The following is a 71,106-nucleotide window of genomic DNA, read 5'->3' as shown; positions in this document are numbered from 1 at the left end:
TCATGGAATTTCTTCCCTCAGGACTTCCTAATCTGCTTGAAGGAAGATTAGCCCTGCTGTGATGACAATTCTGGGAATACTCAATGAGTGGAGGGGGAGAGCAAGATGGTATTTCCTGGCCCCAACCCCAATCTCCCCACATCCCTTGGCAATTCTGCACAGAGATGATGTGCATGCACACTGCATGCACACACATCAGATCTGTGTGTGTGATGTGCACTCTGCACCATTTGCACATACCAGTGGAGGCTGGTGGCTCCGATGTCAGTGGGGCAGTGAATTAGCTCTGGGTTTCTGTCACAACCAGTCAGAACTCTAAAGGAGCTATCCAAGGTGTTTCCACACACTGGATACCTCTTTTAGAGTTCTGACTGAAACCCAGAGCAGATTCACTGCCCCAGTGACTTCAGAGCCACCAGCCTCCACTGGCACACACATATATGTAGGATCTGTGTGGAGGATCTGATTAATGTGCGGAGCTGTTGGGGTGGCCATGATCCTGATCTCCCCAGAACTGTCATTTTCAAGCTCTTCAATTTGGTCTCTTCTAATGTTTATATTCACTCTGAACATATTCCTGCAAGCATGTTAAATCACCCCCATTATAATATTTCAATTCTCAGCACCATTCTGAAGAGGAAAGTTGTGACTGGTGTTTTTCTGCTCTGCTTGTGTATTTCACATTATTTCTTTTCTTCATTGTCTTCATTAACCTGGCCACTGGGGAGCTAAGCTCTTGCAAAGTGTTCCAGATTGATCTCGCAGGCCAGCTCTTGCAAAGCTTATCTTGCTTCTCTAAATCACTAGGAAGCCTCCTTCAAAACAAGGGGGGACAGGGTAGAAGAAACTGATCAGAGCAAAACTACAGGGCGGTGCATAACAGACCTAGACAGAGCCAATGAATGGAGACCTTGACCAGGCCTTACATTGGAAATGTATCATTTAAAAAGAAAATACTACCTCCCACAAGCCAGGTCTGACCCAATGACCACAGATGCATCCCGCTCAGAGCTGGCTTTCCCCTCCTTTACTGCCTCCACATGTCTCTGATTAGATTTATTTTCATTTTATTTCTGTGTATGTACGACGGTCACTTAGCAACTGCTCAGTTTAGCATATTTGTCTTGGATTCCCACCGGGGTTTTGATTCACCGCGTGGGCGTCGGGGGTGATTTCCCCACCACCACCTCTTTCCTTCCATTTACGAGAGGGTTTGAATCGCAGGCGCTGGGACACTCGTGAGATAACCTGACCTCTGACCTCCTTTCCCCTTTCCCTGGGCGCTGATCCTAAGGATCGTACTTCAACCGGTTTCTGCAGAGAGGTATCGCCAAGGTCTTGACCCCGTGTGGCCTGCCTGAAAAGATTCCTTGTCCGTTTTGATGGAAGGAAGGCATGGGGGGGGGGGGGATCTGCATCTCTTGGCTGCTTTTCCATCTGAGTAATTCATTTCTGGCTTATCAGAAATTCCCTGTGCAGACTCAATTACTTAAACCCTTCTCTTATAAACAATGTTTGCATAGCACGGCTAGCCCAGAAGAACTGTCCATTCCACTTAAGAAGGAGAGGCGTTTAACATGCCCAGATGTTCCCAGATTGTGGAGGAAACTGACAATGCCCAAGTATGATTTCTCTGGGACTGGTAGGGGCTCTGTCCCACAAAAGGCTTTGCCTGGTTTGAACCATGAGAACAGAGGAAACTGCCTTCTGCTGAATCAGACAACTGGTCTGTCTAGCTCAGTATTGCCAACACGGAGTGGCAGCAGCTCTCCAGGGTTTCAGCATGAGTCTTTCCTAGCTGTACATAGGAACTGAACCTGGAACCTTCTGCATACAAAGCAAGTGCCTTACCTCTCAGTTACAGCCCCTCCAATCAGTAGCTTTAGCTTCATTTAGTTCCCCTCTGCTTAAGCTTCTTTCATTTCTGACTGCCTGATCGCCAAGCCTGGCAGCATGACATCTGATCTTGTAATAGCAAACCCATTATCTGAGTACTGATCATTATGTAGCCAAAATGGCACCATCCATGCACAAGTGGGAGGTATCGGCAGGCTAGGGGGAACCCCCAAGGTTTGTGGAAGTACACACAAAAAATCCCTAAATGGGGGGAGGGGACCTAAAACAGCACAATGAGGCCTAAGCATGCTCAGTGGCACAGAACACTGAGAGAGAAACATCCACATATAGACACATCGATGCCCACAGACACCACGTTGAAGACCCCAGGGCTTAGAGCAGCCTTCCTCAACATGGTGCCCACCGGATGTTTTGGCCATGCTGACTGGAACTGATGGGAGTTGAAGCCCAAAACATCCGGAGAGCACCAGGTTGGAGAAAGCTGATATAAATGACGACAAATCCTTCTGCACCATTTCACCTTTCAAATGCATGTATCAAATCACTTAGTCATAAAGATTCCTTCCCCTAAAACACTGACAATCAGCTTAGGGGAGCACGAAGGTATGGGGGGGGGGGGAGATCTCAAAATTTATTTTTTTAAGGGAATAGCTCAATTAAAGAAATGGTTTCTTTCCCCTCGCCTTCCCCGCCCCGCAATCACCCTCCTTTGACTTCTCTTCATGTGAGAATCCTCCACGGATTACATCAGCAGGCATGACCAAGCATAGAGACAGGAAATGAGCGCCAAAGCAGTGACGTGATTCCTCCGGGGAGAACAGCCTGAGAAACAAGAAGGCACTGTTCCTTTTCGCTCTTGGAAAAACATACCAGGGGTCAATGGAGCTCCCACTGAAATCTGCAGAGGGGTTGTAGGTTTTATGGATCAGAGCTGGGCTGACTTTAGCCTTGCACATTCTGCTTAATTTTTTAATTGGAAACCCTGTGGCCCATTGGTGTGTTTTAAGTTTACATGGCAAGGTAAGGCATGCTCCGTGTCTCTTCACCATTAAGGCATAAGCAATCTAGGTTAAGTGGGCCTGTGTCTTCATCAATACATCTCATATGAAATTACGGTATGGATGGGTCTCCATCTGCCAGTTTCAGCTTCTCTTCATTTCTCATTGTTCCATTCTTAGGTTTGGTTCATCCTGTTTCCACGTCAGTTGAAGATATTTTTTGAAAAGGTTTGCATGAAAACTTGTATGCATTTCTGCATGCATTTCTCTTAATATGCAAATGTTTGTATGCAGCTTTGCCTAATGTATGCATTTTTGCAAGTAATTTTCCCTAACATAATGCAGTTTTGAGCATGATTTTCAATAATATATACATTTTTGTGCCCACGTTTCCCTAATATATGCATTTTTGTATGCATTTTTGAACTGGAGAACTCCATTGCCAGATTTGGGGCATCTCTACACCAGCCTAAAATCCTGCATTTAAAACAGGGCTTTTTGCTGCCATTTTAAATGCAGGATCACAACGATTCCCTTTTTCACACACTTCCTTTGCCCCCTCTCCTTTCCCCCTTCTTCTCCCCCATATCTGAGTCTTTCATGTCTTTCATTGATCTCGCTCCTCTTCTTGCCGCTTTTCCTCTTTTCAGGGAGGGAACTCAAGTGGAATACAACAGGGGTAATTTGATAGCTCATTATCTGCAATCTATTTAAAAACGGAACAAAGAGCATTTAGTGCAGGAGATGCCCTGGAGGGACACGACGTCATGTAAAGAGCCCGCAAACTTCTGTGACTGAGCCATCTCCATAGCAGGATAAAAGCTCCGTGTGAAGAAAGCCTTGGAGAACTGTGAATTTCAAAAGAAAACTGGATTTTGGTTCACACATAGGTTCAAAAGAACAAAGCTACATAACCGTATTCAAATGCAAACTGAAGATGGTTCTCCCGCATAAGATGCTAAAGTGGACCTTTGTGATTGAAAATAACATCAAGCAAATTGAAATTTTCATTCTCAGTTTTAATAGCTTAGGGTACCGCACCAGTACCACTCTGAACATTAGATGTTTGTACGGTTGATATGCCCAGTAACTGGCTTTGCCGTTTCATGCCTGCACATGTCTGGTGTTGTTATTTTTGTTTGTGTAAATGGACATCAGCCATGCTGAAATTCTTTTGATTTAGTAGTAAGTCAACAACAACAAAAATGTAATAAACAAATTAAATGTGTGTGTGTTTAATTATCTGTGATTATATTAGGTTTGATTTAATACTTATTTGTGCGTGTGTGTAGTATATGAAAATACTGGATTTTTTAAATGGGAAGATTGAATAGAATACATAGATGACAGACAGATGATGTAGGCTGAATCTACACATAGCAGTTATGCAGTTATCATAACTATTGGTGCCCATTGGTGCCATGTGTACCAATAGTTATGATAACGGTATAACTGCTATGTGTAGATTCAGCCATAGATAGATAGATAGACAGACAGACAGACAGACAGACAGACAGATATTATAGGAGGAGGAAAGTCACCATGCGTGCACTAGATGGCAAGCCCAGCTACACTAAAACACTGATTTAAGGCACAATCCTACGCACGTTTAGACAGGAAAAAAAAGTCCTACAACTCCCAGCATTCCCCAGCCAGCATTGCTGGGAATGCTGGGAGTTGTAGGACTTCATTCTGTCTAAACATGCACAGGATTGCACCCTTAATCAACTCCAGAAGAACAGCCCAGTGGTCTTGGACAGTATATGATTTCTATTTGCCAATACCCAAAAAATCAGGATCAAACTTAGGCAGGATCTTGAGCTAAAAATGGACACCACAGATCAGCCACCTCCTGCTTTGAAAATCTTAGTAAGAAAATCTTAGAAAGAAGACAGTCGCTCTGGGCCCTCTATGGACAACTCCTCCTAGCTTGTCTTAAGGTGGTCGAATTTGCAGCCTGCATCCCAGAGCTCCCACTAACACTTCCATCTCTCTCCAGGCCTCCCCGACCTTGTGCCTGATCCAAACTATGTCCAGGCTTCCACTTACGTCCAAAGGGCTCACCTCTACTCCCTCCGTTGTGCTGCAGAAGAAAAGTGTCTTGCAAGGTAAAGCTCTCCTTCTTTGTGTACCTTCCATTTTGTTACCCTTCTGCCCAAAGCCTCTTACTGTCTCTTGGGTCACTTCCAGTCTCATGGGTTGTCTGTCTCATTGATCATGCTCAGAACTGTAATTTTGAATCGCTACTGGAAACATTCTCAGATTCCCACATTTGGAGGGCCCTTGGGCAGGATGCTATCAGTACGACCCCTTCCCTGAATGCACCCACTTCCTCACCGCTATTGCGACTGCCTGTTTGTATACCTCTCCCTCCGGGCCTAATCAACACTATAATGCAGAGGGAGAGGACAAGTCATGCGGAGGCTGGTTCTGCTACTTCTCTCACTCGTCTCACTGCTTTTCCACTTGGAGAAGATAAGTGAACAGACTGAAACAGCAAGGAACAGCAACAGTGGGGTCAGGAGGTTCCGGGGATTGTCAATGGGGCCCCTTTTCAAGAATTTATCCCTTGATTGCCTGATGGGGTCATTCCAGGAATCATTCCGATTCCTTGTCCAGGGCTGGAACCCTGTGCATGGATTGCCTGGGTTAGACACGCCAGGAATCCCGAGTTCTTTCCCTTGTGTTCAGAACCATGGAGATGGCAATGGGGAAACCACATTGATGAGGATCTCAGTCATGGTAATAGCGTTTCGCTTTGGACTGTTCTGGAATTACATACAGCCTATAGCTACTGATCATCAGCTATATGATTTCTGAAGAGTGTAACCATTAAGCTTTTGCCATGGGATTTCCTGCAATAAAGAAATCTCACTGATCCGGTGTCATATCGGATCACCACAAAAATAAACAGTGTGTGCGCTGGGAGGATCGGGAATCCTGACAGCCCTACTGGAGCAGAGCCTCCACTGGTGTCCAACAGTGCTAACTTCTGATGCTGGCAGTGGTGTAATGGAGTCAGGGCTCACAGGGAAGCAGTGCTGGAACATTTTATTAGCAGGGACACTGGCATCACCTGCCCACCCCGCTCAGAATTCCCTGTTCCCTCTGGCCTTAGCTGCAATTCTCACAGTAGCCAGGACGCAGGGGAGTGCACTTTCCCAGCAACAGTATATCTTTTGTTGCAATGCAAAGTATTTTTGGGATGACTTAGACTTGAGTGGGCAATGAAGACCCTTTCGCTTTACAAAAGGCCTGCTCCAGGTGGAGATGACGCTGCTAGAGCTGGTTTGTTGATATTAGTGCTATGCCAAAAAATTATCCCACAATATTTTTGACCATTCTCATTCCAAGTGATAGAAGAGAAATTGCTTTTGAAAAGAAATTCAATACTGAAGAAATTTCAGAGAAATTCTCATGGGCTGGGGCTGGGTTTCTTGGGCTTACCTCACTTAGGAGAGGCCGGGGAGTGAGCACAGGTGTCCTGTTTTTCATTGTACAATCATCTCTCTGGCTACCTATAGCCTCCTCAGCTTCCTACACTTCAGTTGAAGCCCAGTGGAAGGCAACATGAGGTAATTCCTCCCATGGGGCTTTTTCAGATCAGGACGTGCAGGCAGCCTGGGAGGCTGGCTGTGATTAGGTGAGCTCAAAACCACCAAAAAAATAAATTATAAAACATTCTGAATGAGGCAGAACACGGGAAAAAACTTTGGGAAAATTGGAGGAGAGATTTTGGCAGAGCCCTAACCCCACCTCATCCCTGGAGCTGGACACAACCCTGCCCCCACCTGCAATGCAATGGATGCAAACTGTGGGCCAGCCTGCAAGACAGTTGATGCTGTTGCAGCATGAACCCCTCCCAACCCTTACCAAAAATTAAAGAAGATGTGCTACAAGCACTGCCATGAGGTTCGAAGAGCTATCCATGAGGATATGCCATGAGGTTCCATGGATATGCCATGAGGTTCCATGGATATGCCATGAAGTTCCAAGAGCTTTCCATGAGCTATGTCATGAGGTTCCAGGATAGCAGTCTGCTCATTATCCAACAACAAAGCTCTTGTTTATCCTCTTGCCACTGATCCTGGGGCAGTTTCTGTCAGTTGCTGGGAGTGGGGATACAATATTTATTAAGCAGTGTTTTATGATGGTGGTTTGATAGCTGTTGCACTGTAGACGGTCAAACCAGGGCAGTTCTTTTTCTTAGCCTTCTCCAACCCAGTGCCCTCCTGATGTTTCAGACTTCAACTCCCATCAGCCCCAGCCAGCACAGCTAATGGTCTGGAATGCTGGGAGTTGTAGTCCAAAAGCTCTGGAGGGCACCAGGCTGGGGGAAGGCTCGTTGTTAGTCTTCACTGTTTCTCTGGGTATTTCGATTGCCGCTCCAAGGCACAAGTCCAGAAGGTCATGAAAACATAGGAAACTAAGAAAATGGTATTTTTATGGATGATATAGTCATATATACAAATACGAACTGCTGATAAGGTCAGTGCTGTGTGCATATATGTGAGTTTGCTCTATTTATGGAGAAGGTTAGCCCTGGCTTTCACCATGCCACACTGAGAACTGGAGTGTTGATTTTATCCAAAGGCAAGTCTCCAGTATTTGTGGTTATGGAGAAACCATTGGAAACATCTTCATGTTTCCCCTTTCCCTCCATTCCTCCTCTTTTGCCCTATCCTTGCCAAAAATAGTAAAATGAAAATGAAAATCGCCTCTTCAAATTATCTTAAAACTAGAAGCCTAGACAAAGACTCACTGCACAATCACACTATGTACTTTCTCAGAAGTAATTCTCACTAAGGTCAGTGAGACTCACTGCCCCCTCACACACACCCCTATGTATAGGATCACAGCCCAGATAGTGAAAAGCTGAATAAATGCGCAAATACATATGAAGTGCATTGCTCCCGCTAATAGCAAACTCAGGTGGTGAGCACCAAAGGAAATTGGGCCAAACTGGGGCTACTGAAGAACAAGAGGGAGGTATCAGTATCACCATGCTTGGTGAGAACCCTGAGTTTTTCAGAAGTACAAAAACACTTTAAAAAACAAACAAACCTAAGAATACCCCCCCCCCAAAAAAAAAAACACAAGCAACCCAGTGAGTATGTTAAATAGGCATGGAATGTGCATTTGGGAAATATGTTTCCCTGCTAGGGCGTCAGGAGTTCTTGCAGGCTGCATTGTCTAGCCTCCAAGCTTGAGTTGCCAACTGGATGGGGGGGGGAATAGTCCAGCCTGTTTTTGCCCCTTAAAACAGAGGCTTATTTGGGGGCCGGGGAGGGACTGTTGATTTAGCTCAGTCTCTTCTTTCCCCTTTAACAGAGCTCTTTGGGGATGGTCTGTAGCTCAGTGGTAGAGCACACAACTTGCATACAGAAGGTTCCAGGTTCAATCCTTGGCATCTCCAGTTAGCAGGTGATGGGAAAGTCCTCTGCCGGAAATCCCACACAATCACTGACAATCAGGGTAGGCAGATGGTATGAAACGGTTTCCTCTGTTCCTGACCTGCAGAAATCAGCTAGAATCATAGAATAGTATGGTTGGAAGGGGCCTACAAGGCCATCGAGTCCAACCCCCTGCTCAATGCAGGAATCCAAAGCTGGTCATGCTTTCCCTGGTATGGGAGTCAGAATCAGTCAGAACTCTAAAGGTTCCAAAATCCAAGATCCTCTGCACAGCACCTTTAGAGTTCTGACTGGTTCCAACTGAAACCCGGAACGGATTCACTGCCCCATTGACATCGGTGCCACCTGCCTCCACCGGAATTAAGCAAGATCACCTGCCAGTCAAAGCACTGTTCAAAGGCTGCAGGGGCTGGCTCGAGAGTTGGCAACCCTATGTCCTGCATTCGCATTTGGGGCCGGTCCTTTTTACAGAAAGCAAGCAACCTTCCTGTCCTCGCGACTTGCTTTTGCCTCCTTCCAGCACTGCCTATACCCCTGAAGCAACAGACTATGATGTCCGGGTACTGCTGCGCTTTCCCCAGCGAGTGAAGAACCAGGGCACAGCGGACTTCCTGCCCAACCGGGCTCGCCACGCCTGGGAGTGGCACAGCTGCCACCAGTGAGTCAAGGGGGATTCGTGGGACCCTCTGAATGGCTGGAAAGGGGAGAGATGTAACCAGGGTTCTCTGTATCTGGTGCTGTGTCCCCCATGGTTACACACATACACACACACACACACACACACACACAGCCCTATACAGTGGCAGCACCAGGGTGTTAGAGGGTTGGCATAATGCTCCTAATGCACCCTTCTTAGTAGACCCACCTCATCCTCGCCACTGTCACACCTCTGCCCATTGGTTTGACCTCTTCCTCTGGGCCCGATATGCTTGGCTGCCAAGGAGAGAGCTAAGTGAACAGAGGACTCCTAGTATGGCTCCTTCATGTGGAAATGCCGGCCCTGTGGCACACATGCAAACCCAGAATGTGGCTGTGGGTACAGAATTGACTATCCCAAGATTCAATCCAGTTCCAATTGCTGTCTTTCTCTCTCTCTCTCTCTCTCTCTCTCTCTCTCTCTCTCTTTTCTCTCTCTCTCTCTTGCTCTTTCTCCTTTTCTTTCTCTCTTCCTTCTTTCCTTATTTCTATTAATATTTTTATGTTGCTTTTCAGCCCCACATCAACACCCCCACCAAACAATGCGACTTCTAAGCCAAGTTTGAGGGAGATCCTTGGCAAAATGCCCTCTGGTACACCCCTTTTTACACTAGTGGGCCACCAATCACAAGCTTACCTACCTGATGGCAGCAGACACAAGAGTAGGGGTGCTGGAGAAATTTGAGATGGACTAAAAAGAGCTCGGATTTCTAAGGATCTGACTAGCAGAATCCGCTGCAGACTGGCCTCCTCAGGCCACACGGAGTCCGTGGGCTTTTCAGTCTTCTTTTTTTTCACTTTCCTGAGATTTATGCAAATTTATTCATAAGAAAATACGCAAGTTTCTGCTGAGGCACATGCCATCTTTGGAAATATACACAGGGAAAAATTGAATGGAATGAGGGACAACACATTAAACATTACATATGAACGTAAATTACGTAACTTGTTGCGAACCCTCTTATGGAATTATTTGAGTACTTTTCTGCATAATGCGGGGGGGGGGGAATTGAAGCTGTCTGTGAACAGACACTGGAACGAACAACACCGCACAATCCACGAAACATACATGGGACGCATTTCACAAAATCCAGACATCCCTATGCAAGAGGGCATTTTAAATTCCCCACAATGCCCTGGAGTGACATCATGTCAAAGGCATTGTGGTAAATGTACAAAGGCAGCTCTCAGACCTGGCTGTTGGGGGGGGGGGCGGGCAGGTGTCAGTGTTGGTAGGCCTTGCTTGGGCCCTGGCAGATACCCACAGGTACCAGGTGACAATGCTGGATTTGTTCCAAGGGCTTCTAGTACTTAGGGCTGCAAACACAGGTTGAACATTTAGGCGTTGTTTAGCTCACTGTTCCACATCCACAGGCATTACCACAGCATGGATGAATTCAGCCACTATGACCTCCTGGATGCTGCCACAGGCAAGAAAGTGGCGGAGGGCCACAAGGCAAGCTTTTGCCTGGAAGACACCACCTGTGACTTCGGGAACCTGAAGCGCTATGCCTGCACATCGCACACACAGGTGAGGGCTGGGAGGGAAGGGCTGTGCTGCCCTCGGACAGGTGCTCTACCCGCTGCTGACCTTCAGCAAACAAAAAATGGAATGAAGGACTCATTCTTAAGCAGCGGTGGAGTGGAGCCAGGATTTGCAAGGATGCAGCCCTTTTTTTTATTAGCAAGGACACTGACGTCACCTGCCACCCCCCTCAAATATCCCCTTCCCTCTAAGCTTAGCTGCAACCCTTACAGTAGCTGGGGGGAAATGGCTTTTTCAAGCAACATTATACTGTTCCCTGTTGCAATGCAGAGTACTTTGGGCTGCCTCGGGCTGGAATGGGCAATCAAGGCCCATTCACTTTACAAAAGACCTGCTCCAGGTGGAGAGGAAAACTGGTTTGTTGATAAGAGTCAACCCCACTGCCTGAATTTTTGGATTGGGGGGGGGTATGAGGAATGTCACGATGAGTGCCTGCACTTCAAAATGTCCCACTACGTCACTGTTCTTAGGGCAAAAACAAATGTACTGCATGGTCCCGGGTTCAAGCTCCCAACACTGCAGTCCTGTTCACGTTTGGCTCCATCCACCACTGCAATTATTATTTGGGGGGGGGGGAACCCTGCAGGACATCTGGTCATAGATCTCCCAATATCATGTCTGTGTTGGACTTCAGAAGGAGGGGCTTCCCCAATCCTGCTGTCAGAGATCCTTCTAATAGGGGTGTCAGGCAATGGCACCATCTGAGTAGGAATTTAGGGCAGAGGTTGAGGCCCCCACTCAACAGGAGGGGCCCCAAATGCAGCAGGGCTGCCTGCCTTACTATATTCTAATGTAAGTGAAGGACCAGAATCATTGGAAGAGACCCACACCCACACCCAAGAAGACCATTATGTCCAGAACCTGAAGTCTGACTTTGAATTTGGATTGAACCTGGGACTTTCTGTATCCACCTACAACACAGACGCAAGTCATGTATTTTCTTTCATTTCAGGGTTTGAGTCCTGGCTGTTATGACACTTACAATGCTGACATCGATTGCCAGTGGATTGATATCACCGATGTGCAACCTGGGAACTATATCCTAAAGGTAAGTTGTCTGTTTACTGGAGTTCTTAATGGCCCAGGACTGAAATGATCTAAATGTCATCAGGAAAACAAAAGCAGCCTCTTGCATTCTTTCCAGTGGGTTTCTACTGCACCAGAAATGTTCAGATGGAGAGGGTGGGGGGAGAGAGGGATCTTTTCTACTTAGAATCATAGAATCATAGAATAGTAGGGTTGGAAGGGGCCTACAAGGCCATTGAGTCCAACTCCCTGCTCAGTGCAGGAATCCAATAACTTTGTTATTGTCATTTGAATATTTCACAGCCAAGACGTACATTTCCAGATACATCCTTTGGGGAGGGAGGGAGAATATTGCAGATGCTATTGATAGCTGTATACAGTGGGTGGGGGACACCTCTTCCAGGGGCCAAATTCCATTTTGGAGAAGCACTCGGGGGGCACATTCCAGTGGTAGGGGAAGGTCAAAGGCAAAAGCAGGGCAGAACTACACAAAACGTCCGGAATAGGTTCACCTACAGCTTTCAGTGCCAGTAGCTAAGCCCTAAGAGAGGCATTTCAAGCTTTTGGAATAGGGGGAAAAAATGCAAAAAGCCAGGAAGCCACCAAACAGCTGGTGGTTGGAGGAAAGGAGGTTGGGTCAGGGGAACAGGGCGAGGCCCTCTGGAGAACCCCACAGGACCGCATTGGGACCCCTAGGCCTGAGGTTCCCCACCCCTTGTATATAGGGACGGACCCAAACATTTTGCTGCCTGATGCTAAGGACAAGATGCCCGTTTCCCCGTTCCGCATACAGATGCTGTCTAGACTGGCTGCCAATTCTTACTTCAGTACCAGGGATGGGACAGTGTCCTCCATCACACTAGAGGGCAGCAGGCAAGCTGGGGGGGGGGCAGAGTAAGCCCCATAGCGCGCACACAGCCCTGTCCTCTAACAGAGGGGAATGGCCAAGGAGGCTGCCACCACTCCCCCAGACACACACTCCAGGATCACCCGCCCCCCTCCACTTAACGTATGCCCTGCCTTGCAGACACTTCTGCTTGCTTTCACTCTTTTGCAGCATGCTCCTTTTGCTGGCCTTGCAAACACTTCTGCTTGCTTTCACTCTTTTGCAACATGCTTTTGCAACATACTTTTTTGTAACATGCGTTTCTAACATGCTTCTTTTGCCAGCCTTGCAATCACTTCTGCTTGCTTTCACTCTTTTGCAACATGCTTTTGCAACATACTTTTTTGTAACATGCTTTGATAACATGCTTCTTTTGCCAGCCTTGCAAACACTTCCATTTGCTTTCACTCTTTTGCAACATCCTCTTTTTTTGTAACATGCTTTTGTAACATGCTGTTTTTGTAACATACTTTTGCCTGCCTTTGCAAAACACTGCCTTGCAAAACACTTTTGCCTGCCTTGCCAACACTTCTGCTTGGTTTAGCTCTTTTGTAACACACTACAGCCAGATCTACACCTTGTGTCATATCATTAGGATCCCATTATGGTAACACTATATCCCTCTTGCACATTTATACCTTGTAGGACACACAATGACATTTCCTGTGGTATTTTGGATAATGTGGAATAAAAAGCAGGACATAACACCACAAAAGCGGTATATCGAAAGTGTAGTGTGCCCCAACAGTTATCAGTGCGCTTCACTACTGCTATAAAGCAGTAGTGTAGATCTAGCATGCTTCTTTGCTTTGCTCTGGGAGAGCACAGCTCTCCAGTTTTCCATCTCAGAGGCTGACTCGTCCTCTCCCGTTGTCCTCTCAGGTTCAGGTGAATCCCAAATATATCGTGATGGAGTCCGACTTTACCAACAACGTGGTGAGATGCAACGTCCACTACACCGGGCGCTACGTTGCCACGACGAACTGCAAAATCTCCCAGTAAGAGTTCTGGGATAAGGATCCCTTTTTGTATAGCACTTGGGGCTGAGTTAAAGGTGGTTGGCAGAACGCAATGTTGGGTTGGCAGGGGAGTTGTTGGCACAAGGGGAAAATGATTGCCCTCTCCGAATCCCTGGAAAGCTGCCATGTAGCAGAGGGCAAAGCAGTGGCAGCTGGTGTCCATGAGGGCTAGTGGGGCAGAGGGCAGGAATTGTCGCAGGAGGGCAGCAGAAGATCATAGAAGTAGAAATATAGAGCTGCCTCTGGGGCAAAGGCTTGTTCTCCGCTACCCCAGAGGACAACAGGGGTGTAGTAGAAACTGGGTTTACAGGGATGCAGCACCAGGACTTTTTTATTAGCAGGGACTACTCAGCCCCCCCCCCCTCAGAATTCCATCTCCTCTGAGCTTAGCTGCAAGCCTCCTAGTAGCTGGGAGGGGGCGGGGGACACATTGTCCCACCAACAATATATTGTTCCCAGTTGTAATGCAAAGTATTTGGGGGTGGCTTGGTCCTGAGTGGGCCATTAAGAACTATTATCTTTACAGATGACCAGTGTCAGGAGTGCCCTAGTGGCCTCTTTCAGTACACTCCAATAGCCAACTCAAGACACAGACAAAAGGATTCTTTTCAAGGCTTTAATCCTTTTACAACTTAATGACTCTTTCAGATGCTAATCACCAGCAACTAAGCAATGAACAGTAGAGTAGCCTATGCTCCCGGTAGGCAGTTGGTCCCCGTTTGAAGGAGAAGACCCTGAACTTATGGGCTAGGGAGAGATCTTCCCTCTTTCCTTTGGGTCCACGAGATGCGGCCGTTGCTTGCATGCCAAACGGGTGCTACGCCTCCTTTCCACGCCCTCCATCGCTTGTCGCTCCCTGCATCTGCGTCGAGCATCTAGCAAGCCCCCCTCCTGCACTTTCTCACTGCCAGGGTCACTATCTATCTCAGGAATGCCAGCAGTGAGAGATGAGCGGGCTCCTCTCCCACGGATTGCTGATCCTCCTCAGAATCAGAACTGCTCTGGGGTTCTATCGGCTCAGTTTCCACCCTGACAACCAGCTCCTGCTATGTTCACACTGTGTTCAATGTGTGAACCCGCACTCAGTGGTTGAGTATGGGTTGTTGAACTGTGGGTTATTGTGCTGTTCGAATGCAGCACGTTTTCCGCAAGGTGCCTTGTTAACCGTGTAGTGTGGCTTATTTTTCTTGAACAAGCCACCTTGAGAACCCATGGTTTGTTGTTGGGTTGTTAACAAGCCACACTGCATGGTTGACAAGCCACCTTGCGGAAAACACGCTGCATTCAGACAACATCACCCACCCTGCGGAAAATGCACTGCATTGAGACAACACGATAACCCACCCTGCAAAAAACGTGCTCTCTTCAGACAACATAATAACCCACCCTGAGGAAAACGCACTGCATTCAGACAACACAAAGACCCACCCTGCAGAAAACGTGCTCTGTTCAGACAACTTGATAACCCACCCTGTGGAAAACACACTGCGTTCAGACAACACCTTGCAGAAAACACTCTGCGTTCGGACAACGCAATAACCCACCCTGCGGAAAACGTGCTGTGTTCAGACAACATGATAACCCATGGTTCAACAACAACCCAAACTCAAACACTGAGTGTAGGTTAGCATGTTGTGTGAACCCAGCCACTGTGGGGAACATGGTGCTGGACAAGATGGAACTTTGGTCTGATCTAGCACAGCTTTTCTGATGTTCTTATGGAAGTTCTCCTGCCTAAGCCCCAGGAACATGAACAGCAGGGGTGTTGCTATGCCTGGGACTGGGGAGCCCCAAATCTATTCCTCAGAGCCCTGAGTGTCCCTTGGCGCCAATGGAAGGGTTTATTTTTCCTTTGCTCAATTACCATGCAAACCGCAGTTTTCAGGGGGGATTGCAACTGGGAAGGGTTAACTCTCCCCTCCCCACATGCTGCAACCCATCCACCCCACCATGGAAAATTCCCTCCCTAGTTGACAATTCAGCTTACGGGGGGAAAGAACTTTTTCCACTGGTTTGTGATGATCTGGCTCAGGGTGCAAATTTAACTAAATAACTTATTTTATTTGAGATTATTTGTTTGAGAAATTAATGGGCTGGCTTTGCTTCCTGCCAAATTTTAGCAATTATTTTGACATTTGCATATATAGATATAAATCAACACATGCAAATTGTATGATAATCCATGCTCTAGATTGGCCCGGGCCCCAGATCTTTTAAGAGCCCAGCAGCACCCCTGATCAAGGGGTCAATATGCCACTGCAGGTGCCCAGAAAGCGAAGAGCTAATGGCGATCTCAGCACCACATCCACCCCACGCTCGATCATTTCACTTGTGGCCACAAGCTACAGCTTTGATCTTTCCTCCCCCCACCGCCCCCCTCCCAGCTCAGTCTTCCTGCCTGTTTTGCTTCCTGGGATTGACTAGAGCGCGTCTTTTCATGCTTCTTCTAACCACATACAGTGGACAGCCAGGATAAACAGGAGCCTTCCCAGAAGTGCACTGCAACGCTTGTTGATCTTGACAAAGGAACTGAGGGGGGAGGAGAGAGAGGAAGGGAGTTTTCTCCCCTAAAAATTATATAGATGTATCACTGCTCTTTAAAACACACACACACACACACCTCATTAAAATGTATTTTTAGCCGTTTGCTCTAACCAGGGCTGGCACAAGATGTTTTGCTGCCTGAGGCAAAGAACAAGATGGTGCCCCCTCCCATTCCATGTACAAAAGCCTTTCATCAAGACTGAACATCTTTGTTCAACCCTGATGGATGGGTCAGCATCCTCCGCCTCACCTGAAGGCAGCAGGCTAGCTTAGGGAACATAGGGAAGGCCACACAATTCTCTCCTCCATCACCTTGCTACCACCTCCCAGCATTTGCCACCTGAGGCAACCGCCTCACTTTGCCTAATGGTAGGGCTGGACCTGGCTCTAACTGGGGTTTTCAACGGAGAAGCAGGCAGGAGTCCGTGGATGATTGAGATGGGATCTGGAATTAGGTTGAGTCGGGGTAGAATCCAGCTAAAGTCCTACTTGGAGTAGACTCATTGAAGTGAATGGATTTAAGTTAGTCATGACTAACTCAAGTCCCATTCATTTCAATGGGTCTACTCTAAGTAAGTCTTTCACTGGATTCTACCCTGGGTGTAGATCTCCCTACCAGATAATGACCTTCTGTTGTAGATGAGCCAATTCGGGCTCCCCAGATCATGAGAGAAAAAGATGGATGGACATGAGATGGATCTAGGGATGGGAGAACCAGAGATGCTCAAGTGCACCAAGATGCTCCGAATGCCACTTCAAAGCTTGGCTCACATCACTCCCATTTTCGCTTGCAACTGGTTTTTCTTTTTGGTTGAACGGGAATAGTACACACTCCAAATGAGGAAAGTGTGCATTTCTGTGTGCACTTTCACTTCATTGACTAAAGCGTGAAAATACATATTTTTCATTGCGCATTTTACAGTGCGTATTTTTCAAAAGATAACCATTTCTCGAACGTGATGGCAAGTTTGGGGCTATGCGACTTTTTTCAGGAAAATACATTCACGTCTGGGGTTGCAAACAGGGCGAGTTCTGATTTGTGAACAGAAAGTCTTGTACATCTCCAGTTGGATCCATAAACCCATATGCAAACCCTCACAACTAGTCAGCACCCAAAATAGGATCTCACTTATAGATCAAGTTCATCTGGAGCAGACCAGATTCTGATGTTAAACAAGTAGGACCTGCAACAAAATGCTGCAATGTGGAATGTGCCAGTTCACTGTTCCAATCAACCAGCCATGCCCTCCTCCACGACGTTCCATTCCATTACCCCTCCCACCCAGTTTTCTGTCCACCACACCAAGATTCACTGCTCATTCCATGGCTACCAAGCATGCTCATGAGGCTGTTTTTTCTTCCCTCTAAGGTTTTTGTACTTCTCCAAACCTTCTTTGTATGTGGGAGGCACCAATAATGGCATGTTTTTTAAGGCGCATTCCTAATGATTGTGCCCTTGCTGCTTGGGACTGTCCAAATTCGGAGGCTACTGCGTTTTCTATCTGATCTTCACCTACCTGTCCTCCATCTATCAAGGACACTTCAGAAGGGGAGAGAAGGAGGCTGGAGGAAGCTCAGGATAACTCATATCCTGGCCTTTCCAGTCTCCTCCCCTCCCCACCTAGCAGAGCACTCCCTTTCCTCCTCCTCCGGCGTTGCTTTTCTGAACACAGAGAGGCAGCCACCAGCAAGGAGAAGGGGTCTGGGGTCAGACCTCTGGCTCCCCCTTCCGAGGTCAGAGGGGTTATCTCTCTCCCAGGGACCATAGGATTGCTCTCTTAGACACCAGTAAAAAACCTGTCTTTTCATCCAGCTCTTCCCTGACTGATTGTGCAGCCAGTTGGCTGATTGTTAGTTCTCTGATTTTAAATGGTTTAATTGGGAATGGGTTCTTGTTGTTGTTTTAAAAAAGGGGGTTAACCGAGATGTTTTGCGTTCTGTTTCTGGATGTTTGAACTGAGGACATTTCGTATTTCAAAGTTGTATGTTGAAAAGTGCTCCATGGTGCCTTTTTTTAGATATAGCCAAGTGGGTAGAACTTGAACACATAAATAAATACATCATTCCCATCATGCCTCCCCATTGGCTGTGCTGGCTGGGGGGTATGGGAGGTGCAGTCCAACAACTTGGGGGGGGGCACACATTGCCAGCCCCCCAGCTGCAATATTTGAGTTCATTTAACAAAGATGCAAGCTGAGCAGAGGTGGAATTTCAGTGGAACTGCTCTCACGTCGGACATTTGCCTGGCCACAGAGCCATGAGCCAGTCATCTCCCTAGCAAAATGAAGGTACACCAGATCTCACTGGCTGGTTTGACCAGTATTCATAACAATGTATATGGGATCACATCAAGATGGCTATTTCACACTGTTTGCCCTATGCATGCATGGCATGGAGAGAAGCCAATGAGCTGAAGACAGTGCTGGCTCCAGATTTTGCAGGACCCTTGGGCAAGACACCTCCATGGGCCCCCTCCCTCTGTGAGTCGACCTCCTTGCCACCATGGTCACCAGCTGCTCTTGCTCCCTATCCTCTTTCTCATCCTTGCTTCCCCTTGCTTGCTTGACAGGCAGAGAGCCAAGGAGCAAGCAGGCCATGGCATCTCCTGCTCCTCTGCCTCACCACCTTCGTTGTCTGGGCCAGAGCGAGAGGCAGGTGAACAAGCAGGTTGGAGTGGGGAAGAGGTGGAGCAAGTCCAACTCACCAGAGGGCCTCTGCTGGAGGTGTGGGCCCTTGGCAGATGCCCACCCATGCCTACCCTTGATGCTGGCCCTGGCTGAAGGAAGTGAAAGATGCTGCTACAAATTGAGAAATTCTCCTAGTTAAATCAGAATTTTAGTGGAGACCTAGTTCTGTAGGGCAGAGCAAACCCATGGAATAATAAAAGAATTGAACAAAAGAAACTAACTTACCCCTAATCTCTCAACCTGGTGGGCCACTGTGTGAACAGAATGCTGGACTAGATGGACCCTTGGTCTGATCCAGCAGGGCAATTCTGATGTTCTAACCCTAGACTTTTCTCGCCTTTTCCTTTTTGCAGGTCCTGATCCTGACCAGGTTGGTAGAAGCCTCCCCCTTTCCCTTACCCCAACCCCGCAAAATCCAAACATCTCTCAAGCTGGTAGTACATGGAGAGGAAGCGGCTCGACAGCGACCGGCAACCTACATGAGATGAAGGAGAACGGGAAAAAAAATTCCATTGCTTTGTTTTGAGAACACAAGTTAAATGAGAGTTGTCACTTCAAATACTTTTATAAATACTTTGTTTTTAATCTCTGTTTCCTTCAGAAATGAAGATTATTGATCATTTAGGTGGGTCAGAATGGGAGGGGTGTGCTATGTGGATGGCCAAAAGACACCCTCTATTCCATGTACAAAAACAGGCAAGAATAGCAATTAAATCTTACTCCAACACTAGCAACAGGATAGCATCTGCCACCACACTCAAGGGCAGCAGGCTAGTTTTCGGGGTGCAGGACAGGCTGACCGGGGTGGGGGAGCGACTTGTCTAATGGTAGGGCTGGCCCTGTAGACAGGACACAAAAACCATTCCTAAGAGCATCAGCATCTATACCAGGGGTGCAGAACCTTTCAGTCTGAGGGCCGAATTCCATTTCTGAGAAGCTCTCGGGGGGCCACATTCCAGTGGTGGGAGGGGCTGAAGGCAAAAGGCATGTGGACAAAATAACCCATAATTCCAGCATAGTTCAGCTTGAAGCTCTTTCTGCCAGTAACCAAGCCTTAAGAGAAGCATTTCAACCTTTTAGAATGCACAAAAGCCGGAGAAAACCACCAAACAATTGGTTTTTGATGGAAAGGGGCACAGTCATCTGGAAAACGCCACAGGGTGATTTTGGGACCCCTGGGGGGCTGTATTTTGCCCCTGGGCCTGAATTTCTCCCCCTCCCATGATCTTTACACTCCCCCCTTACAATAATCTACCCTCCCATTTGTGAACATGAACATGGCTGCATTGAGGGTGCCTCCATTGAAAATACCATTCACAAGTCACAACCTGAAAGACAAGTCTTACACCTGTGATCAGAGCAGTATGTATGATTGATGATCATTAACGGTAGCAGTCACACCATCAAGAAGGATCGACTCCTGAAGAGGTTCTTTGTTGTGATTCCAGAGGGTTTCACACAGAACTGTGTGCAAATATCCTCTTGAAATTCTCCATCCGATTTGTGGGCAGAGAACTTGGTGGACAATTTCCCCTAATTTCTCCAAGGGGAGGAGAAATGTTCAACAGTTTCTCACAGGTAGGGCTTAACATCGGCAGGAGTTTTAGCACAGGTTCTTCCTTTTTTCCCTCAGGGTTTTTGGTTTATTGGACTGCTCCTGTAGGTGGCAACAGCATCAGCTGTGTTGGCAGCCTGGCCCCCATCCTTTTAATCGGAGATGCCAGTACTTGAACCTGGGACTTTCTGCATGCAAAACAGGTGCTCTTTCACTGAGCAATAGGCCCTCCGCTGCTGTCTTTTGTCTTTTGTTTCTAACTTTTATATTTCAAGGATGCTTTTAATTGTTAAATGCATGGCTTCTGGTTTGAGCCACCTTGAGCTTCCAGGAGGAAAGGTGGAGTATAAATGTTTTAAATAAAACAAAGTAAATCAATAGACTATTAAGATCTGCAGGGGGCAGGCACTATTTTAGAAAAGGCATTTCCCTGTTCATTCTCACATGGAAGGGGAAGCCTCTTCCAAGGGATTGTTTGCTGCAGCATAGGAGGAGGATGCTTTCCTCTTCAAAATGATTGCTTTAGGGCGCAAACCTATGGGTTGCACTTCTGATAGGGGGCTGCGTGTTTGGAGCCCTCTGCCTGCTTGGCCAGAACCAAGCAGGGCAAGAGGAGGATGGAGGCAATTTCGCCTCTGTTCCCCCCTATAAAATACAAAAAGCTGCTAGATGGGGCTCTGAGCCTGTCTAGGTGACTTACCTTTTGGTGGGCAGGGAGGGGACTGGAGAAGCCATGGGATATTGTGCTATCTGGCCTCTGCTCTCCCCTGGTCACCACACCTAAAAAAGTATACTGTAGAGCTGGAAAAAGTTCAGAGGAGGGCAAGTAAAATGATCAAGGGGTGGGAGCATCTCCCCTATGAGGGAAGGTTACAACAGCTGGGATTGTTTAGCTTGGAAAAAAAGGAGGGTGAGGGGAGACATGATAGAGGTCTACAAAATTATGCATGGTGTGGAGAATGCAGAGAGGGAGACATTTTTCTCCCTCTCCCATAATACTAGAGCCCAAAGGAGTCATCCCATGAAGCTGATTGGTAGGAGATTCAGGACAGAAAAAAGGAAGTATTACTTCACACAGCACATAGTTAAAAATATGGAATTCGCTACCACAAGACATAGTGATGGCCACCAATTTGGATGGCTTTAAAAGGGGATTGGACAAATTCCTGGAAGAGAAGGCTATCAATGGCTACTAGTCCTGATTATGACATACTATATCCAGGATCAGAGGCAATATGCCTCTGTACACCAGTTGCTGGGGAACATGGGTGGGAAGGCTGTTGCGCTCATGTCCTGCTTGGGGGTTTCCTGTGGGCAGGTGGTTGGCTGCTGTGTGAACAGAATGCTGGACTAGATGGACCCTTGATCTGATCCAGCAGGGCTCTGCTTATGTTCTCCAGTATGCAACCTTTTCGCCCTCCTTGATTTCCCTTACTAGGTCACAGCTGTAACCTCATAAGAGAAGCTTTCTGTGGTGACTGGGAGTGGGTGATGGAAGATCCCCAATCAGATCTCCTCCTTTGCACTCATAGGTCTGTCCACAGGCATGGAAGAGAAGGTCTGCTGCAACCTCTGGCACCCCCGATGCTGTCTAGAAGCCACTGGATTGCCCTCTTAGTTTTATGCAAATGTATGCAGATTTCATTGACGAATTCATTCTTGGTTTCTTAGTATTGGTTGGCAGGGAGTTGGACACCACCCTTCAGCCCTTTGATTTGCAGGGCAGTGAGAGCTGGACTATAAGGAAGGCTGAGCGCCGAAGAATTGATGCTTTCGAACTGTGGTGCTGGAGAAGACTCTTACGAGTCCCCTGGACTGCAAGGAGGTCAAATCAGTCCATCCTAAAGGAAATCAACCCTGAGTGCTCATTGGAAGGACAGATAATGAAGCTGAAGCTCCAATATTTTGGCCACCTAATGCGAAGAGAAAACTCCCTGGAAAAGACCCTGATGCTGGGAAAGACTGAAGGCAAAAGGAGAAGGGGACGGCAGAGGATGAGATGGCTAGATAGCATCACGGATGCAATGAATATGAACTTGAGCACACTCCGGGAGAGAGCGCAGGACAGGAAGGCCTGGCGTGCTATGGTCCATGAGGTCACGAAGAGTCGGACACGACTGAACGATTGAACAACAACAACAACAACAAGGCAATAAGTAAAAATAATCGAAGAACAATGAAAAAAGCACACACACAATCAGAACAGCAAACTAAAAGCATCAGATTAAAGCTTACTAGCAAGTAAGCCCTATTGAAGACTGCAGATGTAACATTTGAGTAAACCTTCATAGAATTAAACTCTAGAACAATTAACAGCCAGTACTTAAAAACACCGGTGCGGAAACTGTGACTATCCAGATGTCGATGTTGTTGGACTACAGTTCCCATCAGGACTTACTCCTGAGTATACATGTACAGCAGCTTTCCCCAACATGGTGCCTCCCCTGATGTTTTGCACTACAATTCCCATCAGCCACAGACAACACAGTTAATGGTCAGGTGGAAGTTGTAGTCAAAAACATCTGGAGGAGTGATGCAGCTCAGTAATGCTAGACCCTGGACTCGATGGCCTTATATGCCCCTTCCAACCCTACTATTCTATGAGTCTATGATAATTGTCTTTTGAGGGCCCCTTTTAGATGGCTAGTCCACGCTTTAAACTTGCTTCCACATTCCTGACATGTTAGAACTACTACATCTACAATAAAACCCTTTGCAAACCCTGATTTATTTATCAAAGTACTCTGACCTTGTGCAGTTTTGCATTTGAAACTCACTGAGCGTCATCCTAACTATGGGAATACAACAGGAGTTTGCATCTGCCCTTGCCACTCTCTGGGGAGGGGGGTCATTGGGGGGGCCTCTTGACCTGTCCTGTCCTGTCCTGGACTTGCCCCCAAGGTTCTGCCCTAGCTGCACCACTGCCTGGAGGACACCGCATTGGGAAAAGTTGATGGATAAGATTGTGCTGAAAGCAGTGGAGGCTGGTGGCCCCCATGTCAGTGGGGCTGTGGATCCGCTCCAGGTTTCTGTCAGAACCAGTCAGAACTCAAAGGAGCTATCCAAGGTGCTTCCACACCTTGGATAGCTCCTTTAGAGTTCTGACTGGTTCTGACAGAAACCTGGAGCGGATTCACAGCCCACCGACATCGGAGCCAGCCTCCTCCGGCTCTAAGGCTTCAATCTTCTGCAGACTTGGCCCCATTCAGCATCAAGGGCCTGACTCCTGAGTGCAGGTGCACAGGACTGTGCTGTCAATCTCACTTGAGGAGCCGCCTAAGAGCTTTGCCATCAGGCGCAGAGTGACAGGCCTCTCCCCGTTTCACATTTCAAGCCTCCGTCAGACTGTGGTTACCACGGATTAGCTACTCCACCCTTTCTGGGCCCACCTTACAGGCTCTGGAGCAAGCCTCTCCCACGCTCCAATTCCGTTCTGTAAAAAACGCCACCGGAGAGACCCGGTGCGGCCTCGTTCTTCGGAACACAGCGGCTCCAGAGATCCGACAGTAATCCTCGGAAATAACAAGCAGCCAAATTCCCAAGCTGCAGCGCCTGGGAAAAGCAGGTCAGGGCAGAGGCAGTCAGGAATGAGCAGAATGCTGTGGTGGAATCAGCACATTCCTGGCGGAGTTAACCCTTGGGTAGGGACGGGAGAAGAGGGCAAGCAGCATTCTCCCCACCCAACTCTGGGGTTGCGTGTGAGTAGAGCACACACATCCCATAGCCAGGTTTTCTGTAGGGGAGGTTTTAGACAGGGTGGGCAATCTGTGGCCCTCCAGACTTATTTTTATTTATTATATTTACATCTTGCCTTTTCCCCCTCTTGCAAAGAACCCAAGGCAGCTTGGATGGGCCTCTCACCCTCCATTTTATCCTCAACAACAGCCCTGTGAGGTAGGTTAGGCTGAAGTCAGCAACTGGCGCAATGTCACCCAGTGAGCTTCATGGCCGAGTGGGGACTAGAACTTGGGTCTCCTGAGTCCCAGCAGTGGCTAGAGTGTGAAACTTTGGAAAAAGCAGGACTAGTTCCTGCAAATAGCAAGCCACATACCAATCCCAAGCTGTTTAAGTTACAGACAGATCTACGCCCCAAGCTGCATTTTGCACATTCCTCGGAGTGCAATAGGGAACCTCTTCCTCCGGGAAAGGTTTGCAGGAACAAATTCACCCAGCACTCAAGCATTTGCGCGGGTGGAGCCTCCTTGTAACGGAGCAACGTTTGTTCTCCTTACAGCATTCGTCTCATCTGCCCTGGTATCGTTTACTCCAGAGGGGGTTTTCCCCAGCACCTGCTGACTTGAGCTTCATTGATGGTGCAATCCTATGCATGTCTACTCAAAAGTAAGTCCCACTGAGTCCAGTGAAGACTTACTTCCAGATAAACCATGTGTAGGAGTGCAACTTTAATTGGAGACGATGGGGAAATGAACTTTGGAGAGCCTTCACCAACGTGATGGCTTCTAGATGTTCTGGACTACAACTCTCATCATCCCTGACCATGGGCCGTGCTGGCTGGGGCTGATAGTCATTATAGTCCAACAGATATGGGGGGCACCATGTTGGGAAGGGCTTGACTTACCAGGTATTCTGCCACCGAGCTCTGGACCCTACTTTTTCTTCCAGAAAGATAATGCGCCCTTCTTCAGGGTTACCATATGGCAGTTCCCCAATCCAGACAGTCTTCACTGGCCTATTACAGCCTTTCCCAAACTGGTGCCATAGAGACTTTTGACTACAAGTCCCATCAGCCTCAGCCCACATAGCCAATGGTCAGGAATGCTGCAAGTTCTTGTCTAAAACCTCCAGAGGGCAACAGGTTGGGGAAGGCTGAGCTATTACAATAGTTGCTTGATCATTGTGGCAAACAAAATAGTAAAGTAATAGTAATAGGCATTTACAGCACTTTTGATCATCCAAAGTGCTTCACATACATCTTGCTGTAACCCTTCCATGTAGCCTGTATTTTAGATGAGTATCACCATACTGAAGAGAATGGTTTGCTAAAGCAGCCTTCCTCACCCTGGTCCCCTTCAGATGTTCTCAACCACAACCCCCATCATCTCTCACCACTGGCCATGCTGATAGTTTTGGTCCAACACATCTGAAGGGCACCATATTGGCGAAGGCTTTTCAAGTGGACTCTGTGTTTGGAGCATTTTTACCCCACTCCTTAGCCCCAAAGATTCTCAGAGCAGCTGAGAAACATCAGTAGTAAGGCAGTCCTTGCCCTCAAGCTTACAACCTAAAAGACACCACACATGAGGAAAATGGGATGGGGAAGGAAGAGGAGGTGTGAGGAAACCAGCTTGGATGTCTGTTATTAAAGCTATAGTTCTTATCATGACCATCAGGGATGGAAACAGTTCAGATACCTAAGGAAATCGCTACCAGCTCGGTGACAGCTGGGGAGAACGGAAGGCAGCTGGGCTCTCCTTTCGAATCTGCTGGAACGTTGCCATTAGTCAGCCCTAATAAAGATATTATCCTACTGTGGCTTTTGGAGTATGGCTTGGTTTTCTTGTCAAAAGGATCTGGTTTCTTCACTTAAAGTGTAAGTAAAGAAATTCCAGCAATCAGACAGCCTGGCTGTTTTCAATACCAAGTGGGCAGCAGTGGTTTTGCTGTGTATTTGTGTGTGTGTGTGTGTGTGTGTGTGTGTATATATATATATATATATATATATATATATATATATATATATGCAGTGTATTACCACTAAGTGGCAGTCGAGGACAAGTTATCACTGGAAATGGTGTCCATTTGTTAACCCACTAGGCTGGCTGGAAAGGGAAAAGTTTAATTTCGCCTTCCCCAACCTGATGCTCACTGGATGTGTTGGACTACAGCTCCCCTCATCCTTAGAAAGTAGCTGTGCTAGCCAGAGGTGATGGGAGTTGCAGTCCAATACATCCAGAGGGCACCAGGTTGGGGAAAGCTGATTTAACTGTATGGAAGGTGGGTCAACATTTCCAGAGCAGTTAATGATGGAAGCAGCTCTGCAATATGCCCGGAATCTGATTCATGAAGATTCCCTCAAGGGGCCCTTCAGAAGCATTGGCACTAACCCAATACTTAGGATTTGCATAATGTTTTCAAGGGCTTAAAAGCATTGCACCAGCATGATCAAGCTGCACTCTTTACAACAAAAGCCTGTAAGGTAAGGTGGTAGGATTACTCCTATATTGCAGAATGGGAAGGCAAAGGCAGAGAGAGGGGGGGGGGAGCGCACACAAAGGCAGAGGCAAGCTTCAAACCAGGGACTTCCTACTTGTAGCATAGTGGCCAGAAGACGGACCTACACCAGCTCTCATCATGCCAGGCTAAACTAGGTGCAAGACCTGTCATGACCTACTGAAGATGCCCTTCGCATCCCCCATTTTAGAAGGTTACCCCCCCCAAGGGGAAGAGCTCACCCCTGCCCCCCACCCCCGGTTGTGAGGCCAACCAGTCATTTAACATCACTTGTGAAGAGGAAATAGTTATTTTTTAATACTAGGTTGAATCACATGTCTACAGGAATGAGTAAAGCACATATTGATAAACATTCCCTGCTGATAAGCACACACACCCCCATCTCTTCAGCTATCAGGAACAAATCTTCAGGATTGCTTTCCTGTTTCTAAGCCAATCATGTTAAAACTCATTGTATAGTCATACTTATTGTATACACCAATCATATATTGATCCATGATTCATTCTTTGTGTATAAAAACCCTTCCAGACCACCGCTGTGGTGCGGACTATTAGCAGCCCTCCACCTTTCTGCATGCAGGAATAAACTTTCAGCTTTAACAGACCAACGTGATCTCTGCAGTTTTCTTGACAAGGGACCTCCAGGCCAAAACTTTCAGTGCATGTTTTCCCCACCATGCTTGGAAGTTTTAAACTGTTTGCTACATTCAACAGCAGCCTCTCTTCCAGCTTTAAACCTACTCCAAGTCTTGTTCATTTCTCCAACACCTAGGTGCTCATTCAATGCAGAGATGCACAACCTTTTTTTGGTTCCAACACCCGCATCCAGTGTCTGTGTGTTTGTGTGTGGGGGGGGTCACACACCGCTGCTAGCAGGGTGTGTAGCTTCTCTGCCACTACGAGTGGAGTAGGGAACCTTTTTCTACTCATGAGTAAGCAGGACTGAATGACACAGCAGCACTTTCAAATGATATCCCAAATGCCAAGTCTCAGCACAACTACTCAGCAGGGAAAGCCTCTGCATGACTACTCAGAAGTAAGCAGGACTGAACTAATTTCAGAAGCAAGCAGAACCAAATCACTCAAACACTCCAGCCCCCTCTAAAGGAAAAGCTCTTATCTCCCATCACCTGCATCAGATCAGATACATCTGATGTAGTAAACAGCATCCACAAAAGCTTCTGCCAGAATAAATTTGTTAGGCTTTAAGGTGCCACAAGACTCATTGCTGGTTTTGCTGCAACAACAGACTAACATAGCCACCCCTCTCAACATTCCTAGCTGCGTAGTCGTGGACTTGCAAGGTCTTGTTTGAAGCACCGAGGAACTAAGAGTCATTGGAAACTTGAAGGGGCTCATTGCCCTTGTAACAGTAGGAGGCAGCACCTCTTAAAGACATCAGTCAAGGTTCAGATATTCGTCCCTGGCCCCTTACATAAGGTATTTCAAGCCACACCTTTTTGAGTCCACCCATTTTATTTTATTCTTTTCCATTCCACTATCATTCAAAGTAGCTCAGACATTTGACAGCCTGTTTTTCTTGCAGGCAAGGAGAAATCCGAGAGTCACCGAGGCCAAGGCGAGAAGGGCAGTTGTTATGGTCAGTCCCATCATGATAAGTAAAGTTTTCTTGTGGACACCTGGGGGGGGGGAGAGAGTTAAGGCACAATCCTATGCATGTTTAAACAGAAAAGAGTTCCACAACTCCAAGCATTCCCAGGCAGCAGGGATTGCACACTGTCCTTGTGTGAGTTGGCTGCACTCATCCTGCTTGCTTAGTTAACCTGCACAGGTAAATCGGATGTATCTGGCTGTACTGACTTTAGCCTAGCCCTTCAGGGCGACTGACACATCTCTGTCTGAGTTGCTTAGCCCTGGAGGCAACTCTGAACACTTCACCTTGCATTTCCATGATGGTGTGGTTTTCAAAGCTGCCTTTTATTGACTTGTGAGTCATCTAAACTATTTCCAGTTGGAACAAAACTAAAACCATAAGAAATGACAGTAAAAAGTAGCATAAAATAAGAAATGGATCACAGCCATTAAGGGTGCAATGCAATGCATGTTAAGACAAGAAAAAGTCCTGCAGCTCCCAGTTGTAGGACTTTTTCTCTCTTAGCATGCATAGGATTGCACCCTTAATGAGAAACATTAAGGGATTGTCTCCATCACTATGGAAATAAGTCCAACCATTGTGACTGCTTTACATATGCAAATCTGGCTATGTTGACTCAGTTAGGCCCCCAGGGTAGGATGCTGGGACAGATGTCCAAGGCCCTACTCAAAATGAACAAGAACACACACACCCAGCAAAACAGAACAAAAAATAGCTCTGACTTACCATATTTTGAAGTAATACATATCACCCTCTAAAGAGCCCACCACCACCACCACAAGACCAGAGTCTAAACCAGGGGTAGGCAACATCATGTCCTCCAGATATCCCATCAGCCCCAGCCAACATGGACAGCTGTCAGCGATGGTGAGAGTTGTAGTCCAAAAGATCTTGAGGGTGCCAGGTTGACTAAAGATAAAGGTAAAGGTGTCCCCAACCAGTCATGTCCGACTCTAGGGTGCAGTGCTCATCTCCATTTCTAAGCCGAAGAGCCAGCGCTGTCCGAAGACGCTTCCGTGGTCATGTGGCCGGCATGACTGAACACCGAGGTGCACGGAACACTGTTACCTTTCCCGCCAAAGTGGTACCTATTTATCTACTTGCAATTTCTTGCTTTCGAGCTGCTTAGGTTGGCAGGAGCTGGGTCTGAAGACGGGAGCTCACTCCGTCATGCGGCACTCAGGTCTCGAACTGCTGTCTGCAGTTCAGCGTCTTAACCACTAAGCCACCACGGCCCCTCGCCAGGTTGACTATCCCCATTCTAATGTTACCCAGCTGTACCACTTCCTTGCCTCTGATCATGGGCTATCTTTTGCTCCATCCCCAGAGCTTGAATGTCCCATCACCTATGATGTCTTGCATAAGGGTCAGCCACCAGAGAGCTGCTATGGAGCAGGCAACAGCTCCACAAGCAGAAGATCAGTAAGTCTAGCTTCTCCCAGCTGTGGTACTCCAGTGATCTCTGAACTCATTCTCTTTCACCAGCTATAGAACGCAGGCAGCAGCCTTACACCAAGTTGACCCTTCTAGCTCACTATTGTTTCCACTGCCCAGCAGCAGCAGCAGTCCAGTGGTTCAGACAGGGGTCTTTCCTAACCCTATCTGAAGATGTCAGGGATTGAACCTGGGACCTTCCGCATGAAGAGCAGGGGCTCTACCACCAAGCTACAACATTTACAAGTTTCGATGCTGGCCATGAGAGGTGGCATCATTGTTCAATTTCTCATCACAGAACCCCCTTAAGGACAGCTCTGGTTTTAGATCTGGTCCCACGTGACAGGGCCAGGCCAAGTTCTACCAACAGATGCAGAAGAACAGAATGTCAAATTAGATGGACCCTTGCTTTGATCCTGCATGGCTCTTATGTTCTTATGAAGCTCAAAACATCTGGAGTGTACCAGGCTGGCTTAGAGGTTACTTAGAATCATAGGGTTGGGAGGGGGCTACAAGACCATCGAGTCCAATCCCCTTGCTTAATGCAGGAAGCCTGATTCCCGGGCAGTCTCCCATCCAAGTACTAACTAGGGCTGACCCTGCTTAGCTTCCGAGATCAGACACATCCAACTCTTATCTCTACTGTTCAAGGCCTATTGCTCTACAACCCCAAGCTGCTGTAGTTCCCCCATGGGACTCTCAAGGTCAACCCTCTTCACTCACTTAGCTTAGGCAAGCTTTCAAAGCAAGTAAAATGGAAAAGTACAACCACCTTAGAACATGAGGCTGCTTTATATCAATTCAGACCCTTAGTTCATCTAGTCTAGTCGTGTCATAGAACTCTGGGAGCCATCATAGATGGAGGTCAGACTTTATCTACCCTAGCATGACCCATTCCATACTTCCCAACCTGGTGCCCTCCACCTGTTTTGGACTACAACTCCCAGGATCCCTGACCATTGGCCATGCTGGCTGGGACCAACAGAAGCTGAAGACCAAAATATCTGGAGGGCACCAGGATGAGGAAGGTCTACTCTGACTGGTAGTGGCTCTCCAGGGTCCTGGGCCGACATCTTTCCCTGTCTCACATGGAGATGCCAGTTACTGAAGCCAGGACCTTCTGCATGCAAAGCAGGTGATCTAGCAACAAGCTATAGGCCTACCTTGTATCATTAGCTGAACTCTTCCTTGGTCTTCCAGAAGATTCAGAGGAGTTTTTTGGACATCCAGGATAACAGGTCCTATTGAGACATCAGCCTCTGCTATTTCCACTGAGGAGTCACCTGTATAGGAAGCAAATTATTCTCAGATGGTTTGACTTGACTTTGTATTAGTATGTTCCCCCTACAGGGGCAATTTAACTGATCCAGAAGTCAGCAATATAACCAAGTCAGTAGAGTTGCTCTGATCACAGAATTTACCCTGCATGGAAGCAGCATGTCTCTGGAAGCGTCCATCTGCCCCTCTCCATCTGGAATTAATTCTTGCGGGCTGACCTTCAGGTACCCCACAGTTTTTAGTCTCACAGCAGCTGCAGATGTCTACAGTACCTTCAACTGGGGACCAACTGCAGTGAAAAGGAAGACAGGACTGAGTCACTTTTGCAATTGATGCTTTTTGTTTCCCTCCCAGTCTTTGCCATCCATTGCCCTCACCTGCCCTACAGTTCCCTTCCCAGCCTTCCCCTCCAGAGCTCTCATTTGCCCTACTCACCTGTTCCTGGCTTTGTTGAAAGAGCAAGCTTTGTTCAGAGGCCCCAGGGGTTGATCAACTGCTGCAACTTTCAAGTGGCAAGTAATGTAGATCTGGAGAAAAATCAGGTAAGGCCGTCAGGACTCAGCTCATGAGAAATCAGTTGGGGCAGAGGTGAGCAGGAGGTGGATAGGCAAGGGTTTCTAGTCTCCCAGTTATTTAATATTAACAATTTAAGTCTTTTTGTTTTAAAAAAATCTTTACTTAAGGAATGGATTTTTGTGCAAAAGGACTGCAGGTTCCTTTTAGTGTTCCAGTACTCTGAAAGCAAATGAGCATTTTCTGCACAGAGACATACTATTCCTTTTCCAAGGCTATGAAGCCTGCCCCCTTTGTGTCACTATTTTTTGCATCTGGCTCTGCTTTCCTGAGCTACTACTTTGCACCTGTGGGATTAAGATAAGCTCCTTTATGTGTGTGTGTGTGTGTGTGTGTGTGTGTGTGTTTTCCAGAGAGTTCTTCCTGGGCAAGTTCTAGATGTTTCATTATACAACCGCTAGACAGAGCTGTGATACAGCGGGATTCTGGAAAGTTACCGGAAATTCACCAGCCGTTGGTGCACTTCAAAGCACAATAAAATTTCTTATCCCATTTTCCCTGTTGAGAATAAAGCCACTATAATGGCCAGAAAGCACAGGAGGAGCCCTAGTGGTTGACAACATTGTGTAAAGGACTCGCAAAAAACCATGAGTGACCAATCATGAGTGCACAGTAAAAGCCTTATGTAGAGAAGCCCTGTGAGCAGGTGACCTGCATGCCTGTTTATTCAGTCCAGATGCTCACTGTTGATGGTTCTTATAAGGTTCTTTATCTTTAAACAAGAATTGACTTACACGGCTTGGGGCCACAATACCTGACCGAGCCCCTCTCCCAACATGAACCTACCCATATATTACGCTCAACATCTAAGGCCCTCCTCCAGCTGCCTATACTGAGGGAAGCTCGGAAGATGGTGACAAGGGAGAGGGCCTTTTCCGTGGTGGCCCCCAAATTATGGATGCCAACATTTTTATCTTTTCGGTGCCAGGTGAAGACCTTTCTCTTCTCTCAGGCATTTGGCAGCATATGATAAGTTTTAATCGATCTGGGAATGTCTTATGGTTGTCTGCTTTTGAGATTGTTTGTTTGAAGTTGTTTCAGGTATGTTTCTTTGGTGTATATTGTCAGTTCATTTTTTTAATATAAATGGTTTTTAATCTCTGTATATTGTATTTTAATGTTTTTAATCTTTGTAAACTGCCCAGAGAGCTTCGGCTATTGGGTGGTATAGAAATGTAATAAATAATAAACAATAATAATTGGAGAGGACAGGCCCTCAAACAGAGGACACCCTCAAATAAAAGATGATCCTCTGGCTGCCCTTCAAACAGAGGACTGATCTGTAGAAGAGGACACATGGTCACCCTAGCTGAAGCTCCAGCAGCCAGATCCACTGACCCACCTCAGATCTCCAGAGACAGAGAGTTGGTACCCCAGAAGTGTTGTTCTTAGCTTACAGAGCCCAAACCTAGCTCTGTGTCCCACTAAACCCAGCTCTGTGCCCCTCTCAAAGACTGCAGTGTATTGTCTTTTACTCATAGATTCTGTTATCCTTCGCTGGGGGAGGGGTCGCAAAGATCTGCTTTCATCCCATTCAGAAGATTCAAGTTCAGTAATTAGTTCCTATGGAAACACATCACCTGAATACCTCAGGCTAATTAACCTGCACTTTCCCTAACAAAAAGGTGTGCCTCCCAACTTTGCCAGGCCTACTAAGGGAGTCTCCAGCAGTGTTCCCAGCTCCATTTACCCTTTCCTGTCCAAACCCCTCCGTCTTACAACAGGACACTTAAGACCACAACTTCTACCTGAACGAACAGTTCAGCTTACAAGGTTGAGCATAGGTTCTGCTCAGTGCTAGCATTTCTCCTTTAAAATGGGGAAAATTGGGCAGGGGAAGGCTGATAATGATTTGTGCCCAAACATAATTGGTAAAAGTTCCTTTGATTTAATTTGACTTCTCTTTTCCCCTCTTGCAAGGACCATGTCCACTAGTAGTGAAATAGTCTTGCTGCTGCTGAGGTCATTATTCAGTAAATTAGGAGAAAACATTTATATTTGCATTAAGTCCCTCATCCTAGAGCCTCCTGTGGCACAGAGTGGTAGGTGGCAGTATTGCAACCGAAACTCTCCCCACGACCTGAGTTCGATCCCAGCAGAAGCAGGGTCTCGGGCAGCCAGCTCAGGTCTACTCAGCCCTCCATCCTTCCAAGGTCGGTAAAATGAGGACCCAGCTTGCTGGGGGAAAGGTAGTCACGACTGGGGAAGGCAATGGCAAACCACCCCGCTACAGTCTGCCATGAAAACGCCAGCGCAAGCGGTGTCCCTCTAAGGGTCAGTAATGACCCGGTGCATGACCCGGTGCTTGCACAGGAGGAAACTTTCCTTTTCCTTTCCCTCATCCTATTTGACGGTAACCATGGAAAGTGACAAAATATTATTTTTTTTCCACCCTTCTTCTAAGGAGCTCAGAATAATATATGTGGATCTCTTGTCACACACCACACTTTTATCATCATTTGAACCCTGCAAGGTAGGCTAGGCCAAGAGTGTGAGTGGCTTAAGATCACCCAGTGAGCTTTGTAGTCAAATGGGGTTTAGAAACTGGTCTGACACTCTTGACTGCATCGACACAGGGACTCTCCTAATACCAATAGGCTAGTTCAGTCTTCCCCAACCTGGTTCCTTTCAGATGCTTTGGTTTCAACATCTATCAGCCCCAGCTGGCATGGCAAATTGACAAGCATGTTGGGAATTTTAGTCTAAAACATCTGGAGAGCACCTCAAGGAAGGCTGGACTAGTTCTTTGGGGCAGGGGGCAATGTTAAAAAGGCACACAGTATGTAATCATGGCATATGTTACAGCTTCTTCTCTGGCAACCAAAAAAATAGCCATCTTCTCAGCTATCTACCTTATCTAAAGAAATAGGGATTCCAACTCTGCCCAGCTGAGAAAGCTTGTTATGTTCAACCAGGGGTGGCCTTCCAGATGTTGAACCACAGTTCCCATCACCCCGATGATTGACCATGCCAGCTGGGGCTGATGGGAGTTGGATTCCAACATCTGCAAGGCCATAGCTCCCACCCCCATGTTAGACAAGGTCTCACCAAGTCTCTGATGTCTCCCGCAAACCTGAAGACATCAACTGTGAACTGGAGGGAATCTTGCTTGAATCTTGGTGACACAAAGGCTGAGCTGGAATCCTCTGATCGCCCATCCACCAGGCATCTGGACACAACATAGGGTGAGCAACTTTGCACAGTACATTTGCAGCCAAAGAAAGAAATGCAACGCCAAAGGTACCCCGCAGAAGGGAGTGCTTACCCATTGTAGTCAATCACAACGTGTCTGGGAGAAGAGCTCGTGTCCGGGCTCAAGGTGGCCACACAGTTGTCAACAAAGAGCCTCAGCACCACGTGGTTCTCGACACTAACATCAGCCTGGATGTGCATGGCATCTCCCAGCTGGTACCTGCTAGAGGTCCTCTCAGCAGTCCAATCCTCTGGAAGGCAAGTTTGAAGGGAAGTGTCCATGAACAGGGACCACCAGTGCAGGAAGGTTTCGCTAAGCCAGGGCTGGGCAGCCTGTAATCTTCTCAACTTCCATCATCCCCAGCCAGTGTGGCGAATGGTCAGGGATGATGGGATTTGGAGTCCAACAACATCTGGAGGCTGCAACATCTTGCACTAGGCCATGGTTGCTATGTGGTGCCATCCCCGGGCCAACAATGCAGAGGTGTTTTCCCCAGTAAGATGCCTGTGCCTTTAACAGTTCTAGAACTAATAGCTCAGCAGGTAAAGCTTCTCCATCAAGCAACTGGTCAAGGTACAGGAGCCATACCAGAAAGTCTTGAGCATCATACTTTTTATTCTTTTTTTTAGAAAGGCAGATATCTGAGCAACAACACAGAAAACTGCTTTGTACCAGGTCAGACTAGGGATGTACAGACTTTGTAAAATCTGTTCCATCAGTATTTCATAGATTGCCAGATGCCTTTAATTCCATCATCTGCTTATTGGAAGAATTGTTTTTTTTTTCCAATTTCCTGAATTTGCACAAATTCCCACCTGTGGAAATGTGTAACCCACCCCCCCCCCCAGCACAAATCTTCCCCAAATGTACATTTCCATGCTTTACTCTACGGGGGAAACATGCATTTTCAGCTGGTTTTTTAAAAACATTTACTTATTTTTTATGACTAAATTTGTGTCAAATTCCAGAAAGTTAAAAAAAAAACTTGGTCTGCAGGTCCAGAGAATCCACATGGCTCAGGAAAAGCATTCCACTGTGGAATCCACAGGACAGATTCATAAAATCCAAACCCATTTGATTCTGTTCCAAAATTCTCCAACATCCCTAGGTCAGACTATGGCTTCGTTTGCACATAACACTAACCTCATCATTTAACCCATGGTTTGTTGCCCTACCCAGCGTTTGTTTGGCAGACAAACAAACTATGGTTTGCTTTCTCAGTCCATGGGTTGTGTGTTGTTTTCCTCTTCCTTCCCTCCTTGTATCCTAAATCCCTTTGCAGCACTGTAGTACTGGCATGTAGAACAGTTCTTTTAACTGCTCTTGCCTGTTGCCTCTGTAGCCTGGCACAACAACCCATGAACAACCCATGGTTCTGAGTTCACACATAACAACCACTGTTTTAAACAACCCAGAGTTCACAACCTAACAAACCAGGGGTTCTCTTTCTGGGTTGTTTGTGGTTAATTCAACACGGATTGTTAGTGCAGCAGCATTCACACATCAACAACCCAGAATTCAACAACCCATACCATGGATTCACGTTACATACAAACTAGGCCTATTTGTCCATCACACCCAATATTGTCTACTTTTGACAGGCAGCAACTCTCCAGCAGAGGAATTTCTCAAGATCCGCTAACTGGAAATGCTGGGGATTGAACCTGGGACCTTCTGAATGCAAAGCGGGAACTATCCCACTGAGCTAAGAACCCTACAACACTTGTGTGCTGCACTGGCTGCTGGACTATGCCATTGCGGATGGGGCAAGGTCAGATGCCCAAGTGTTCCTTCATAAAGAAATCCCTGCATATACAGAATTCATTCATCAAGGAGAAGGGTTCCAGCCTAGCATGCATCTTGGGAGTTGCTGCACCATACAATCTTTTTAACCAGATAGCCTGGCTCTAAGCAAGTAGAGTGGCAGAGCATTTTTCTTGCTTCAGTATATCTCTGATCTAGGAATGTCAGAGAAATCCACAATGGATTCACATGAGTTCAGATTTCTATAAATCCGACCTGTGGCTTCCTTAGTAGACCAGCTTTTCCCAAGTTGCATGGATTCTGTGGCCTTGCGAACCAGTTTTTTTTTATTTTGGGGTGGAGGATCTTATTTATTTATTTCTATACTGCCCAATAGCCAAAGCTCCCTGGGTGGTTCACAACAAACCTGCAGGATCTGCAGAAATGCACATCATTGCGATTACGCATTAGCACTAATGCGTCTTAGCACTAATGCACAAATGCACATTTGCAAACAGGAACAAAATTCTCATACATACCTAAAAAAAAAAATCAAATTCTGTCAGTGAGTGGACAATAGAATGAAAGACACCTGATAATCCACAAAATGCAGGCGGAACAGATTTAACAATATCAGTACATCCCTACCTGTGACAGCAACACTTTCTCAGACTTTTGGACTTGGGAGTGTCCCCAACGTTCTCCACTGCAGAAGCTTTTAACGCAGGTGTGGGCAACTTGTAGGCCAAAACATCTGGTGGGCCACAACTCCCATCAGCTCTAGCCAGCATAGACAATGTGAGGAATGATGGGAGCCATGGAGGCTGGTGGCTCCAATGTCAGTGGGGTGGTGGATCCACTCTGGGTTTCAGTCAGAACTTTAAAGGAGCTAGGCAAGGTGCACCACTGAAATTGTGGCACTCTGGATGTTTTGGCCTACAAGTTGCCCACCCTTGCTTTAATGGGTCAGAGGCCAGCTTGACCAGCTGCTAACTACGGCAGGGGTAGGTGGCCCCTGGCACAATTTCAAAAGCCCTCTGCCAAGCAATCAGCCAAGACCTCTGGCAAGAGCTGTTTGTCCCTTCCGCTGTCAGTGGTCTGGGCAGGGCAGAAAGAGAGAAAAGGGGGCAGCCCCACTCACAACTGACATACAGCTCCCAACAGATTACTACCACCAACACCCCATGCTGTGGGAATGCAGCTCCCACTGCAGACAGAAAAAGGGTCCCCCACCCGCTGAGCTACGGAACAGCTCGTGCTTCCTTCAGGCTGCCACCCACCATTCATCAGACGCAGCGAAAAGATCAGCCTCTCTTCTGCAGAAATGGTTGAGCTGAAGGGAGTCCAGGTTGGCTTGATAGCTTTGCTGCTCACATTGTCTTTCCTGAGGGAGGGGGGGGGAGAGAGAGAGAGAGAGAGAACACGAACAATGGGACCAATTACCTGGGGAGGTGGTGGGCTCTCCCACACTGGAGGCATTCAAGAGGAGGCTGGACAGCCACCTGTCAGGGATGCTCCAACTTGGATTCCTGCATTGAGCAGGGGGTTGGACTCGTTGGTCTTGTAGGCCCCTTCCAACCCTACTATTCTATGATTCTATGATTCTATGAACTCCGTTGCCAAATTAGATCCCTAGAGGAGCAAGTCTAGACAAGAAGCCATCCTAGGAAACCCTCACCTCGGATAGTGACACTCAATAGGAACCTCAGCTGGGCTGGCCCTGACGACAATTGGGTTGGTTCCAAGATTCGGGTGGTAATAGAGGCTTATGCTATAGACCAGGAAGTCCGGGGTCATCTGGAGAGAGAAAAGCAGTGCCAAAATAGTTGTAGAGCAGCCTCCCCCAGTCCGGTGTCCTCCAGATGTGTTGGACTACAATCCCCATCATCCCCAGCCAGAAGAGCCATTGACCATACTTTGGAAACCAAAAGTAGATACAGCTGATTAAGTGGAAAACTTCATGACAACTTGGGGAGGGGGGTTCACACCGCTGGCCCCACCTCCCAGACATTTCTCATTTATTGCAGAATGTATAAACTGCTGCACATCGAGAGATACTGGCGTGTTGTACAACAAATTAAACTACAACACACCAAGAAACATACAGTAAAAGCAGAAACGTCAATAGACCAGTGGCTGGAATTTAATCATTAGTCAGAATAATGCTCGCCTGAAAAGATAGGTCTTCTGCCAATGACCAAAACGAGGAGTATAGGAGCTTGCCTGATCTCAGCCAGAAGGGCATTCTACAGTGTGGGAGCTACCACGCTAAAGACCCTACTCCTGATGGTTTCAAAGTAGATCTCCAACCCACGTGGGACCAACACATTGGCACAGACATATGCGTCGTCAAAGCCTTTGCACAGTGGAGGCTGCTGGCCCCACTGACATCGGAGCCGCTAGCCTGCACCGCCTCACGTGTATACTGCTCACGTGTATACTTGGACAGCACAGACAGACATCCATGCCAATGCCAGAGTGCCCAGGAAGTAGGGCCTGCAGCTCAGGCCCAACGATTACACACTGGAGCTCCTTTCACACGATTAACACGTGAGGGGAACTTGCTTGTTTATTTATTTAATACATTTCAAATCCACCCAATAACCAATGTTTTCTGGGCAGATCACAGCCAGTGAAAAGAACTAAAGTGCTATTTTGAAACACAGATAAAATATCAACTACAATACAAATACTTAAAAGAATAAAATAGAATATAATGCAAATGCAAAACAAGAAACAGCACAGGAACTGATAGAACAGCCATAATAACCTAGAACTAGAAAATGCCTGGGAGAAAAGAAAGGTCTTTGCCTGGCACTGAAAAGATAATGATGTAGGCATCTGGCAAACCTCTTCGGGAAGTTTATTCCATAAATGGGTGTCACCGCTGAGAAGGCCCTCTCTCTTGTAACCACCCACTTAGCTTCCTTTGGTGTGGGTACCCAAAGGAGGCTGCCCCCCACCAAAGGAAGTTGGGGGGCACCCAGAGAACGGTGTCTTCAGTTCTATCGCTATGGCTAGGCTTCACTACTGGCAGCAGTAGGGACATAGGAAGCTGCCTTATACCAAGTCAGACCTTTGGTCCATCTAGCCTAGTGTTGTCAGCACTGACTGGCACCGGGGTTGCAGGCTGGATTCTTTCCTAGCCCTACCCAGAGATGCTAGAGATTGAACCTGGAGCCTCCTACATTCACAGCAGGGGCTCTACATATAATATGGGAAGTTACCCTAAAACTTGAAGAGCCTATCTAAAGCAGGAGGAGGTAACCGAGTGCCCTTCAGATATTTTGGACTACGACTTCCATAATCCCCTGACAGCTCAATGGTCAGGAACTGAAAGCATCTCTCCCGAACAACAAAAAGAGACCCTCTTTCTGTGGGAGTCATGGCCCAAAATATCTGGAAGTTCCAAGGGATAGTATCCAATGTTAGTTCTACTTCAAGCAGACCCATTGAAATAAATGGGACTTCAATTAGTCCAGATTAACTCAACTCCCATTCATTTCAATGGGTCTACTCTAAGTATGACTAACATTGGATACTATCCATGGTTACCTACCCCGAGTGTAAAGTGTTTGACTTTTCTGCCGCAACTTTTGAGTTTTGATGTGATTACCATTTGCCTAACGAAGGATAAGTTTTAGGAGAATTCCTTCTCCCTGCCTTGATTTTTTTTTATAGCTGCACATAGATGTATTGGCATTTCCATTTAATTCCTCCAAAAATCCCCTCCTGCCCCGCATACGTGCCATTTCAGGATTACATATCACGTATCTGATGAAGTGGGGCCACGGTGGCTTAGTGGTTAAGACGCTGAACTGCAGACTGGAAGGTCGGCAGGACAGCAGTTCGAGACCCGAGTGCCGCGTGACGGAGTGAGCTCCCGTCTTCAGTCCCAGCTCCTGCCAACCTAGCAGTTCGAAAGCAAGAAATTGCAAGTAGATAAATAGGTACCGCCTCGGCGGGAAAGTTAACAGTGTTCCGTGCACCTCGGTGTTCAGTCATGCCGGCCACATGACCACGGAAGCGTCTTCTGACAGCGCTGGCTCTTCGGCTTAGAAACGGGGATGAGCACCGCACCCTAGAGTCGGACACGACTGCTTGGGGACACCTTTTTTTATCTGATGAAATGGACTATAGTCCACGAAAGCTCATGCCATAATGTTTCCGTCCATAAGGTGCCACAAGACGGTTGTTTTGCCCTGTGAGGTAGCTCAGGAGGAGTGTCCCAAAGCCACCCAAGTGGTCTTCATGGCCAGGCAGGGATTTGACCCTGCATCTCCCCTGGCCAAGTCCAACACTGCATCAGTTTGCAGAGTGGGGAACCATGTCACTCTCTTGCAGCAAGGGCCACGAGGAGGAGTGTTGTAGCACCTTAGGGCAGCCTTCCCCTACTTGGTGCACTCCAGAGGTGTTGGACTACAACTCCCAGCATGACCAGCTGGGAATGATGGGAGTTGTAATCCAACACCTCTGGAGGGCGCCAGGTTGGGGAAGGCTAGCCTAGCAGGTCCACTACAGCATAACCTTTGCTGTAGTACAAGCCCACTTCGGATACATGAAGCATTAGCCTGAGTAATATGACAGTATGCACATTTTCTTTGTAATCATTGAGTTGGCCTAATAGCAGTATATATATTTCAGAACTTCCAGAGGGTGGCCCTGTGAGTGTATTGCAGCAAAATCAAAGAGTCTGTTATGCCTTTAGGAGCCACAAGGCTTTTTGTCATCATCCTGAGCTGCAGGTTATCACACTGCAGGTGTTAACTAGCTTACCAGTGCCAGGACGCCTGTGCTAACATCTGCTTTGTGAATGGCCGCAGTTCATAAACGCAGTTGTCACCGTCTGTAATTTCTGCATCCCATTTCCTCTGGCCTCACTGTTTACCCACCCATGTTTATCTGAATGGCAGGTATAGGCACATCCTGATGAAATGAACTTGAGCCCATGAAAGCTTATGCCCTAGTTGGCAGTCTTTGCATTTTTAACTAGACTATACTAGTTTAATGATGAGCATTTGCAACAATTAAGGCTAGGAACATTTCCCATTCACTTCGCTCTAAGAAGGAACCCTCCCTCCCCCCCCCCCCCAAATGCAAGCCATAGGTTGCAAAACCGTTGAGGGTGTTTTTGTTTTGTTTTCTACTAAGGATATGTTTGCATACTTAACAGACTTAAAGCTACTCCTTTTGCTTGGACAAGTTAGACAGCTTAAAGCTCAGTAACACCAAAAACAACGTAAGGATTTAGATATATCTATTTAGATATTTCTAATTTATATCTAAATATTTATATCTGTATATTTAGAGCCAGTGCAGTGTAGCAATTAGGGTGCTGGACTAGGACTCGAGAGATCCAAATTTTAAGTCCCCACCTGGGCCATGAAGCTCATTGGGTGACTTTGGGCTAGTCACTGACTCTCAGCCTAACCTCTCTCACAGGGTTGTTGTGAGGATAAAACAGAGAGGAGAGGGATTATGTAGGCCACCTTGGGTCCCTTGCAAGAAGAAAAAAGATGGGAAATATGAGGGAGAGAGGCGCACAGTAAGCGCACAGTAAGCGCACAGTAAGCAATAGCATTTGTCTTGCCACAGCTATTTTACAATAAAACTGAATAATGCAAGGGAAAATCCCAGCCCACACACTGCGTAAGATAAGTTTACCTGCACAGTGCTGCCACACTCATGAAGCCCAACGTCAAAGATCACTGTGTCCTCTGCAGCATCCAAAGATGTGGGCTGGCAGCCTGGAGAGCCCAGGGTCAGGTCAGCAGCTTGGATAAGCCTCCCAGTCCCAAAGAGGTCCCTCTTCACCGTGACCACCACTTGAGCCTCCCCACACTGCACAGCAACAGGCTTCAAGTTGGACAAAGCCCTAGGCTGAGAAACATCCACCCTAGCCCAGGAGTAGGGCTGAGACAAAGAAGAGTCATAGGGCTGCCTCGCTGATGGGACAGTTCCAGGAGGTCTCCAACCCAAATCATTCCTAGAGAAATCCCAAGGGTTGTAAGGATCAGCCCCGCTGAGCACAAAGCACAAAAGAACACTGCAAAGGTGGGCAGAACACCCCATCCTGCCTGTTGGATCTAACCACCCAAGAACGGATCCCAGGGGACTTTATAGGCACCAGCCCAAGCCCTTTCACAGCTGCACTGGGTTCCAAGACATGATGACTCCACCTTTCCTCCAGGCCTGCTGCAGAGAAGAAACTATATGCATGACCCTCAGCTGGAGACAATGCTGGCTTTACATCACTGGGACTTCATCCTGAAAACACTTAGAGGCAAATTCTGAAAGCACTCTGTGTCAAGATGGTGCCTGACTTTGCTGCTGTCACTGAGCCATGGCCCTTCCAAATGTGGCAAGTACATGTGGCTAGAAGATTGTCACCAGGACCTATTGGACAGTGCCTGTGATGCCACTGATGAACACATTTCTCCCATGCATTGCATAGTATTTTAAAGAGCTTTTTCCCCTTAACTTTTTTTTTTAGTATGCATGCACCCCTGTTATTACCCTGTTTTTGTTTTGTTTTTTAATGTACATGTCACTACCTTACTAATAATATACTGATTACTCTGGTGTGTGGCAGCCCTAGCAAAGTCCTGCATGTGCAGCTCCCAGCCTGGCAGACATGTGGATCTGTCATGACATGCAGGATTTAGCTTTTCGTATGCCGCTCCCAATGTTTAAAAACACACACACAACCCATTTCCAAAATCACTCCCAAAGCTGATTCCCACACATGGCTGTGCATGGACCTGACCAGCTGGCAGAGGACTGCAAGTGAGCACATGCCCACTAGCCACCCTGTGCCTAACAGAGGGCATATTCAGCCAGGTTCTGCCACCAAATATTATGTAGAATGGGCCTTGGCAAATGAGAAGAGCCTCTGAGAAGAAGCATCTACTGCAGGGGTGGGCAACATTTTTGGCCCATGGGCACATTTGGCAATCTGAGAAACTGCCTTGGGTGCCACCACAAAATGGCTGCCATGGGAGGGGTGGCTCTTCACAAAGGGCAAGCAACCTGCCCAAATGCCCAAGTACAAAGCAGAGATGGGGTGGGAGACACAACACACTAAACAACTCTTTTGAACCCACAGTTTTCAGCACCAACAGAAACTTATTTCACAGAAGACAAACTTTCCCCTTCTCCTCTGCCAGCCAACTCATTTCCTGCCCACCCATTTCTTTTTCTCTCCCTGGATCACCACTCATAGATGTGTTCTCTCTCTCTCTCTCTCTCTTCTTTATTTCCTAAGAATGTCTCTGAGCCCCAGCATATACTCTGGGGCATTGATGGAAAATGAGGATGTCAGGTGCCAAGAAAGGTATCCACAGGCAAATTGCCTATCCCTGATCTACAGGATCAGGCCCACAGAATTTTAAAAGAACGTTGATTAATTGAAAACTGTGAAAGAGGAATATTGTCCTTTAACAGTTTGCAGTATTTTTATTTTATTTTTTGCTACAATTCTATACCACCCAATAGACAAAGCTATCTAAGCAATTCATAAGTTAAAACCCAAAGGTATATGATAAAATAGTTGTTGTATTAGCACTGATTCTCACAGCACACACATTCACAGTGTTCCCCTATGCACATCTACTCAGGCTTAAGTCACAGTGAATTCAATTAGATTTACTTCCAGGTAAGTGTGTATAAGATTGCAGCCTAAGGCAGTTATCCCGCATTCTTATTTGGGAGTAAGTCCCGTTGAATTCAGTGGGACTAAGTTCCGAGTAGACACACAAAAGACTGCACTGCATGGAACAGTCACTCACCCACAACCTTGCTGGGTTGCTCTTGCCATGGATCCAGGTGAGCACCCTCATCCTGGTGCCCTCCACCTGTGTTGGACTACAACTCCCACCATAAGCAGCCATCATGTCTAGTTGCAGTCTAGCACATCTGCAGTGCACCAAGCGGGGAAGGCTAACATACAGGAGTGTCATTTTCTTGTTACATCATTGTTTTGGCACTTCCCGAGCATCTCCAAGGTAAAAAGATACCCAGCTGTGTCGGAACAGCACCACACACCTTAGACTTGATGCAAGCTGATTTGTTTGGTAAAAAACAGCTCATGCTAGGGACCAGTTAGCTATTTGCCCAGAATTACTCTCTCCTCCTACTCTAGATGGCAAATCAGTAAGTTGCCTACAGGGAAAGGCAACCTGATGCCATCTGGATGTTTTGGACTTTGGTTATTGGGCGATATAGAAATGTAATAAATAAAAAGGGTGCAATCCTAGGAGGATGGCCGTAAGTCTTAACTTCAGTCTTAATTACTGGCCATAACTGCTTTAGGAGAGACATTTTATGAATTTAAAATGGGGAAGAAACCACGCAATGCCAGGAAACCACCAAACGACTGGTGGTTGAAGGAAGGGGGCGGGGCAAGGGGGCGGGGCAAGGGGCAGGGCCACCTGGGGAACCTGGTGGGCTGGATTTGGCCCCTGGCCCTGAAGTTCTGCACCCCTGTCCTACACGATCTACTGCAGTGATGGGGAAAGCTTGGTCTCCCAAATGTTGGAGTACAACCCCCATAATCCCTAACTCTTGACCATGCTGGCTAGCGCTGAGAGTTGGCAATCCAGCAACGCCTGGACAACCACATTCCCCACCCCTAATCTAAAAACCTCCCTTCTCTTTAGCTCTTCTTCCACATTCAAAGCCAGGCACTTCCTTAAGGTGAAGGCAGTCCATTCAGGGCTCGATAGGCCACTCCAATCTAGACTGCCACCCGAAATACCCACTCAGCAGAGGCAGGGGAATAAATTATTATTATTTTAACAAAGACTTGTTTCAGACACAATTAGCATTGCCCAGAGTGTTTAAAGCTCTGGAAATAATTGTGGGAACCAGAAAACAGCCAGAGGTCTGCACCTTCTGAACATACAGGGGAGTTGCTGGAACGGAGATCAACAGAACTACTGGAAACTTGAGCCAAAGGGAGAGTCAAGAAAAGCCATATCCTTCAAAGGGCCCACCAACTCTGAATTGACTAAGGCTGCAGGGAAAGCTTTCAATAAGTCCCCCCAAGATGCTGGGTGATGGGATACCAGGTCAGCTTGGGCTTGAAATCGCCTGCAAAAAAATGGGATTACTTCATGTGGATATGGTGACAGGTGTTGCAATACCTGCTTTAGTAAAAGCAAGCTTTCCATCCTTTCTTCCTTCCTCTGGGGAAAGAGGACAGCATCTTCTTCAGAGGGGAGCAGAGCGTCATGTGCAAGATTTAAAACATCCTTTTTTGGTGACATTTTGCAGGGAATGCCCAGTACCCAATATCATTAGCAAAGATGGGGGCTGTGTGCCCATCCAGATGTTGCTAGGACTGCAGTTTCCATCATCCCTCACTATGGGCTATGGTAGCTAGGACTTTATTATTACATTTATATCCCGCCTTTTTTCCTCTTGCAAGGAACCCAATGCGGCTTACATTATCTTCCTCCTCTCCTTCGTATCCTCACAACAACCCCAACCAGCTGAGAGTCTGTGACTGGCCCAAAGTCACCCAGTGAGCTTCCATGGCCGAGCGGGGACTAGAACCTGGATCTCCCGGCTCCCAGTCCGTCACTCTCACCACAAGTCACACTCCAACATCTGGATGACCACCCATTCTCCCCACACTAAGAGCACAGAGAAACTGCATGACGAAGCGCTAAAGGAAATGTAATCAGACCTACTTTTTATATTGTGTTTTAATTTTTTAACTTCTAAAAACCACCCAGAGCACTTTGGCTATGGGGCAGTATAGAAATGTAATAAGTATCAATAGTAATACTGTGATTTTTCTCTAGAAAAAAAGGAAGCAGCCATGGGTGGGGGGCATTTGGATTAGGACTGCAGCACTGGGGTTTTAACCCTTTACCCCATACCACCACCACCCCGCCCCAATTGATTGCAGTTTGGGGGATGAACAGATTAGAGGTGGTGGCCATATTGTACCCATGTTTCTCCCTCTGCACTTAGTAGAAGCTTCAGGGAGCTATTTAAGGGAACAGTATTGGGAAGTGGGAAGAGGTTAGACTCTTGGAGTTCCAAATCCCCCCCCAGTGTCTTAAAGAGAACAGTGACTGGGTTTGGACAATCGCAGTGGGAAAGAAGCCATCGTGGCTTATCCGCCTGTGCAACCACTAAGTGTATAATCTCCCGCAATGTGGCACAAATTAGGGTGTTGCTCAAAGCGGGCAAACAGCACAGTGAGGATGGTTTTGTACCCACCCTACAACCCCTGATGCACATCCTGGGTTTTAAGGTGGGTACAAAGCCACCCCCACCACACCCCGTTCGGACAGCATGCCAACCCACACTGCGTCACAGGGGATTACACAAATGCCAGTCATATGTGCAGTGTGCGTGGGGGGAGAAGCCGCGATGGTTTCTTCCCCCATCATGATCGTCCAAACACAGCCAGTGACTGGGTTCACAGAAAGCACGAACCTGCATTCAGTGGTTGAGTGCGGATTGTTGTTGAGCCGCAGGTGAGCGTGTTGTCTGAAAGCAGCGCGTTTTCTGCAGGGTGGCTTGTTAATGCAGTGTGGCTTATTTTTCTCAAATGAGCCACCTTGAGAACCCATGGGTTGTTGTTGGGTTGTTCAGGGTGGTCAACACTGCATAGTTAACAGGCCACCCTGAGGAAAACACGCTGAGTTCAGACAACATGCTCACCCACAGTTCAACAACAACCCACACTCAACCACTGAGTGTGGGTTAGCATGTTGTGTGAACCCAGCCATTGGCTTTCCTGGGTTTCCACCCTACCTGGAGATGCTAGAAGTTGAACCCAGGACCTTTTGCATGAAAAGTACGTGCTCTATGACATCACTACGGTCTTTCTCTGCAGCTGGTTTATCCAGAGTCAGACCACTGAGTTCAGTACCACCTGCACTGACCGACAGCAGCGCTCCAGGGTTTCGGACAGGGGACTTTCCTAAACTGACCTGGAGTTCCCACAGACTGTACCTGGGACCCCCTTCTCATGTGAAGCACATGTTCTGCTGCCAGACTATGACCCCATCCCCATCTCACTTCCCAGTCCATGGACTCCTCAAAATGACGCACACTCCAAGGGAAAAAGGTTCATTACAGTTTATTCAGAACTACATTTTAATACAACACATTGTTTGGAAATCACGGCAACGAGCCTGAAAGAAGCACTGTATTTGCTATTAAAAAAAATAAGTCAGCCAGCAAGTCATGCCAAGTGACCTGGAGGGGGAACCATGTCCCACGGGGCGGGGCGGGGCGGGGGGGGTGTGTGTGGGAGAGCCAAGTCGGTGCCAAAACCTTGCTGTAAGAACTGAAAGATGCTGCTTTGGAATGCAACTGGAGCAGGCCATGGTGCAACTCTCAGGACAGACCTCTGAAAGCCAGCCTTCCCCCAACCTGGCTCCCTCCAGATGTTTTAGAATACAACCCCCATCATCCCCAGCCATGGGCCACAGTGCTCAGGGTTGATGGGTGCTGTAGTCCAAGGCATCTGGAGGGCACCGGGTGAGGGAAGGCCGCTTTCAACCTTCAAAAAAAGAGAGAGAAGGGATAAGACCGTTGAGCTAGCAACCCTGCAAGGCAGGTAGCTGAGGCATGATTCGCACACAGACCACCCACACGGTCACCGTTCCTATGGCTACACATGTAGTAAGGGGAAAAATGGATGCGTTTGAGCTAGGAATCCACTAGGCCATTGCCAGTTTGGCCCACAACTCTGGCGTGCCTGCTTGCCCACTTCCTTGGCGTGTCTGGCATAATAGCCGACGGATCCCAAGCTGTGCCATTGAAGCAAGGTGACTCCAAGGGCGAGCGTGAAGACTTTGGGATCACAGCAACCTGAGGCCATCAGTGATGTCACCTGAGTGACATTCTGGCCAGACAGCTAGATCAAAAGCCTCTTCCAAACAAGGAAGAGAGGAACAGCGCCAAGATCCAGCACGGCGGCGGCTAAGCAGAGCACGCTCTAAAACTGCTAGGGAGGCCATGCATCTGAACAGGTTGTCAAGGTTATGTCATGCTTGTAGATGCTTTCGCCGTGTCCAACTCTGCAAGTCGTCTGAGAGTAATGGGACCATCAGAAATCAATACCCAGGGCTCATTCCCAGCTCAAAGGCTTTCGCTCCCCTAACAGAATTTGAACCCCAACTAAAGCAAACTGCCCCCCCCCCACACACACACAGAAAGAGATGCTTTATCCCAGCAATACTCAATCAGGAAAAAACAGAAAGCTTCTACACTCTGACACAAAGTGGTAAGAAATGCTTCAGAGACATATTTAAAAGATTCAACTTAGTAATAACCATAATAAAAGAGAAAGCTGTGCTGCTTTTTGGAGGTCTTTGCAACAAAGGCCTCCAGCAGGAACACAACGGAAAGGTATAAACTTGTCATCCCCTAAAGCTATTGACAGAACAGAACCAGTTGCCTCCTTGCACTCTCGTCCTGGATTGTTTGCCTTTCCACGCAATAAAAAAACCCCTCACTTCCTAGTTTAATAAAACACCCAGTTATTAACTATGGCATTCACAAAGGGAGGTCGTTTCATCGCTTTTTCTTTTTTTTAAGGTTTAGATACTCCCCTCATCCCTCCAATTTTATTTAAGATGCAGACAGTGCCGTGACACACCAAGCAATATTCACTTTGAGACCAGCACTGGTGGCCCTCCCACGTCAAAGAGTCACCGGTCAACACCTTTCTGCATCCTCGGGAATTCGAGTTTCAGACACGTTTGTAGCAACCGCAGCGCACAGTGGACAAGGGCCGAAACGCAGAGAGAATGAGACCTCCGATCTTCACTGCAAGCCTTGGGCCGTCTAGCTCACTGCTTCCGTTGGAGTGTGCGAGTGTCCGCTGTCATCCTGTGGGTTGAAAGGCAAACAGATGGCCATCTGGGCTCAAGAAGTCCCTTGAAATAAGCTTGATCAATGGAAGGAGGAGCCTTGTGGGAAAAATGGCTACTACCCAATTGCTGGGCCAGATCCGTAGGTTGGAAGTCCAAGACAGGGCAGTGATTCAGCAACACAGCTTCCTCTCAATATACTACAGCCTTCTCCAACCCAGTGCCCTGCAGATGTGCTGGAGTGCAACTCCCATAATTCCCAGCCAGCATAGCCAGAATTATGGGAATTGCAGTCCAACACAACAGGAGGGCACCAGTTTGGAAGAGGATGATATACCAACTTGAGCATAGAATCAGAATTTCAATCTTGCAGGGGGAGGGGAAGTTTTCCTTTTCCCATCAGTAGATCCTGCTATTCTATCAGCAGTGCTTACTTAACAGGATCGACGGTGTCTTCATAAATCCCTAATGTTGACTTTGGTATTGAAAACCACAAGGTTTGGAAGCCTGATGTACCCTGCTTGTGCCTGAGCAAATATGACAGCCATCTATTTAGTCAATATATGCAGTTATCACCAGGTTGATCAGTGCAAATATGAGCTCTTGCAGTGCACAAACCAGTTTGTCCTTGGCAGAAGGCCGTAGCTGCCAGCCACCTCCACCCTCAACCACTGAGTATAAACTCAAATGGTGTCACTGGCCCAGAGACCTCTAGATTTTTTCATCAAACCCCTAGCTTGAGAACTTTCCAGCCGTACACTCACACCTTTGTCTGAACGTACCTCTTCAACAGAAGTACGGAATCCAGGGTTATCCAATTCAAACGTCTCCACACCTGCTTCGGGGTCATGCACTCTGTTGATTATAATCTTGTCTTTCCGGCCAAGAATCTTTGGCTTAGGAGAAGTTATGAGTTAGTTAAGATAGCTATAGACTGCCGTCTCGCAGGTTTTCAAGGTGGAGAGAAGGCACATGTCCCAACACTGGAATTCAAGTGACCAGCCCAGGGGTGGGGAAAGTGTGGTCCCCAGGGGTGGGGAAAGTGTGGTCCTCCAGATGTTGCTGGACTGTAAATCCCATCATCCCTGTCAGACCTGCAGTCTAACAAGACCTGAAGGGCCCCACGTTCACCACCACTGGACTAAGCTGTTCACAGTACAACAATGAGTTGCTTCTAGAGCAGGGGTGTTGAACATCAGGCCCGTGGGCCAAATCTGGCCTGAACGGGATCCAAATCCAGACCTCCGGGGTTACCCAGAAGGCCATGTCCCCTTCCCCTAGCCCACACGCTTTCGTCCACAACTGTTTGGTCTTTTCCTGGGTTTTGCACAGTTTTCCCCATTCTAAAACGTTGAAATGCCTCTCCTAAGGCTGAGTTACTGGCAGTTAAGCTTCTTAGGTACATCTCCCATCCAGCTGGCCAAATACCACCTCTGGTTATGGGGGAAAAATAGAGGGTCTATTGAACAATAAGCCAGTCAAATCAATCCCCAGAATAATTATAGAAAATGTTATTAAGCGCTCAGTCTGTGAGTATCTAGAAAATAATGGATTACTAGGATCCAGCCTCAATCCATCAAGAATAAGTCAACCCACCATAACTCTTTTTTGATAGACTTACTAGTCTGACAGATCATGGGCACACCACAGACATGGGAGATCTTATTTCAGACAAGCATTTGTCAGGGCTTCTCCACGGGATTCTTGTGGAGGAGGTGGCAAAGCATGGGTGGGATGTTACTGCTTTTAGGCGGATCTACAAATACATCAACTTGGTTGAGCAAATACAGTCCATGAGAACCCGTTTATGTGGGGGTGTTGAACCTCTTCTGGCCCAAGGGCCAAATTCAATTTCAGAAAAGCTCTTGGGGGCTAAATTCTAGTAGGGCTCAAGGCAAAACAGAGTGGGGGCAAAGGGGGCGCAAGCAAAATTCCAGCGTATTTTAGCTTAAAGCTTTTACTAGTAGTAACTCAGCCTTTGGAGAGGTATTTCAACTTTTTAGAATAGAGAAAAAAACCTGCAAAAGCTGGGAAACCACCAAATAACTGGTGGATAGGGAGAAGGGGCAGGGAGCATAGGGTGTTAGCCATATGGGGATTCCTGGAAGGCCAGACTGGCACATCAGGAAGGTCCAGTTTAGGCTATGGGTCTGAGGACCAGCACCCCTGCATTAATGGCTGACAGCCTGGAGAGAGGTCTCAGGTGGCATGCCACAGGGCTCAGCCTGAGGCCCTGTGCTGTAACTTTTTTGTAAGTGACTTGGAGGAGGGTGTACAGGGGATGCTTATTAAATCTGCAGCTGACAAAGATGGGAGGAATAACTAACAGCATAGGACAGGGCTGGGCAGAAAACAGAACGCCCAGTGTTTTGGACTTCAGCTCCCAGCATTCCTGACCACTGCCCATGCTAGTGGGGTTTCTGGAAATTGAAGTCGAAAACATCATGAGATCTACCCTTCTGCCCACCTCTGCCAGACAGAATCAGGGCTCAAAGAAACTTGACTGGACCAAAGCAAGATGAAGTTCAACCAAAATAAAGACTTTACATGTATCTGCCAGGACCCTTAGAAGTCATCTTCAGAGGCCCTCCTCTGGGCACCCTGGCCAAAGGAAGCTAGGTGGGTGGCTACAAGAGAGAGGGCCTTCTCAGTGGTGGCACCCCACTTATGGAATAAACTCCCCAAAGAGGTTCACCTGGTGCCTACATGGTTATCTTTTCGGTGCCAGGTGGAGACCGTTTTTTCCTCCCAGCCATTTTAGAAACCTAGTTCTAGGTTATTATGGTTGTTTCATCGATTCCTGGGCTGTTTATTGTTGTTTATTATATCGTATTCTTCTAAATATTTGTAATGTACTTTACATTTTTAACTGTTGTGTGACATTAATGTTTTTAACTGTTTGTAATCCACCCAGGGAACATTAGATTAGAAATGTATGAAATAAATACATTTACATTTAGGTATAAACCCCTGCAAAAGCACTAGTATAGGATGAGGGAGATCTGGCTTGGCAGCAGCAGATGTGAAAAGAGTCTAGGTGTCTTAGCGGAGCATGAGCCAGCAGTATGCTGTGGCTGCTAAAAAAGCTAATGTGATCCTAGGCTACACTAACAGAAGCATAGCATGCAGATCACGGAAAGTAATGGCTTTGCTCTGTTCTATGCTGGTCAGGCCATATTTGGAGCACTGTGTCCAGTTCTGGGCACCACATTTTAAGGACACTAAAACAGTGGAGACATGATGGCAGTCTTCAAGTACCTGAAAGGAAGTCAGATTCTGGTTGAACATCAGGAAAAACTTCCTGACAGTTAGAGCAATATGACAATGGAGCCAATGACCAAGGGAGGTGGTGGGGTCTCCTACACTGGAGGCATTCAAGACGAGGCTGGATATCCACCTGTCAGGGATGCTCTGACTTGGATTCCTGCATTGAGCAGGGGGTTGGACTCAGTGGTCTCATAGGCCCCTTCCAACCCAACTATTCTATGATTCTATGAAAGGTAGTCATGCCGATGGCAGAGTAGACTTGTTCACTGTTGTTCCAGAGGGCATGACTAGGAGCCAATGGGTGGAAATTGTAGGGGAACGGATTTCAGCTAACTTTTGGAGAAACATCCTAATGGTAAAAGCTGTTCGACAGTGGAACCAATTGCCTTGGGAGGTGGTGGGTTGGCCTTTGTTGGGGGTAATTAAACAGGGGCTGGACCACCACCTCTCAAGGATGCTATAGCTGCATTACAGATCCTGCACTGAACAGGGTTTACACTAGATGATCTCAAAGGTCCCTTCCAACTCCATTATTCTGTCATCCTATTCCGATCTAAAGCATTGGGGACAATGGCTAGGAAGGTGTGCTTGTACCACTTATGCAAGACAGTCTTACCAGCAAAGCCACGATGGGAAAAGCAATGAGCGCCAAGGTACACAAAACAATGATGGCTACGCCATAACCAGGAATACCCTGATTTGCAAATGGAGGCTCCAGTCCATCACCTGAGGAATTAAAAAGGGAAAGTCATGTTCCCTGTCAAGGGCAGATCTTAACGCAAGCGAAGTTTCTCTCTCCCCCACACCACGTTGGGAAATGGAAAACATGCACTAGGCTGTCTTAAGCGAATACCGGACTGGCAGGAGTTGGGAACATGCATGCACGCACTTCATTCTAGTACAGAGGAGGAGAACTGTTTGTGGGCCTGGGGCCAAACAGCAGAGGTGTTTTGCACACCTCTGTCATGTCTCCCCTCACCTTTTTTCTAAGCTAAACGTTAAACCTAGGTAATGTGAAAGCCGTACTGTACTTTGGGATAGTCAGGTTCAGTAAATGCTGTGCACTTTGCAACATTTTAAAAATACTTTGCAAAGCACTTATTTAAAAAGGAAGTTTGTCCCAGAACAGGGACCGGGTGTCTCCAAGCCCTGGGCCAGATGTGGCCCACCAATCAGCCCATCTGCCATGTGGGGCCTCTGGCAAGGCCTCTCCTCCTCCTCCTCCTCCCAGAAGTCCCACCCCATGAAGGCTGGAAGGGAGAGGATCCTGCTGGTGTCCTGCATGCCACTCCCCCTCCCAGCTGGGATCCTGAACAGGTCACCTTCTGACCAGCGGAGGCTGGTGGCTCTGATTTCAGTGGGGCTGTGAAGCCATTCTCAGTTTGCCAGGACCCTAACAGAGCTATCCAAGGTGCTGAGCCTATTTGGGGGATAGGGTTCAGCACCATGGATAGCTCCTTTAGAGTTTTGGCTGGTTCTGACTGAAACCCTGAATGGATTCACAGCCCCACTGACATTGGCGCCACCAGCCCCCACTGGTCAGAAGGTGACCTGCTCAGGATCCCAGCTGGGAGGGGGAGTGGCATGCAGGACACCAGCGGGGATTCTCTCCCTGCCAGCCTTCATGGGGTGGGACTTCTGGGAGGAGGAGGAGGAGGAGGAGGAGAGGCCTTGCCAGAGGCCCCGCAGGGCAGATGGGCTGATTGGTGGGCCACATCTGGCCCAGGGCTTGGAGACACCCCATCCCTGTTCTGGGACAAACTTTCTTTTTAAATAAGTGCTTTGCAAAGTATTTTTAAAATTTTGTAAGGTGTGCAGCGTTTACGGAATCTGACTATCCCAAAGTACAGTACAGCTTTCACATTTCACTAGGTTTAACGTTTAGCTTAGAAAAAAGGTAAGGGGAGACAAGACAGAGGTGTGCAAAATTATGCATGGTATGGAGGAAGTGGATAGGAAGACATTTTTCTCCCTCTCCCATCATATTAGAGCCCAATGGGGTCCTCCCATGAAGCTGATTGGTGGGAGATTAAGGAAAGATGAAAGCTTAAAGACTTCTTAAGACAGCGCATAGTCAAACTATGGAATTCACTACCACAAGACTTGGTGATGGCCACCAGTTGGGATGGCTTTAAAAAGAGAGTAGACAAATTTGTGGAGGACAAAGCTATCAATGGCTATTAGCTATATGGTGACATGCTCCCTCCAGTATCAGAGGCAGTGTGCCTCTGTACACCAGTTGCTGGGGAACATTGGCGGGAGGTTGCTGTTGCATTCATGTCCTGCCTGTGGGTTTCCTGTGGGCAGCTGGTTGGCCATTGTGTGGACTAAGTGGGCCTTTGGTCTGATCCAGCATGGCTCTTCATATGTTCTTAATGTGATGCAGTCCTGATCGTTAGAAGGCCAATATGAGGAATACCCATTGATTTAAGATTCTGCCCTTGTGATTCTGGGGATATTGAAACACTGATATTTTACTGTAACTTTTATCAGGGGGCCAAAGCAAAACTGATCCAGCCCATTTTGGCATCCTATCCTAGTCATTCAGATGTGCTGCTACTACTATTATGCCCAGAGGGGCATATCATCAACATTACCCAGAAGGCTGTAATGTTTATATACAGTTTTAAAAAATGAACCCAAGATGCATGCAAATGCTGATCCTCAATTCTGCTCACTTAACAATAAGTGTATGTAGCTGCAGTCCCTATATTGTTATCAGCACATATTTTTGTTTGCATGTCTGGTTTCCCCTCATTTGTAAAGAAAAGTAAATTATCTGTGGCCCAATTTTAAATATATACTTATAGATGTGCTTTTTAAATAAAGATAATGCAATCAATACCTTCTACTGGTATATTTGGGGGAAAAAAATAACAGCTTTTGGGCAGAGTTTCCCTTTCAATGGGCCACTCAAAAGGTTTAGGCTAACAGACCTGCTACAGTAAAGGAGAATGGGTCGACCTGAAGGTTTGATGAAGCCAGGTAATCGTTTGGGCCAACTGAAAGAGCAAGCGTCTGAAGGACATCCTTGCTCGTTGGAGCCGGATGCTGGAATATCACATCTCCGTGACATACCAGGGAGCCACCTCTGTAGTCAAAAGAGAGAGAGAGAGAGAGAGAGAGAGAAGAGCTGGTGTCAGGGCTTTGGATGCTTTCCCCACAGTTCTACCTTAAAACCATGACATATATCTTCAACAGAAAGAGGTTCCTTTCTGGCTTTATCCCAGCCCCAAATAAATCCTGTAACTCAGCCTTCCCCAACTTGGTGCTTGGCAGAGGTGTTAGACTACAACTCCCATCAGCCCTAGCCACCATGGCTGGAGATGCTAGGCATTGTAGTCAAACGCATTGCCAGGACACCAGACTGGGCAAGGCTGTTTAAACCTCATAGCTGGTATTTCAGAACATAGGAAGCTGCCTTATACCGGGTCAGACCCTTGTACCTCAGTATTGTCGACAGTGATTGGCAGCAGCTCTCCAAAGTTCCAGGCAGGATTCCTTCCTAGCCCTACCTGGAGATGCTGGGGATCGAACCAGGGACCTCCTGCATACAAAGTAGGGGTTCTATCACTGAGCTCCAGCCCCTCCCCTTTTATTTAGCTATGAAACCTACAGTAGTTCAAATTCTGGAGTCCAGCAGGGCAAGGCTCAGGTTCTTCCATGCTTGATTTTGAAGGCTTTGGGGATTGGAGCTCGCCAGCTTGCCTCATTTCTAGAAAGTTTAGAGACAAGGGCCTCTATCCCATACCAGCCCTAAAAGGGGGCCTTTGCTATAAAGTTACAATGCAAGGACTCCATACAGCGTCGGGCTGAAAGCTAGCCAGGAGAGCAGGAGCGCCAAAGCTCTTCCAACCCGAAGGCCAAATCCTATTTTCACGACACTCTCAGAAGCAGCGCCAAAGGGCCAAAAATACCGGCGTATTTTAGCATAAAGCTCTTACTGCTGGTAGCTAAACTGCAGGAGAGGCATTTCAACCTTTTAGAATGGGCGGGGGGAAACCAGCAAAATGGCTGGGGGTGGGGGGAAAGGGGTGAGGTGTGGTCATCTAGGAAACCCCAAAGGGCCAAACTGGGAGTTCAGGCAGGCCACATTTGGACCGTGGTCCAACACCCCTGCTGTAGAGCCTCAAGTGAAAACAGCAGCATCAATACTTACGTGATCTCTCGAACTGCCACTTGCAGGAGGGTTTTGTACTTGCCCAGTACGTGCATTAGCTGGAAACAACAAGTTTGCAAGGAATCACCTCACCAGCTCTATAAAAGTCATTATTCAGACCCTATGAGAGCCTAGAGCTGAAAGCTCTCTTCACTGCCTCCTGAGGTCTCTTCACTGGCTTCCTGTCTGCAGCAAGACCCTGTACAAGCTCCACTGCATTCTCTCCAGACCCCTCCCTGGCTTCACCAGTTCCTTCCCTCTGCTCTTGTACGCCCGACACATCCCTGCCCTTCCCTTGTCCAGCACCAGCACCCTTCAGCCGGCCGGTGGTCTCCGGCCCCTTCAAACCATGGGGCCCTTTCTCCTCACCACACACCTGCGCACGATGCCAACTCTCACTTCCTTCCAAACCAAAGGCAGTCAATCCTTTGGCACAACCCTTTAATCCCCATTCCCTATGTGTAATTAGGATTATAGTAACTTAAACAGATTCTCCCCCCCCCCGCTATTCCCTTCCTTGTTTGAATAATAGATCAGAAACCCCTTGGGACAAGGACTTTTGTAATTTTAAGGAGCCAGGAACATCGTGGTGCAACAAAATATATGCCAGCCACACTATTTCTAGTACACAGAGTGCTGTGATGATGAAAACTAGCACCACCCTGCCTCAGCAGTGATATGGCTACAGTGGTATGAAGTGCTATGATTTGCAGAGCCTCATCTGTTCGACCCCTTTAGATTTCTGGGGTAGAATTGCCTCTCAAATTGGTTTATAAAGGGTTAGATCTGCCCCAGGACTTCCAAAACAGACTTGAAGATACAAACAACTTTCAGTGTGCATTTGTAAAAAAAAAAAAAAAACAAACACAACCCTATTATGGTAGGACCATCAACTCCTTCCCTCCCTTTGCAAGAGGAATTTTCTACCATTCTGTTACCACCTCTCCTAGAAGAAAGCTTTGCAGCAAGCCAATTGGTGTTTTCCCCAATGAATCCACATGGTCACAATATACATATCCCATTAATCTTTTTGTAAACAGGCACAGCTAATCTATTCTAGCCATAGAAATCACCTTTGATCCTTGAAGAGCTAAAGCTAGCAGCTACCTTTTTTCCTCTAGCATCGGGGTGGCCCTGATCCAGATCAAGATCCCGCACCTGCAATATGGTATAAATTGAAGGTGCAGGGGAGCCAGTCTGGACCACAGCACAGCAGAGACCTAAAGTTCCCCCCCTCCTAAGCTAGGGGCCCTGTGGTTACTCTAGAGTAAAAAAGAAAGACATTGCTATGTCTTTAAGGCCAAGTGTGCTTCGGATTCAACACTGGACCCAAAGTCACAGAGGCATGCGCTGGGTACAACAAGGGTCTCAAACACAGCGCTCGCAGGGCACCTCCTATGGTGCCCAGCAAGGGGTCCCCAGCATGGTGCCTGTGGGAACCCTAAAAAGGGTTTTTCCCCCTTTTTTAAATATACGTACATGCATTTGTATGAAATGCATTCAACTTCCTAGCAATTACACATAGGCTTCAACAAAAGTGGACCAAATATCCAAATAAGTATCCATTTGAAAGTGCCTATATGCCACCTGATCAAATATTGAAAGTGTTGTAAAGTCCTCAGTCCATTGCATTACGGAAGGTTTATCCTTTCAATGTTTTAATATCAGCCTTTTAGCTGTCAGGAGTGTAGAAAATCTACCTACACTGACCATTTGTTCATTTCCATCAAGCAGGTAAATAATTTTAAAACAGTGTACATCAGTGAATCCTGAAGACTGCTCCAGTACAAAATCTGTGTGTGCAGTAACCACCTCGCAAAAGGAAACAACTGGACATCGCCAAACTTATGTTTAAAAGAAACATTAGCTGCATTGCACTGCCAGCAATTAGCTGAATTAGACAATCCCATATAAAAGAGATGTTGTGCTGTCCAACAGACACGAAACAAAAGGTTTTGCTGAATAAGATGCAGCCTAAGATCCAAAGATGTGATAGACACCAAAGCAGTGATCCACTGATTAGGCATTTTGTGGGAAGTTTCTCAAATTCCCAAATGTGCCCAAGGGCCCAAAAAGGTTGGGGACCCGTGGGGTATAGAATTTTTGGGAGGTTCTTCCATGCACTGTTGTTTTGCCTTCCAGTAGGTTTGCGTCGAATGCCTACCGTGTCAGAGAGATCCCTTGCGAGGTGCTGATGTTCTGAAGAAGAACGATCCATCATTCTCTCATCGAATATTCGGTTGGTTACCAAGAAAGAAACTGGAAAGACCTGGAGACTGAGCCTCAACCCTGGAAACAGAGAGCATGGTCCTGGAGTGAGACAGCTATGTTCCCACCTGTTGCCCACCACCAGGCCTAGAATGGCTGAGTCCAAGGATGTGATTGGCAAGAAGGTACTGACCGTTGATGGAGAGAGAGGTGAGGTCCACCGAGTAGTTTGAAAGCCCCATCAGTGCTTTTAGAGCCCAGCCGATGTCCACGAGAATGTTAGTGTTGACGAGAACCTCGCCATTTATATCTATGTCACCGTGGGTATTCCTACACAACAGAAGTTGTGTTACCTCTTGTACATTAAGACTATCCCCCTCCCACAATAAAGCACTACTACCCATTTTACTTTTCTGCCAGATAAGGAGGTCTCAAAACCTGTTAATGAAGGGGTTTTTTCCCCCTTGTTCTAATTCAGGGATGTTAAACCTCAGGCCTGCAAGCCAAATCCAGCTGGCCTGCCTGGGGGTCCCTAGTCTGGCCGGCTGGGGGTCCCTAGTCTGGCTGCCTGGGGCTCTCCAGACAGCCACTCCCCCTTCTTGTGGCCCCACCCCCTTTGCCCCGACTGCCACCCACCACTGTAGTATGAGCCCCGAGAGCTTCATCAAAAAAATATTTATTTATTTAAAACATTTGTGTCCAGCTCTGTATCATTAGGATCTCAGGGCAGCATACAGTTAAAATCAATTTAAACAGTGTAAAAATAAATAATTTAAATAGCTAAGAACACATTAAATCATTAAACTAGCTAAAACCAATTTAAAATCTGAAACAATAAAACAGTTACAACAGTGTGCAAACTCAGGGAATCCAAAAGAATCCAATCCCTTTTACTTGGTGCCGAAATGAAACTAGTGGCTGTGCCAATTGGGCCTTCAAGGGGAGGGCATTCCACAACCAGGGTGCCACAGCAGAGAAGGCCCTCTCCCATGTCCCACCATAATGTGCGTCTCACAGTGGTGGGATGCAGAGGAGGGCTCCTCCAACAGATTTCAGTCCTTGGGCAGGCATATATAGGGGGAGGCGCTCCCTCAAATATCAAAATTTAATTATGCCCACAGGCTGAAAGAGGTTAGACACCACTGTTCTAAGTTAATACTCAGACCAACCTTTGACTGATGCAACACCCAACCCTACCAGTCTTTGGAAGTCTACATATTATACCATGCCAACTTAGAAAGACCCCAAATCCTGCTAAAAGAGCGGGAGTGCTGATTTAAAACAGAAAGCAATTTATTCTTAAATGCAAGGGTTCCATCAAAGCACTCCAGAGTCGTATTTGTAGGCAGGTTATTGGGTTGTTTTGTCCATCCCGGGCAAACCTCTACCTCCAGTTCAAAAGCGATACCAACATTTGGCAGTCTCCTCTTCCCGGGGTTCCCGTTAGAAAGCTGTGCAGAAATATCAAGCAGCAGCTAGAGCCAGCACAGAAAGTGAATCTCTGAGTGTCATGGCCACTTCTTCGCTTCTCCAGGAGTTGATCCTCCCCACTAGTACACAATACGGAAAGCAATACTTGTAGACCAGCCTTCCTCTACCTGGTGCCCTCCAGATCTTTTGGACTACAGCTCCCATCAGTCTCAGCCAGCATGGCCAGCAGTCAGGAATGCTGAGAGCTGTAGTCCAAAAGATCTGGAGGGCACCAGGTTGGGGTAGGCTCTTGTAGATTGCCCAAGAGCAGCACCGCCAAGGCCCAGAGAAAAATAACACATGTACATACCCAACTTCAGCAAGGGAGATATTCTGCACAGCATACCGAGCTCCAAGCAACACAGTCACCTGCACAGAACAGGAGGCATTATTTTATCTGGTCATAATTCCTCAGTTTGCAGATGTGAACACTTAAGGTGGAGGTGAGGAACCTGAGGCCCGGAGGTGAGGAACCTGAGGCCCGGAGGTGAGGAACCTGAGGCCCGGAGGTGAGGAACCTGAGGCCCGGAGGTGAGGAACCTGAGGCCCGGAGGTGAGGAACCTGAGGCCCGGAGGTGAGGATCTGGTCCCCCTAGGGTCATAATCCAGCCCTCCAAAGCTCCCCTGATGCCCCCCGCAGTCATGCCCCTTGTCCCTGACCACCAGGGAGGGGGGGGAGGGGGGGAGGGGGGAGAGAGGGGGGGAGAGAGGGGGGGAGAGAGGGGGGAGAGAGGGGGGGAGAGAGGTTGAAATGCCTCTAAGGCTTAGTAACTGGGAATGAGGGTTTCAAGCTAAAATATGCTGGTATTTTTTGTATTTTTGGCCCCACCCATTTTGCCTTTCAGCCCCACCCACTACTGGAATGTGGCCCCCGAGAGCTTGTCCAAAACCTAATCTGGCCCTCAGGCTGAAAGAGGTGCCTCACCCCTGCCTTAAGGGCTAACCCGCCTCCTCAGAGTCAGAGCAAGTGCTACAGCCCTATATGAGCAAGTTCTAGTTCCTCTCCCCTAAGAACCTCAGCGTGCATGCACACTCTCACTCACCCCCACCCACACACTCACTGCCTGGCAGAGGTTGGGGCGGCAAGGTAACCAAGCTGTGCCTGAACTCACTCAAGCCAAAGTCCTCAGATACCTTGGACAGCAAGCAAGAGACTAGGCAAGATTTAACCAAGGTGCCTAAAGAACCATCTGCCCCCAGAAGGCCATGTCTATTAAGGGCTTCATTCAAAGCCCTTCTTAGTTGCCCTGGAGGTTGGGCAGACCAGAGAGGACCTTCTCGGTAGTGACGCCCCAGCCGTACATGTCCCTGTACACAGGTTTGCCTGGCTGCCACCTCTTTACCATCTTTCACTGATTCATTTGTTTTTATTTTTAATATTTTTATACCACCTTTCTACCAGAGCCACCAAGGTGGTATACTGCAATCAAAAACCATAAAAACATCATAAAATATTGAAGACAGTAGATCATTAAAAAAAAAAAAAGATTAATGTAACGATTTAACATAGGGGTGTAGAACTTCTTTCAGCCCGAAGGCCAAACTCCATTTCAGAGAAGCTCTTGCAGGCTGCATTCCGGTGGTGGGTGGGGTCAAAGGCAAAAGAGACGGGGCCAAAAAACAAAAACGCCGGCATATTTTAAGCTTAAAGTTCTTACTGCCAGTCATTAAGCCATAGGAAAGGTATGTCAACCTTTTAGAATGAGGCAGAAAGGGCACAAAAGCCAGGAAACCACCAATGATTGGTGGCTGGAGGAAATGGGTATGGCCAGGAAATGGAGGCGTGGCCTTCCGGGGGACCCCAGAGGGCCAGACTGGGAACACAAGAGGACCAAATTTGGCCCCCAGGCCTAAATTTCTGCACCCGGATTTAAAAAGTCAAGTTAGAGACATCCATCTTGACACCTTTTCTAAAAGCAGAGAGTGTTGGGACCACTGATAGCTCTGAATGGACTGTACTCCATAAGTTGAGAGCACTGCAGAAGAAAGCCCCCATATGTGCAAAATGAGAGGGCCATGCCAAGTGGCAATATCCTCAAAAGGCCAAGCACAGGAGGTACCACACACAGGCGATCTCGTCCACTCACACTTCTATTAACCTGAGATTTAGGGCACAATCCTGTGCATGCTTAGACAGAAAAAAGTCCTACAACTCCCAGCATCCCTCCACCAGCCATGCTGGCTGGGGAAGGCCAGGAGTTGCAGGACTTTTTCCTGTCTTAACATGCATAGGATTGTATCTTTACTGGCTCCAATCCATTTCTTATTTCTATTTTACGCTACTTTTCACTGCCATTTGTTCTGGTTTTAGTTTCATTCCGACTGGAAATAGTTCAGATGACTCACAAGTCAATAAAAGGCAGCTTTGACAACCACACCATCATGGAAATGCAGTGTGAAGAGTTCAGAGTTGCCTCCAGGGCTAAGCAGTTCAGACGGGGATGTGTCAGTCGCCCTGAAGGGCTAGGCTAAAATCAGTACAGCCAGATACATCGGATTTGCCTGAACAGGTTAACCAAGCAAGCAGAATGAGTGCTATCAACCCACACCAGGACAATGTATTCCCAAAGTCAAGTCTCCCATCCCAAAAGCCAAAGGGTATGGCTCCCTATATTACCTGGCTTCTCAAGCTTTCTAGGTGTGCCCAGGCGATCATGCCACCAAATGCTGACCTAGGCCCCACTCCCAGAACAGTGAAAGATACAGCCAGCTTCTCCGGTTCTAGGTTTTTCAAGCTGAACCCTAGCGGAAGGAGATACAGACGCAATCAGGGCATAGACCTGCAAACAGATACGTACCGGCTCACTAGCTATTAATGACATATGGACAATAGGTTTAGAGAGACAGCTAATGTAATCTAGTTAGAGTGTAGGATTTAGTGTAGGGAAACCTGAGTTCAGATCCCCCAATCAGCCATGAAGCTCCTTGAGCCACCACGGACACAGCCCTGAGCAACATGGGAGGGTAGAGAGAAATACGGCACTTACTTTTGCCCACCGTAGCCCCCACCCCAATACACAGATCAAGCATACAGCCATTTCATTATGCAGACTTAAGGTGCAAAATCTTGTTTCATTTGTACTCTTTCAACTGCCCAGAGAGCTTCGGCTACTGGGCAGTACACAAATAAAATAAATAAAAGGGCAAGATTTTATTTTGACCAATGCCAATCTAGCATGGATGCCATCATGCACATTTAGGATCATCTCTCTTTGCTTACAGGAGTTGAAAAGCCAATCCCTAAGTGCTCAAATAAGATAAAGATGTCCACACTACTGGGTCATACCCCTTTGCAACCACCACCCCACCGCTGGTCAAGAGAGATTAAGGGCTCAATCCCACGCGTGTTTAGATGACGAAAAGTCCTACAGTTCCCAGCATTCCCCAGCCAGAATGACTGGCTGGGGAATGCTGGGAGTTGTAGGACTGTTTGCCATCTAAACATGCATAGAATTGCATCCTAAGTAGCAATGTAATGATGGGAGCAAATCACCCTTGAAGCAACACCAGATCACTGCCAAGTTCCCTGCTGCTGGCGGCCATTTCGGCAACAAAAACATCCTGTCCATGCAGAGCTAGATTTACAGGTGCTCACCGTTGGACCAAAGGGATTTCACGTCCACCCTCCAGTCAAAGAAGGTGTCCATTTCCTTGCTCTCCACCTCCGTGACAATCGTACGGATCATGTCCGAGGATGTGGGAACAGGACCTCCTGTCTGGAACACAGCCTCACTCTCAACCATCACAGAGCCATTCCTGTGGAAGACCCAAAACAATGACCATTTATTCAGCTGCTCCTAGATGACCACCTAGCACAGCTTCCTCAACCTGATGCTCTCCAGATGTTTTGATCTACAGCTCCCATCAGCCCCACCCAGCATGGCCAATGGTCAGGAATGTTGGAAGTTGCTGATGAAAACATCTGGAGAGCACCCGGATGGGAAATGCTGTTATACCGTATCTGTGATCCATCTTAAAACTTGAGTCACGCACACGAGCGAGTTCCAGGAGATGCTCTGCTGCACTGTTCACACCACCTTTAGTTCTACACGAGGGGCATAATCTGTCAGCTTTAACAGTGCTACCACATTGGTCATGACGTGACCTATATGATCACATAATGCCTAGAAAAGGAAGGTTTGGGGAGATCTGACATAATCAATACAATTCTCATGGTAGCCCAGCCTTCCCTAGTTTTGGGGACTTCAATGCCCATCAGACCTGGTGGCCAGGGGCCAGGAATGCTGGGAGTTGCAGTCCAAAAACATCTGGAGGACACCAGATTTGGGAAGGCTAGTCTTCCCTGTAGTAAACTCAACATCCTGGCTCCATCCACATTTCCAAAGCATTCGAGACTATTTGGCAGTAATCCACACAGCATGGCTGCTGGTGGAAAGAGCTCTTTGTAAACTAAGTATTGAAATTAGCGCTGTGCCAAAAATTTCTTCCACATTTTTTTTTTTTTACCATTCTCATCAATTTGATAGAAAGAAATTTCTTTTCTAGAAAGAGATTGGGGGAGGGGGGTCCTGTCTTTTATTGTACAATCTTCTCTCTAGCAGCCTGTAGCCTCCTCATCTTCCCGCACTTCAATTAAAGACCGAGGGAAGGCATCATGAGGTCATTCTTCCCATAGGGCTTTTTCAGATCAGAAGTGCAGGCAGCCTGGGAGACTGCAGAGCAATGGAGAGATGTGCAATAGGAGAGAACAGCAGCAACAACTACACACAGCACCCTCAGTCACCTCGCAATGATTAGGTACGCTCAAAAACACTAAAATAAATTCAAAATACATTATAAAATGCCCTGAGAATGAGGAATAAAAAAGGAAGCCTCTTTCACAGGGGAAGAAAACGTTCAGGAATCTGGAGGACAGACTTAGGCACAACAGTAGCACCACCTCATTCCTGGAGGCAGACACAGCACTGCCCCCCTCATGCTTGCATTGTGGAGATGCAAAATGGGGGCCAGCCTGCCAACACAGTTGATAATGTTGCCATTTATAGTGATGGTGCAAAACAAACAAACAAAAAACCTCACTGGAAAAAAGAAAGAAGCTGCGCTGTAACACCTGCTAATGGTGAGTCCTACCTGTGAGAAACCATCACAGAATTTCTCCTCCCCCTGAAGACAGTTGATGAAATTGCCCCACCAATTTCCTTGCTCACAAATAGCGCGGAGAATTTTAACAAGACATTTGTGCCTGGCTCTGATTGAAATAGGACAGGCAGATCGTCAAAACAACTGGCGATAGAGATTCTGAAGCCAGGCACCTTGCCCACCTTTTCACAGATGAGGTGCGCTGTGAACGCAGCACGCGGCTAGGCTGCCGTGATCTCATCTGGACTGCACCAGCTAGTTTCCTGTGTTGTGGTGCTGGATTGAGTACCAGCACACAGCGGCTCTCCGGGAAGATCACAGCCCATGATGGAGCCATACAGCTTGAGAAGGAAGTAACATCAAGAGGAGACCAGTTCAAAAGATACAGGCCAAGTTGCACAAGAAGTCACAGATGTGGAGTAAGCTCTCTTCAGCTTTAAGCTCACACAGTTGGTACAACACCTTGCCCACGTCAAAGCCAAACCCAGGTTGGGGAGAAGGCTTTATAACAATAACCAGAAGATAAAACAAATAATCTAGTGCCATCTTCCATAACATCTTCCACTTCACCAGTACATCAACTTTCCCCAACCTGGTGAAGTCCAACACATCTGCAGAACAACTCCTATCAGCCCCAGCCAGCATGGTCAGGAATGCTGGGAATTGTAGTCCAAAACCCATGGAAGTCTCTAGTTGGGAAATGCTGCAATATATGCTTCCGTTAAAGAGTACTTACAAGAAACGGAGAACGTTTGTTTGAAGGAAGCCCGCATAAGTAGACAGCATCTTGTTTAGCTGAAAAGCAGAACACTGAATGTGTTTATTTTTTTAAATAACAGCAAGAATGTAGAATTCTGACAGAACAAAGTGCAAATGAATATACCAAACTACGTGGTCTTCCCTCCTTCTTCCAACTTGATGGCAAATGTCAAGCTGCATCAAGGAGAGCAGTGCTGTTTTCTCCACAAAGCCCTGTGTGCTCCATGATCAGCCACGCTTGCTTAGGGTGCGATCCTATGCATGCTTAGGCAGAAAAAAGTCCCGCAACCCTCTGCTGGGAATTGCAGGACTTTCTTCTGTCCAATGATGCATAAGATTGCACCCTTAGAGCACCTCCTGTACAATAATGGTAGACTGGAATTTTGCAGAAGACTTCACTCTCTTTAAGGCAAAAAGAGAAAGAAACACTAAGCCCCCTTTCCCTCTCAACCACCCACTTTGGGGTGCTTCCCCAGCTTTCAAACAGGTTTTCCCCACATTCTAGAAGGCTGAAATGCCTCTCCTCATGCTTCACTACCGGGAGCAAGAGCTTTATGCCAAAAGATGCTGGACCCCCCCCTCCCACTTTCCCTTGATCTTCTCCAAAATGGAATTCAGCCCATTGGGCTGAAAGAGGTTCAGCACCCCAGATCTAGTGCACACTGTTTTAACTGTTTTAGATTCTAAATTGGTATTAGCTAGCTTAATTATTTAATATATTTTTAGCCATTTAAATTGTTTTATACTGTTTAAATTGATCTTATCCATACGCCACCCTGTGATCTTAATGATATAGTGCAGGATACAAATATTTTAAATAAATAAAATCAATCAATCTTCCATAACATCAAAGGTAAATTTTTCAAGGTCTGTAAAAGGGTGGTTAATAGTTCTCTCTCCTGGGCAGACATTCATGCAACAACGTATCCTGTATGCCTGCTGAACCAGTCTTATGCCGGAGGTAAAACCACAATTTGCAAACACTGAAGCGCCCTGTTCTCTTTGACAGGTTCATCTTTCAGCACAAGGACATTTTGTGGAAGCTTGTGACCATGTGGGTGGCATTATTATTTATTTTACATATTACATTTATATCCTGCCTTTTTTGCTCCTTAGGAGCCCAAGGTGGAGTACATAATCCTCCTCTGCTCCATTTCATCCTCCCAACAACAACCCTGTGAGGTAGGTTGGGCTGAGAGTCTGTGACTGGCCCAGAGTCACCTAGTCAGCTTCCATGGCTGAGTGTGAACTAGAACCTGGGTCTCCCGACTCCCAGCCCAACACTCCATCCACTACAGCACACTGGCATCAAGTGCACAAATTCTTACAAGTACATTGTTGCTCAGTTGCGCTCACAGGCAAGGTAAGGACTCATGGACCTGGCCTCCCCATGCATAGAGGCCTGCCACCAAGGAGTTAAGTGCTGTAGGATGAACCAATGGGAAAACGGCTACCACTGTGGTCATGTCAAAAGTGCACCGAAGTCTGATCTGGACTCAGTTGACAAGGGTTTGTTGTTGTTTTTTTTAAAGATAGCAACAACACATGGTCTCTAGACTACTTACTGTTAGCTTCACTTCTTTTGCCAGCTTCTTGTAGCTTTCAGAGGACTTGTTCTCCAAGGATTCTGTATAACCAATTCCGGTGAGGCGAAACCACAGGGACAGAGTATGCGCCACTGGAAGAGATGATGGAGGCGTACTCAAGATCTGATCCTCTTTCCTAGTTGACTGGCTCAGAATCAGAGCCTTGAACGTCAACACTGGCTGCTTTGTAGCATGACTATCTTGGGTAACAATCAGCGATTTTGCACTGATTAGGGCTGTTGCGTTGATCTGCAGTGGGCTGGTCACCTTGGTGTTAAGAGAAGTGGCTGTGTTCTTCTTGGCATCTGTTGGCCCTGCCGTAGTAGCCAAAACCTTTCTAGTCAAGAGCGGTCGGGAAGTAGCAGGGAGCCATGCCAACTTAGTTCGAGATGGAATGAAGGATGCTGAGATGCTGCTCGTCATGCAAGGGATGTTGCTGCAAACTGTTCTTGCAGTAGGCTTGGACTCACCAGGAAGAGTTCTTGGGTTAGTCAGCAAAGCTGTTGTAGCAGATGACACTGAGACGGACATAGAAGCAGGACCTTGAGAGCCAGAGGAACCTGAATATCCTTCACCATGAATGGGGGAAGTTGTTGTGCCAGTTGCTAGAGGGGCAGCTACAGCAGAAGCATCTGTGACCTCACCACCCAGCACAGCCCCCAGCGTAGCCATTACAGCAGAGGTATTTAAGTCCACTTCAAGGGCCCTCGTAGGCAGAAGTGGTGCCGTTCTGACCGTGATGCTAGCCACTGTTGGAGATGTTGTGGCTTTCAGGTGAGGCCTCCACACTTCAGCCCTTGATGTGCTGGACAACATCGTGCTGGTAGGCCCTTCCTGCTCTTCCCTACACATTTGACTCTCAGTAGCCTTGAGGTATATTTTCAGAGGGGACCCAGGAATGCTGCCCCATGAGGAACCAATCAATATAAAGCTCGTCGATAGTGCACCAAGGGTTGGAGCAACTGCAGATTTCCCCCACTCCATTCTGCTTGCAAGAGAAGCTGTGGCATGTGTAGGAGTTGGAATGGCAGGTGTCGAAAGGGCGGTGGTGCCTGCGGCGAGCACATCGGCATGTGCCATTCCAGCCAAGGTGGCTCCGACAGACAGCATAACCCCTTCCGCACCTGCGTATGGGAGACGGGGAAGCGTAGAGTCGTTTCCTGCAGCAAGCGTGTGTACAATGGCGTCGCTGCCTTCATTTGTGATAGAGGACACTGCTACAGCCTCTTGCTCAGAAGGCTCCTTAGACATCAGCACAACCCTAGACATGGCAAGAGGAGTGGAATTGAGAGGAGGGGGTGGTGTTGCACCACTCCTCCGAGGCAAGGCAGTGTGCGTGCCTGCCAGGGGAGCTTCAGGCTCTGCAGAAATTGAGCTGGAGTCCAATTCTACAGGGGGAGTGACCCCTGAAGCTGTAATGGGGAGCTCTGAGGAGAGGATTGCTGGAGTCTGCTCATTTCTTCCATAGGATTCAGCATTGGTCACTGCTTCTGATGAAACAGCTTGGAGAAAGGGGGCACTATACCCTGTTTCAGGATCCCTGGAACGCAGAGTGCCAGGTGGAAAATCACTTGAAGCCCGCCAATGTTGAGAGCTCTGGATAAAGCTGGTGGTGCCAGTTTTGCCCTTGGAGGTGGCCTCAAGGATAGAAGCAACACTAGGACCAGTAGGTTCCTCTGCTACAAGAGGGGCAACATCCTTCAACTCCATCTTGGTTCCCCCTGCCCAGACAGTGCTTTGCACGTTATCAGTTGCTGAGAAGACCTCTTGTTGCTTCGTAGTACCAAGATACAGAGGTTGAGAGGTGGAGTCGGAACCTGTGATGTGCTCTTTCACTTGAGCACTCTGGTGACTGAGCAACAGGCTGGCTTCCACATGAGTGCTGACAGCTGCTATACTGAGGTCAAGTGGTGTGGTGGCAAGAGGAAGGCTGAATCCTGGTGCCCCAGGTGCAGATGAATGAGGAACGTAGGTAGCAGTCCCTACGGCCAACTGGTTAATACTGCTACTAGCCACATCAGCTGAATACGCTGCTTTTGGACTACGAGAAGTCACAAGTAAACTGGCATTTCTAGAAGGCAACTCAGAAGTGGCTTTGGGCCATTGAGATTCTGCCATGGTGGACTCAACCATGGATGATTGGTCTGAAGAGCTAGTCAGAGCAACTGCAGATGATAGCGCATGGGCAGGTGGGACCTTCGTCCCCTCATAACGGAGGATGGAACTCGGAGGGCCCTCTGTGTAGGCCTCTGGATTGAGGTGGGCTTCACTAGTTGCAGAGGACAGGGCTGACACACGAGGAGACTCTACAGTTGTGGGGATGAGCCCATGCGGAGACAGGCCAAGGCCCAGGGGTTCAAGTTGCTGGGGAGTGGAAACCCCTTTCATCTTCCTAGAGTCAGCGAAGCCCATCAATGTTACAAAAGCAAATGGAGTAACATGAGCTGGGGCCACAGATGAGTGATTAAGTGAAGGCCAAACAGAAGACTGGGGTGGAATTTCAGAAACAGCTGTACCTGCAGGAGGTTCTCTACCAGCTGGTTCAATGTTACCATGTTCCTGGGTATTATCTACAGTAGTCAGCTCTGAGTGAGTCATCCTTGAACTTGCATCAAAAGACTGCGTGGGAGGAAAGCCAGACAAGACATCAGTAGAAGTGTGTAGTGTGGAAGCTAGAGAACCGTAGGCTACCACTCCACCACTTGAGTGGAGAAGTTTCACCTCTATGTCAGCAGCTCCAGGAGAGGCTGTTCCAACAGGAGATGTTGAGTTTTGTGGACTAGTACCCAGAGTCTCCTGACTTATCGGGGTTAAGTACAGAATTTCTTTCATCCTGTCCTGATTCTCGATAAACTCAGTCTGTACAGGAAGAGCAGTGCTACTGTGGTCAACTTTTATCTGATCTACACTGGTTCCACGGACTGTTCTGGTTGATGATGGCCACTTCCCACGTAGACCCTGTTCAACCTCGTGGATGTGTCCATTAGCCGCTGGCTCTTCTGAAGTTAAGATAGTAGCAGCGGCAGGCCACTCAGGAGCAGAAGCTGTACTCTGAAGGGCAGGACCTTGAGTCCATCCAGTTTGGCGTGTTGTGTTCGAATCCAAACGCAAAGAGCCAACAGTGCCTGGGAGGAGGATCGGCAGGGAAGCTGTAGGAACCACGTCAATGGCGGAAGCAAATTCCATTTTCCCATTTTCCACAGCTTGTGGCACAAGGAAGGAAGATGTCCCAGTAATCTCAGGTTGTTTGAACTCCTCGGAAGAACGCTTAGGAGATACGCCTGTAGCTTTAGCTAGGGCACCAAGTGCGAGCGAAGCCACAAGATCCGAACCTTTAGAACTGTTCTGCTCCAACTGCAGGACAGGGGAAGCAGTGCTCAGAGGTCCTCCCCAACCAACTTTCAGTTCAACATTTCTGGAAGCCTCATTTGAACCCCAAGGAGCATTTGTGATGTGGGATAG

The 71,106-nt window shown here is 47.5% G+C and overlaps 3 protein-coding genes across 3 annotated transcripts in view; 1 reads left to right on the top strand and 2 right to left on the bottom strand.

Annotated features, from left to right (window-relative positions):
• LOXL1 (lysyl oxidase like 1) overlaps positions 1–20,585 on the top strand; it is a 28,289-nt gene extending 7,704 nt beyond the window's left edge. Inside the window, exons 2-7 of the mRNA XM_084816415.1 lie at positions 4,855–4,963; positions 8,790–8,927; positions 10,340–10,496; positions 11,464–11,559; positions 13,306–13,421; positions 19,027–20,585. Coding sequence (XP_084672541.1) covers positions 4,855–4,963; positions 8,790–8,927; positions 10,340–10,496; positions 11,464–11,559; positions 13,306–13,421; positions 19,027–19,033 — 623 coding nt within the window. The 3' untranslated portion in view covers positions 19,034–20,585. The remainder of the gene's footprint in view (positions 1–4,854; positions 4,964–8,789; positions 8,928–10,339; positions 10,497–11,463; positions 11,560–13,305; positions 13,422–19,026) is intronic.
• A 7,297-nt stretch (positions 20,586–27,882) lies between these two features.
• On the bottom strand, positions 27,883–42,328 carry LOC146337030 (zona pellucida sperm-binding protein 3-like). Its single transcript, XM_084816372.1, has 9 exons — positions 41,921–42,328; positions 37,935–38,053; positions 37,537–37,640; positions 34,586–34,763; positions 34,369–34,489; positions 31,183–31,274; positions 30,891–31,036; positions 30,633–30,752; positions 27,883–28,060 (listed from the first exon to the last, which is right to left on the bottom strand). Exons 1-9 carry the CDS (start codon positions 42,326–42,328, stop codon positions 27,936–27,938), a joined length of 1,413 nt encoding a protein of 470 aa, XP_084672498.1. The 3' UTR covers positions 27,883–27,935.
• Positions 42,329–47,337: 5,009 nt separating this feature from the next.
• On the bottom strand, positions 47,338–70,072 carry LOC146337029 (uncharacterized). The gene is made up of 12 exons (XM_084816414.1): positions 67,624–70,072; positions 66,036–66,094; positions 63,795–63,955; positions 62,817–62,941; positions 60,510–60,568; positions 58,923–59,059; positions 58,686–58,810; positions 56,522–56,580; positions 55,299–55,453; positions 52,979–53,088; positions 49,878–49,991; positions 47,338–49,114 (listed from the first exon to the last, which is right to left on the bottom strand). Exons 1-12 carry the CDS (start codon positions 70,054–70,056, stop codon positions 49,070–49,072), a joined length of 3,582 nt encoding a protein of 1,193 aa, XP_084672540.1. The 5' UTR covers positions 70,057–70,072; the 3' UTR covers positions 47,338–49,069.
• Between the last annotated feature and the right edge of the window lie 1,034 nt (positions 70,073–71,106).

This window comes from Heloderma suspectum, chromosome 11 (genome assembly GCF_057233095.1).
Source record: "Heloderma suspectum isolate Gila_16-S chromosome 11, 16-S_ref, whole genome shotgun sequence".
NCBI lineage: Eukaryota > Metazoa > Chordata > Lepidosauria > Squamata > Helodermatidae > Heloderma > Heloderma suspectum.
This window is presented reverse-complemented; position numbering and strand designations above follow the sequence as displayed.

Excerpts from the sequence above, each read along its gene's own strand:
- LOC146337030 (XM_084816372.1), bottom strand. The coding sequence starts at position 42,328 with ATGGGGTGTTCTGCCCACCTTTGCAGTGTTCTTTTGTGCTTTGTGCTC. Across the intron at positions 37,641-37,934 it reads ATTGAGTGTCACTATCCGAG|GAAAGACAATGTGAGCAGCA; the intron begins GTGAGGGTTTCC and ends CCCCTCCCTCAG. Across the intron at positions 34,764-37,536 it reads TTCGCTGCGTCTGATGAATG|AGGATTGGACTGCTGAGAGG; the intron begins GTGGGTGGCAGC and ends CTTGCCTTCCAG.
- LOC146337029 (XM_084816414.1), bottom strand. The coding sequence starts at position 70,056 with ATGGGCTTCGCTGACTCTAGGAAGATGAAAGGGGTTTCCACTCCCCAG. Across the intron at positions 62,942-63,794 it reads GAAATCCCTTTGGTCCAACG|GGTTCAGCTTGAAAAACCTA; the intron begins GTGAGCACCTGT and ends TCCTTCCGCTAG. Across the intron at positions 49,992-52,978 it reads TTCCCATCGTGGCTTTGCTG|CCAAAGATTCTTGGCCGGAA; the intron begins GTAAGACTGTCT and ends ACTTCTCCTAAG.